The 56,745-nt window shown below is 51.4% G+C and overlaps 3 protein-coding genes across 3 annotated transcripts in view; 1 reads left to right on the top strand and 2 right to left on the bottom strand.

Annotated features, from left to right (window-relative positions):
* Positions 1 to 10,143: 10,143 nt before the first annotated feature.
* TMEM185A (transmembrane protein 185A) lies at positions 10,144 to 41,394 on the bottom strand. The gene is made up of 7 exons (XM_033850383.2): positions 41,216 to 41,394; positions 24,677 to 24,853; positions 22,306 to 22,513; positions 17,242 to 17,325; positions 13,917 to 14,093; positions 12,945 to 13,068; positions 10,144 to 11,771 (listed from the first exon to the last, which is right to left on the bottom strand). Exons 1-7 carry the CDS (start codon positions 41,251 to 41,253, stop codon positions 11,527 to 11,529), a joined length of 1,053 nt encoding a protein of 350 aa, XP_033706274.1. The 5' UTR covers positions 41,254 to 41,394; the 3' UTR covers positions 10,144 to 11,526.
* A 7,950-nt stretch (positions 41,395 to 49,344) lies between these two features.
* Positions 49,345 to 50,603, bottom strand: LOC109552754 (melanoma-associated antigen 8-like). Its single transcript, XM_019951264.3, has one exon. It carries the CDS (start codon positions 50,540 to 50,542, stop codon positions 49,769 to 49,771), a length of 774 nt encoding a protein of 257 aa, XP_019806823.2. The 5' UTR covers positions 50,543 to 50,603; the 3' UTR covers positions 49,345 to 49,768.
* Positions 50,604 to 53,137: 2,534 nt separating this feature from the next.
* Positions 53,138 to 56,745, top strand: part of LOC117310687 (paraneoplastic antigen Ma6E-like) — a 4,642-nt gene continuing 1,034 nt past the window's right edge. The window contains 3 exon segments of the mRNA XM_033850384.2: positions 53,138 to 53,288; positions 55,614 to 55,903; positions 55,905 to 56,745. The exon segment at positions 55,905 to 56,745 is cut by the window's right edge and continues 1,034 nt beyond it. Of these exon segments, the coding sequence (XP_033706275.1) occupies positions 55,685 to 55,903; positions 55,905 to 56,745 (1,060 nt within the window). The 5' untranslated portion in view covers positions 53,138 to 53,288; positions 55,614 to 55,684.

Below are 56,745 nucleotides of genomic sequence, written 5' to 3'. Positions count from 1 at the left end.
TAGAAAAATAAGAGTCATTGTTGTTCCAATTCTTGCTTCCCTGTCTTGTCTGTCATTCTGTAAATAAAACGAACTATCCCTGTTGAGTTGGATTTGCGCGGGTATTTTAAGAAAGTAGGAGAAGGTTCATCTGCGTCAATAAGCCCCCTGCCCACTGGCTTGTTTATTCCGCAGACCTCCACGGAGCCTCTGCTCTCCGGAAGGGCCTGTGTTAGTAGCGGGAACGCTAGGAAAAGCAGGACACACCCACACCTAGAGTGATGGTCTAGGAGCCACTGTCACATGAGGAAGGTGGTGAGACGTCCCCTAAGTCCCACAGAATAAGACAACATGGGACGAGGCGGTGGGGCTCCAGGAGCGAGCCCTGGAGTGTTAAGTGCCCCGAGCCAGGGCACTTCGGGCCTTTGGGAAGTGGGGGTTCCTTCTGTGGGAGGTGATGGTGATGAAGCTGGGTGGTGGCAGCAGCCAGACATGCAGAGGGTGTGTCTTGGGTTGCAGGGGAAAGTCTGAAATGGGACATTGCTGTGAGATGTCCTTCCGGGTCGTGGATAAAGCCGAGAGAAGTCTCGCCCTGGGGCAGGAAGGAAGGGGTGCTGGCTCTTGTTGCATTGCAGTGGGCCACAGTGAAGAGGTAGGTGTTTCATAGCCGCCATCTGCAAGGATTTCCAGAGAAATGAGGGTCTTGCTCTTTGAAGCCCTGCTCGGTATTCCCGGGGCTGGCCCTCCTCTCCCTGCCCTGGGAGAGCCAATTACCAACTGTATGGAAACGACCATTTTAGTCACCTGGAGTTTCCTTTGGCCACTTGTGAGCAAGGTCTAGATTTCAGTGGGATGAAATGAATGAAAATAGGGGGTTTGAAAGAAGAGAGGCTGCCGAAGTGGAAAGGAGTCGCCGTGTGACTGGAATCCTGGGAGCTTCGCGTGAGCTGCACCCAGCTGGGGAAATCACCACCCTTCCCTCCATGCCGACAGACACACACACACACACACACACACACACACACACACACACACACACATCCAAATTGAATAATAAATCCTCCAGGAGTAAAACACACAGAACAGCAATTTTGACTGGTTTTCTATTCCGTTTCCTATGGAGCTGCAAATTCTCTGAGATGTCATGAAAAGAAAGCAATTTCCAGAGGGGAGAAGGACAGAGTCTGGGATCAGAATAATACTAGAAATAAGTCCTAGCCACTAAGAAGCAACGTCCGCCAGTGTCCCCGCGTTCAGGCAGGTGCAGAAATATGTCGGCATCAGAGACCCACAGGTTTGGGCTGTGACCTGGCATCGAAAGGAAGGGGCAACTCCTGGGCCTAATGGGATTGGGAGGTCACTGCAGTGGGAGGTGCAGACGGCGCCGGGGGCTAAAGAGGCAGCCCTCCCTGCTGAGCGCCGTACGACAACGTGAACATTACGTGGGATCCTGGATTTGAAGCACCTGCCATATAGCAGGTGGGCACTTGGAAAAGGTGGAGAATTTCAGGGCCAATGGAACCTGCTCAGACACTCCTGCCGGAAAAGAAGGGGATTTTGTCATCACAAATGGTAAGCACTCCCGGGGGAAAGCAGGGATTCCTAGTGCCCGTTCGTGCAGTGAACTGACTGATGGGGGGCAGTGCTAGCCCAGGGACGGCCGTGGCAGGCGGCGCAGCAGCGGCCGGGACACGCCAAGAGCGCCCCAGGGACATTCAGGGAGACACTTTTCAGGGGGGCAGCAGCGCCCTCCCCAGTAGACTCTGGACGAGCACACATCACCCCGGCACACAGCCAGTCCTGACCAGGGCGGCGCAGGGCACACGGGAGCTGCTGCCCATCAGCGGGAAGCTCTGACGTTCTCTACGTGCGCTGAGCCTGCCCCCTGAGGGGCTGGTGTGAGTTGTCTCAGCCGTGGCCCTGTTTCCCGAGAAGCCCCCATTCCCCAGCCCCAGCTAACGTCTGCTCTGAGCTCCAGCCTCCTTGGCAAAGGGCTGACCTCCTGCCTGGCTCTCGCCTACCCTCCTCTGTGGCAAATATCGCCGGCTGCTGCTTTAGGGGCCTTTGTGAGCAAGTGCGGGGCCCGGGCCTGTGCCTGTCCGTGGTCCCTGAGCTGGGGCTGGGCACAGGGATAGGGCTGGGTTGGTGGCGGGATGCAGGGTGTGAAGCCAAGTGACATTCACAAGACAGCAGCAGGGTGTAAAGCCACGTGTGAGCAAGCATCCAGGAGGAGGGGCATCCGCAGGGCCCTGAAGGGCACAGACACTCACGCCCCGTGGGGATGCAGAGAGCCCTCCAGCCCGGCGGTCCCCGTGCTTTGAATGCAAGCTTGCCGCCTGCCTGACAGCCAGTGTGCCCGGGGAAGTGAGCCTGCAGGAGAACGTGGGGCCACCACGCCGCTGGGACAGAAGGGAGCAGAGTGGGCAGTGGAAGGAGAGAGCAGGGCCCAAGCCTGGGCATAGGAGCCGCCTTCAGAGGGCCGTGCCTCGGACCCCCACGTCCGGGACCCTTCTCCATCCTCACGCCCTCAGTCCTAGACCCTCACCCTCCTCCCTGGCCCTCGTGTCCATTTCACGAGAGATGGTGACCTGATGGGGCTGGGGAGGCCACGTGGGCAGAATCCAGTGTCAGGCTCTCATGGGCACTAATGCCCAGCTTCCCTGTGTTTTCTCCATTATGTGGCCTGAGGCGTCAGGTAGTAGGACCCCGTGGAGGACAGCTGAATCCCCCTTGACTGTTGGGGAGACAGGTCAGGCCAGTGCGGGGATGGGTCTTTGCACGCATATGATGCTTAGCTCGAATAAGAGTCCTTCTAGTGACAAGCTGATCAAATCATGGAGACTCCCTACGCCTCGATTTCTCCATCTGTAAAATGGGCCTCCTAACAGTACCAGGCAAAAGCATTGGTGTGGGTTTCCCCATGATGTGACCTGCTTGTAAAAAGCCTGGGCCAAATGAAGTGGTCGGTGGCTGTAGCTCTTGTTACTGAGTGTGTAAGAAGGATGCGCCCTCCCCCATGTTGTGAGGATTCCCGACCAGTGCACGTCTTGGGATCCCCGCGTACGTGGGTTAGCGCAGTTTTTCTTTCCTCGTGAACATTTGTTGTCAGAATGCTTGGGCTCGCCTTCCTCGTCTTCTCGCTTGTCCCCGTTCAAGATGAGGCGGTTGATCTGAGGTGTCGCCTCCATTGGAACACGGGTGTTTGCAGCTTTAGGTCCCAAGTGCCTCTTTGGCCGCGTGCCATAAGTCCTGGGGCCTTTGGTATGTGTTTTCTTCATTTCAAAGTATTTTCTAGTTTCCCTTGTGATGTCTTGTACGTTCCCTGGGCTATTGTTATGGACTGAACTGCGTCCCCCCAAAATTTGCATGTTGAAGCCCCAATCCCCTAGAACCTCAGAATGTCACTGTGGCTGGAGTTAGTGGTTCTTAGGTTGAAATGAGGCCATTAGGATGAGGTCTAATCCAAGATGGCTGGTGCCCTTGAGGGAAGAGCGGATCAGCACACGCAAGGAGAGAAGGCAGGGGCTGGGGGTGCGTGCACAGAGGGTGACCACGTGAGGGGCGGTAAGAGCACGGCCACCTGCAACCAAGGAGACCGGCCGCAGTACAAGCCACCCCTGCTGGACCCTCCCTCTCGGCCTCCTGGTCGGAACCACCGTGAGAATCTGTGTCTGCTGTTTCAGCCCCTCATCCTGTGCTGTGGGATTTGGCATCGTCCCAGACTAATGCGGTTATTTGGGGACGCACGGCTCAATTTCCCTCTCTTTGCAGATTTCCCACATTTCCTTCTGTTATTGAGGTCTAATTTCACTCTATTTTGGCCAGAGGACATACTTTGTATGATTTCAGCCCTTTTGTTTGTATCCCCTTAAGTTTACTGAGGGATGCTGTGTGGCCTGACGCGTGGAGTACCCTGGAGAACGTTCTAGGTACGCTTGACGAGCACGTGTCTATTCTCTTCTTGGGGCAAATAGTCTACACATGTCATGAGACCTAGTCTTTGTACAGTGCTGTTCAAATCTGTGATTCCCGTACTGCAGTGCTGTCTGGTCGCTGTACCCATAATGAAAGCAGGCTGTGTTAGTCTGCTTAGAGCTGCCATAGCCAAGTCCCACAGAGGAGGTGGCTAAAACTACAGAAATGTACTGGGTGCCAGTCCTGGTGGCTAGAAGTCCAACGTCAACTGGCTGGAAAGTGCAGTCTCAGGTGAGGGAAGGCGTCTCTTCCTGGCTCGCAGACAGCTGGTTTTCTCTTGGTCCCTCACTTGGCTGCTTCTCTGAACAGGTTGGGGGGGGGGGGAGGGAGGGAGGGAGGGAGAGCGAGAGAGAAAGAGGGAGGGAGGGAGGGAAAGGGGGAGAGACAAAGGGAGGGAAGGAGGGAGGGTAGGAGAGAGGTGGAGGGAGGGAGAGAGTGAAAGGGAGAGAGAGGGAGGGAGGGAGAGAGAGAAAGAGGGAGGGAGGGAGAGAGAGAGAGAGAGAGAGCAAGAGAGAAAGAGGGAGGGAGGGAGGGAAAGGGGGAGAGACAAAGGGAGGGAAGGAGGGAGGGAGGAGGGAGAGAGGTGGAGGGAGGGAGAGAGTGAAAGGGAGAGAGAGGGAGGGAGGGAGAGAAAGAGAAAGAGGGAGGGAGGGAGAGAAAGGGGCAGAGACAAAGGGAGGAAAGGAGGGAGGGAGGGAGAGAGAGGGATGGACAGGGCCATAGAAGGGGAGGAGGGAGAAAGAGAGAGAGAAAGAGGGAGGGAGGGAGAGAGGGGGAGGGAGGGAGAGAGTGAAAGGGAGAGACGGAGGGAGGGAGAGAGAGAAAGGGAGGGGGGCGAGGGAGGGAAAGAGAGAGGGGGAGAAAGGTAGGGGGAGAGAGAGAGAGGGAGGGAGGGTGGGAGGGTGGAAGAGAGGGCGAGGGAGGGAGAGAGGGAGGGAGATCTTCGGTGTCTCTTCCTCTTTGCCAAAGGACACCGCTCTTGTCGGACTGGGGCCCCACCCTTGTGACCTCATTTAACCTTACTGACTTCCCCAAGGGCGCTATCTCCAAATACACGCGCCTTGGGATTAGCACTGCAACAGGTGGACTTAATGGTTGGGGTGGGAGCTGGGGGATCCATTTGAATCCATCACGGGAGGACCGAAGTCTCCCACTTCTACTGTAGACCGGTTTCTTCCGTCCCCTCTGTCCATTTTTGCACCGTTCACTTGGGGCGCTGCTGTTGGGCTGCCCAAGAGACCCCCCTGACGTGCACTAGCTGTTGCATTGTGACAGACGGGAGCGGCAGATGGGACCACCCCTCACCCGGGCAGACCCGGGGCTCCTCTGGCTGCTGGTGCTTGGATCATTCCTGGTACCTTGGGTCTACTTCCCCTCCTCCCCCAACCCACCTGTTTTTTTTCTTTTCTGTGTTTCTGGCCACCCCACAAGGCTTGGGTGATCTTAGATCCCCGACCAGGGATTGAACCCGGGCCACCGCAGTGAAAGCATAGAGTCCTAACCCCTGGAACTCCAGGCAATTCCCGCTCCCCGCCCCCTCCTTAGCAGTGTTTGGGAGGGGATGTCGCCCTATCGCTGTGACAGCCACAGAGTCCTGGCCAGGTCCCCCGGCCCATCCCCCACACGTGGAGGCAGCAACTGTGAGCTGGGGGTGCGCCCTGGCCTTCAGTGCTCTCTACACACCACTGGGCGCTGACCACAAGGACTCGCGGTATAAGCGTGACACCCCAGCGCCCAGAGGGTGGTGGAGCATGGCGCCCTTGAAGTGTTTAGCTCGAAAGGCAAGGAAAAGAGAACCAGGAAAATGTCTCCAGACACAGGACCCACAGTGAAAAGCAAACCTCAATCCTGCTGTCCAGACACCAGAGAGCACCCCCAAACTGAACACCCGCAGGCCCCTGCCAGGGACCGTCACCTCCACACCTGTGCGTCTCAGGACAGTAAGGGCTCTTTTCAGGCCTCTGACCAGGAGAGGCCTGAGCTCTTCTCATCTGTCAAATCGAGACTCTGCTGGAAACGGTGTCCCCGCAACCATGAACCCGTGGATGCCAGGCCCTTCCTTGTGCTTGTCCAGCCCTTCAAGGGTCTTTCTAGTGAGTGGAGGCACATCGTCTGAGGGGCTTCACTGGCTACCTGCTAGGTGCCCGCACTGGGCCGGGGGTGGGCTGTCACCTGTCATCGTTTCCTGCTGAGGGGACTCAACTGCTCAGCCACGCCCAGGACGGAGGCGCCAAACACGTGTTGGGTGGAACATCGCTCTCATGTCCCCGTGCTCTTTACTGCCCTGCAAGGTTCTGGCCGCGTTACCACCTCCGTGTGTCTGCAGGGTCTGCCTGGTCAGGGTCCTCTGTGGGCCTGCCTGGAGGGGTCGGGTATTCCAGGAAACAGCGGGAGCCCATGCAGCGATGGCAGAAGTGGCTCAGCGGCCAACGGATCAAGGTCAGGGAGGCGGCAGGCCTGGCGGCCACCTCAGGCATCCAGGGTGCGCAAGAGGCAGCAGCGCGGCCCCCGGGAGCTGCGCGGGGGGGGAAGGCTGAGGACTTGGGGGGGTGCGGCGGCCAGGCCCGGCACGGGCCAGGGAGGACTCATCTGGGCGGGAGGCCAGGCGCAGCAGAGCCAGGGGACCTCGGCTGGCTGGGCCACCCCTGCCAGGACAGGGACTAGAGGGACCAGAACCTGCACGTTGGGATGCGGCGCGGGGGGCTCGGCTGCTGTCCGAGGAGGGGCCGGAGCGACAGAGTCAGTCCCGGCCAGGGCGGAGGCATGGTCGAGTTGCGGGTAGCTCGGGGTCCCCTGGATATGCTCAGGAGACGGTGGGAGGCCGTCCTGCGGCTCCGCGGCACTGAGCGCCGGGAGGTGCCCCGGGGCTGCCGGCTCGCCGTCCACCTGCCCGGATGCTGGTTTAGTGTGCACTGTCGGCTTCATCCTCACCAGGAGGTGCGGGCAGTCTCTCTGAAACAGGGGACTGTGGTAGAAGTGTAACTGAGGTCGCAGTTGAGAGAGAAAAGGAAACCCCGAGTCACAAAAGAGTTGCTCGCAAGCAGCAGCCGCCTGGCTGGGCCCCTGGGCGCCCTCCCCCAGCCGACCCAGGGCCTCTTTGGAGAAAGCGGGACCCGGTCCCAGCAGGACGCTGTGCCCCAGCTTTGACATCCCCGAGACGCGCTCACTCACCATCACCTTTCGCCCTTGGAAAATGACTGAAAATGGCCCCTTAGGACGAGTGCAAGGCCCACGAAAGGGGACTTGGCGTTTGCAGGTACGAGACTGCAACAAGGTTCGGTAGCTTTCTAAGGAAGTGTCCGAATCGCCCCCTGGCCAGCGCCTCCAGGGGCCAGACCGGGGACGCTGACTGCTTCCCAGGAAAGGACCTGCGCCCCCACTCAAGTGATGCTCTGGAGCTATGGGAGTCAAGGGGGCACACAGACCTCCCCCCTCCCCCCGGCGGGCCACTGTCCCCGAGCAGGAGGACGGGAAGGGCCAGCGTTGCAGCAGTGTCCTCTTGTCCCCCGCTGTGACTGCGGGTCAGGCACGAGCGGCACTGCCCACGTGTCAGGAGTACAGGATGACGCCTTGCCCGCGTGTGCTGTGAAATGATCACCACAGGGGGTCCAGTTCACACGCATCACCTCACACAGACACACCAAAGGGAAAAGGAGGAGGGAGAGAAGTGACGTCCTTGTGCTGAGAACGTTTCGGGTCCCCCCATAACAACGTCCCAACACAGCGCGCGGCACTGCCAGCTCCGGCCGTCACGCCGGTGCCCAAGTACCACCTTTAAAGGAAGCTCTCCCGACATGCCTGCCGCCGTCCCAGGCGGCCCTGGGGTTGGCACCCGCCCCCCACCCCCGGGCCCAGCGGCTCAGCCCCTGGAGAGGGCTCCTCCCCCGCCGTCCCCCGCCCTCCTTACCTCGCTCAGGACGTGGGCGGGCCGCTCCTTCGTGGACAGGTTGGTCACGCAGAGGGACGTGTGCATGTCCTGGTACACTTTGCTGAATCCATAGCGGTTAAGCTGGCGGATGAAGCTCTCCACACGTTCTGTCTTGAACACCTTGTCTAGGCCGCCCCTGTCCAAAACCTCCTTTTGAAACAGCGGCCTGTTGACGCCTATGCAAGTTCCGTCTTCATTCCACCCAATGGATGCAAAGCGACTGCTGTGGACGTTCGTCCACAGCTTCCTGGGAAAGGGGTGGAAGAGCAGGCTGCCTTCCCACACGGCCTCGCAGGCGGTGCGAGGCCTTTTCAACAAAGGCTCTTCCGTCAAATCCTGGAAAGCGGCTTCTCCAGGCAGCAGCCTGAGGTCGGGGTGCCCCGCGGGCACGGGCTGGTCCAGGGCGAGGGACTGGGGGGTGCAGCTCCCTGAGCCGAGGGCCGGAGCCGCTGTGTCGGGAGGAAGAGGCGCCTCGCCGAAGCCGGGCGCCCTGCCCGCGGTGGGGCCCTTCTCGTCCGCAGCCATGCGGAGCACGGCGTGTCCCTCCGCCACGTAAACGGGACAGTGCAGCGCGGCCGGCAGCACCCTGGGCTCACACTCCCGCTCAGCCCCTCACAGAAGTGCTCCGGTTGCTCGGGGGTGACAGCACAGCCCAGCCAGGAAGTGACATCCTAAAGGGCAGGCCCGTCAGCATGTCAGCCTCCTGCTTCACGCCCGTCATCGCAGGGGGCACGAAGACACTCGTGCACGGGTGCAGAGCCACAGGCCGAGCGCTCGTGCAAACCGGCCACGGCCTTCTGGTCCCGGAGCCCCCGGGCCAGGCACACGTGCACGGACCCACGTGTGACCCACGAGGTCAGAAGTCCTCCTGTGTGTCCCCTGGCCTTCCGGGCCGTGCACAGCACCCATGATTTCAAGCACGAGCCACGTCCGGGACAGGGCCCACGATCAAGGGTGCAGGCACCCTGCCGTTTCGGCACCGTCACAGGCCATGCAGCTGGTCCTCCACAGAGACCCTCTCCAGGCCCTGCCGTCGGTCCACAGGAGGTGCAGGGAGGGGCTGCAGCAGTGATGGGTGAGCTCCTGGGCACAGAGGAGGTCAGGCCGCTGTCCCCTGCGGCTCCTCAGCCTGCACGTGTCCACCCCAGGCTGGTCCCACTCTGCACACCTAGTTTCCCATCACCCGGGACGGAGCGGTCGCCCTGAGCCTTCACCCACGGTGCGGCTCACTTTCTGCCGACCGCTGTCCACGGGACCCCCGTCTGGGTTTGCCCAGGCCGTGAGTGCTGCCATCCTGCTCTGGGACCTGCTGCTCGGACATCAGACAGGCGGCCATGCACAACCGCCCATCTGGCACGTTCTCCCCACGTGCGCGGCCACCTCCACTGATGCCCCCCACCCTACTCTGGTCACGGGCTCGAGGATCTTCCTGAGATTTCCACGACCCAGAAACGCCTCCAAACCCAATACGTCACCTTCCCACGGCCCAGGCGCCCAGCCCAGTGGGTGAGAGCGAGGGCTCGGCCAGAAGATGCCAAGGCCGGCACCACAGGCCTGCTGATCCCCAGCTGCCTGGCTCACGCCCTCAGAGCCTCTGCTTCCCCACGAGGATACTCGTAGGAGCACGTGCTTCGTGGGGTCCTGAGGACTCAGGGGGACATACAGCAGGAGGCAAGGTACCTGCCACTTAACTCACAGCTACCGTGGTTATGGAGAAGCGTGCTGTCTCACAGCAAGTTTGAATCTAAGGAGCTTAAGCAATGGTCCATCAGTGGCCCTTGGCTACCTGCAGGAAGCCTTCCATCACCAGCAAAAGGTGGCCTTCCTTGTCGATTCTTGCAAACCGTGGGCTGAAACGCCACCTGAGTTAACTGTCTCTAGAGACAGCTACCCAGAAATCACAGTGCATTTTGCATAGATGTAAGTGGTACTCGGTGCCCACGTGACTGGGCAATGCCTCAGGACCACTGAAAAGCCGAGTTCCACTTTAGAATGTCTGGGAACTCGCCAACACTCTCGGGCCCCTCCTCAGCTGTCAGCATTGTGGCCGTGTGCTCCCCCGCCAACAGCCGAATCCCTGGGCCTCCCGCTTTCCTCTCTGTAGTGCATATTCCGGCTGTCCCTGGAGACTCCTGAGAGATGCTCACCCACCCCTGCTCCCCTCGGCTGCTGGTGGCAGCTCAAGGTTCCCTTTTGTGCTCGCTGACAGGACTTCCAGCATCCTGGACTATATCCAAATTAAGACCCGCACAGTGCACGTGGAAAATGATGAACCAGTTTATTGAACAGCTAAAGGGGAAAAACAGAGTGGATTGGGCTACATTTGCTATACACCAAGCAGGAAAGTTGGCACCATTCCAAGTGTCCCCTTCAGACAGCACAGGCTTCCTACAGGCTGGCACCAGGGTGGAGCAGTGGGCGCGGTAGATGTCAGCGGAGCCCGGTTTAGACAAGGTAGCAGCTGCCCCCTCTCCCCCTCTCCCCTGCTCCCAGGTGACAATGCCAGGGCTCCTTTTACCTTCTTTTACTCACGGCCTGCTTGTTCCCATCGCATCTGCTTTCTTCCCTCTGACTTGTGGCTGTACCCCCAGCTCCTGGAGTCGTGGTCCTCCTAGCTAAAAGCATGGGCCCAGCTTGGGGGCAGACACAAAGCCCCAGACCTCAACGCGCACACTCTGATGGCCACGTTTAGTCTCGGCACCCTTCTCCAGTGCTCCAGCTTCCAGTCGTGCTGTATGGCTTTCTGCAAGTCAGTGTTCCCAGCATGTTAGCAAAAAGCACAGTTTCTTGCTTATTGCGGCCGTTCCGGCAGTAGCAGCTGCTGTGTTTGTGGAGAAATTGAAGGGGAAATGGCAATGTCCCATGAAGGGGTGGCACCCCGATGGGCAGGACGGGGGTGCCACTGGCCTCTACTTCTGCAACAGAACACGTATGTCTTCAGTACAAGCTTGTAAAAAAATACTTTAACAGAATATACTGTACAGAACTAGGATTTAACACGGTATATTACAACGCTAAAATATTTGTATAAATACTATACAGGCACGGAGTCACTCCATTAGAAAGGGCTCACCAATGGGGCCAGTAAAAACCCAGAGAGAAACGACGTCCACGGCAGGAGCAAGGCCAGCTGAGGCAGCATGGGTGCACACGGGGCCCGAGGCCCATTCTCAGTCCCCTAACTACGCCACAACAGGGGCATCTGAGCTACGCGGCCAGGCCGGCCTGGTTCAAAAATACATTTTTCAATAACAATTTTGATGGGAATTTTCACACTTTGAAAACCAGCTGTGTAGCCATTCCTGCTCAGGCCTAATCAGCCACCCAGGATGGCTCCAAGCCAGCTCCACAGGCACCTTCCCGGGGGAAATCACTTCTTCCCTCTCCACAGGCTCCCTCCATCAGATCCACAGCCGCTGACACGCACCCCACACCATGCTGCGTGTTCCAGGCCCCTGTCACCTGCGTGTCCTGTCGCGGTGAGTCATTGGTAGGCATTGAGTGCAAACAAGGCATGAGATGAAGTCCCCGGAGACCCAGCTCCAGCTCCAGTTCTGGGGGTGGGGGAGGTGAACGGAGAGGCAGAGGAAGGCGGAAGAGAGTGCGGGCCAGGTCCTCTCACGATCTGCCCTGGAAGGGGCTGTCTAATCTGGCATTTCGATATTTAATTTGGGAGGTGGGAGGACATACTTCCCAGGGCTCTGGGTGATAACCACCCTGGTCTTCTTTCGAAACATAGGAGCGATCTTAGGAGGCTCTGGAACTGGCGTTTCTTCAGTTTCCTCATTACCTTCACGGTGGAGGTCGTAGGAAATGTTTCCGTATTCTCTCAAAAATGGGCAGATTTCAAGCAGAAACTGACAGAAATCCTTGCGAATCCCAAACCACCCTGAAAAGGAAGAAATGTACTTTCTCAAACACTAGTCTCCATTGAATTTCAGGTTACTTTTCTTTCATGAATGAGAACTTTTCCTTGTACGCTGTAGTGCTTTATCCTGATGTCTTGGGAATGAAGCCTGAGCAAGGCCTCAATACCGACTAAGGGTAAGAAGGAAGCCCTGCAGCTCTGCAGCTCTGCAGGTGGCATTCCTGGACTGGCAGCTACCAGATGTCTCCCTGGGGCCTGTTAGGGATGTGATCTTGGGCCCCAGCCCACACCTCCTGAACCAGAAACTGTGGCGGGGTGGCGGGGGGCAGTCCTGGGATTCTGATGGGTCCTCCAGTATGCGAACTATTGCTCTCACGAGCCTCAAATATCTGCGGTGTCTGGACTATGTCAACATCCTCCAGTCTTCCCGGCCCAGAAGAAACACATGTGTGACAAAGAATGTCACCCAAGAAAAGGATCTCCATCACCCTCTGGAGTCCGGGAAGATGGCAGGCATGTGTTGGTCCAGGCCTCAAAGCTCCTTCTCCAAGGCCCGTTCTTCTGGTCTGGGTACCACTAAACCGTCAGCTCAGTGCTGGCTCTCCTGGGGCAAAACCCCCGGTGGCATTAGTTTCCAGAAGGGCGTGCTCTGGGCCTACATGCAAAGGAGCTCAACGTCTAGTGAGGAGGGGGCCCTCATCAAAGAGCACTTCAGAAAGGGCTATCACAGCACACAGGTGGAGGGGGAGAGAGAGAAGCCGGGCACCACTGACAAGACTTGGAGACCTCAGGAATGATGCTGGCAAGAGCGAGGACAAAACAGACACTGGGAGGACGCTCAGGGTTTGGTCGATGATGTGGATTTTCATCTCATCCTCAGGAGCCCCTGGGAAAAAGGAATCTTGGTCCCGGTGTTGCAGCAGAGGGGATGGGCCCAGAGAGGCTGCCTGCCGCGCTCAGGCCCCGCTCCGGTCGTAGGGCCACGAAAGCAAGGCTGATGGCACGCCCTTCCCCTGGAAGATTCCAGGCCTTCTTCAGTCCTACCTTTCCCAGGGAAACTCCCTGATTGGGGTCCTTAGGTTCGTCTTTTCATAAAGCGGGGCCACATACACACACACACACAGCCACGCATCAGGCACACAGACACACACGCACACACACAGTTCAAGCGCTTCGGAAATGCTGCGTACATACAGTGGTTTCCGCCTTTCTGCCCGAATGTGGTTGCCATGAGAGTGATCAAGGAAAGCCAGAGCGGGACAAATATCGGGACACAAGAGAACGCGTTGTGGCCGTCTAGCTTGTGAACCAGCAGGATCTAAAGAAAGAGAAACAGTTGAGGTTCTGTCGATGGAGCATCTGAAAACAGACCCTCTCTGAAGCCAGACTGCACTGCCCCTCCCTCGTCAGGTCTCATAAGGGGGACGTTCGCTCCACAGGAGGCAACGGTAACCCTCCATTCTGGGGGAAAGGACAAGAAGAGCTTTCATATGGCTCTTCAGGACTAAGCAAAATCCATCCACCTACAACATTTCCAACATCAGGACTGTTCTGGGAAACTCTTGCAGCTGTTTGGTTGGAGGAGTCAACAGTGCCCACTCTATAATTCTCCACAGGGCTCAAATACAAAAATATCACATCCAACTTTCTCTTTCTAGAAGACGACAAATCGGGGCTTCCCTGGTGGCGCAGTGGTTGAGAGTCTGCCTGCTGACGCAGGGGACACGGGTTCGTGCCCTGGTCTGGGAGGATCCCACGTGCCGCGGAGCAACTAGGCCCGTGGGCCACAACTGCTGAGCCTGCGCGTCTGGAGCCTGTGCTCCGCAACAAGAGAGGCCGCGATAGTGAGAGGCCCGTGCACCGCAATGAAGAGTGGTCCCCGCTTGCCACAACTAGAGAAAGCCCTCGCACAGAAATGAAGACCCAACACAGCCCAAAATAAATAAATAAATAAATTAATTAATTCAAAAAAAAAAGAAGACGACAAATCAATACATTCAGATGCGTGGTGGCTAGAAAGGTACACTTCTCACTGCCAGCCCCCAGGTCCCCAAAGAAAGGCCGCTCTGACTGTCCTGTGGTCCTCTGTTGGCAGGCTCGCCCGGGGAGCTGCTGTGCTGGGGAAGCGCAGGCTGCTGGGCCTCAAGAGTTCTGCCGAAAGCTTACCTCAAAAGTAAGGAGTGGCACGACAATGGTCATCCAGCTCAGCGCCATGGTGATGTGTGTCCTCCGCTGCTCCGCGATCACATCCATGGAGCGTAGGAACAGCACGGACCACACGATGTAGTAGAGGACCACCAGGCACAGAAAAGACATGAGAATCCACAGGGGGACACACACGACCTGAAGGGAGGAGGAGAGAAGAAAGGTCTTTAGGGTAGGCAGAGCCAACTCCTTCCTGGATCTCTGCACTTAAGACGGTGCCAGGCCTGGATGGGGCCAGCGTGGGAAGAGGACCCGCTGCTCACTGTTGGGGTTGCTGCTGCCCCGGCAGCCCTCAGGGTGACGGGACTCACAGCCACTGCCCTGAGGCGTGAGCTCGCTCAGCGGGCCCCGGGCTCTGCCCGCCTCCCCTCCACCTGCGCCCTGGCTCACCCGGACATCCCCTCTTCCCAGTCACTTCCCATCCTGCCAGAGGCACTGTGGCCAAAGGCTCCTTGGCAACCTGGGCTGCGCAGGGGGCCCAGGCCCTCCATGAACTTGCAAGTCAAGGCTGGGAGGCTTCCGCCACTCGGTCTCCGCTGCCTCGCCCAGGTGTGTTCTGTGTCAGTTGCTGTCATACCAGAAAGAGCTTGTTTCACCCTCACACACAAGCCCACACGATGAGTCCTGGGGGCCTCAGCAGGCTCCTCCCGTGTGACCTTTTCTCCCTTCTGCATGGCCCCCTTGGGTACATCTGTTGTCCCTTTGTCTTCTCTTACAAAACAGTAAAATTGACTGTTATCCTTTGGTGTCCAGTTCTATGACTTCTCACGCACACACGTATAGATCTGTGGAGCCTCGGGCAGGACACAGGACAGCTCCTTCACCCTGCCAGACTCCCTCGTGCTCTCCCATCACTGTGTCACCCCCTCGCCCCACCCATAACCCCCGGCAGCTGCTGCTCTGTCCTCTATCACGACACTTTTGTCTCTTCAAGAACGTGATGGAGACGGACTCATACAGCATGTAACCTGAGGCTCCCTTCTCCCAATCAGCACATCTCTGAGATGCCTGCAGGTCGTTGCGTGTATCTACACGTCACTGCTTTTCACTGCTGAGCGCTGCTCCACTGGGTGGACGCACCCCAGCCTGCTCTCCAGTCACCCTGGGAACGAGATGCTGGTGCTTTCCCGCTTTGGGCACTTGCAAATAAGGCTGCTATAAACATGTGTGCCCAGGTTTCTGTGTGGCTGTACGTTTACATTTCTCCAGGGGAAACACCCAGGATTGGCACTCCTAGGTCACATGGTAACTCCATGTTTCATTTATAAGAAATTGCCGAGCCGTTTTCCAGAGCATCCACCCAGTTTGGCATTTTTACCAGCGACGGGCGAGGGTCCGGGTCCCTCGGGTCTGCCCCAGCACTTGGTATTGTGGTTCTTATCTTTGCCATTTTGATGAGTGTGCTGTGGTACCTCATCCTGGTTTTTATTTGCTTTTCCCGAATGGGTCGTGATGTCCTTTTCATGTGCTTATTCACCATATGTCTATCTTCGTTGTGAATAGTCGCTTCAAGTCTTTTGTCAATCTTAAAATTAGGTTGTTGAGCTTTTAGAGTTTTGAGAGTTCTTTAGATGCTTTGGATACATGTCCTTGGTTAGACATCTGCTTTGCAAATATTTTCTCCTGGTCTGTGACCTGTCTTTTCATTAATTTCATTTTAATTTTGAGCTTCTTTTATAGACCATGTTGTTGGTGCCATTTCCGGGAACTCTTCACCTAACTCCAGATCCCTAAGATTTTTCTCCTATGTTTTCTTCTAACACTTCTTTACTTTTACCTTTCATTTTTAGACCCAGGACTTGAGCTGGTATATGAGTTTTAATCCTTCTGAGGAGCTCAGAGCTCCTGACTGGATGTTTGCTGTGCACAGCTTCCCCTTATGTCCCTCCTCCTAAAGCACGTCTGGGAACAGACTCACTTAGAGGCCTGGTCCTCGTGGGTGGAATGTTAGCGACCAGCCTCACTTGGTTTCTCTTGAACACTGTGGGAAACCTGCAATCTGGCTGCTTCATCTGCTGGGGCTTGCACAGGATTGGGGCTGGAAAAATTCCTCTGTTCATCTTTAGAAAACATGCACAATTCCTAATCTTTTTTTTTTCTGATTTCACCTTACACTAAAATTTTGGTCTTACCCAGATTTGTTTCCTCCATGGCACAACAGAAAGCTCTGAACCAATTACTGTTCTCTAGACACAGCAGCCTGAAGATGGAAGATGGGCGCCTCAACAGTATGTTTTATTATGAATGTTTTATCAGAGATTTTAGGCAGAAGGGATGGATCTTGTCTTTATTCACTAGAGAGGTAACTTATGTTCCCATATTTTCTTCCTTGTCGCCAAATGAATATTTTCTTTTTCTTTAACTATATTTTTTACCTTTGTTCTTTCTTTTTTTAAAGGTAAACCATGTTAATCACAGACAATGTCTTATGTACAAAAGTACACATCAAGCAGGGTGGGGCCGGGGAGAAAACCCCAAACCCTGGCAAGACCTCGCCTCCCAGAGGCAAGATAATTCTTCTACCTTTTGTCTCATCTTCTTTCTATGCGTTACTAGTTGAAACCGTACTGTTTTCTCTAATTTGCAGCTTGCCATATATCTCTCTCTCTCCATCCATTCTTCTGTCTATCTATGCACAATCAGTTTTAACCGAACACCCATTAACGGAAGCAAGAGGTCACTCGCATGACTCAGACTTCACCCCTGGCAGGAGTGTAAACTGGCATAGCTTTTTGGAAAAGGGAGTTGGCAGTGCAGTTTGTATTTCAACATCTCAAAAAGTTCCCACCCTCTGGCCCAGTAATACTGTTTCTGTAGTCCTTCCTAGGAAAACAATGAAAAAAAAAACAGGCAAAGATTTTTATGCACAAAATTATATGCTGCAGCATGATTTATAATTGTAAAACACCGGTAACAACTTCAATATTCGGAAATGAGGGGACGGTCTCATAAATGTATTTGAAGAATATTTTGCATCAATTAAACTTGAAAAGTCATGCTTATAAGAACCTTTTATTGACATGTAAAAATGCTTATAATACAACATTAGAACAACAAAGCAGGATACCAAATTATACATGCAGTATGATCTCAATTATCTTTATGAAACAATAAACCCCCAAACAAGGAAACAAAAAACACTAACCATGTTATCTCCCAGTGGATTATGGGTGATTATTATCCTATTACCTTCGCTTGCCTGTCTTTTCCGACATTTCTACAATAAACACGAATGACTTTTATAATAAAAAGAAAAGTTTATTTAAGGATTTAAAAAGTTACATACAAGCCACGGCCAGTGGATGATCTTGTCCAGTCTTAAGGCAATGAATATGAACTGGAGAATGTTGACAGAACACAGGATTTCTAACTAAAAATGAAGAGAAGAATCAGTTAAACAAAATAACGGTTGCATTCAATACCACAATTGTTTGGTTAACACACTAAAAGGCAATGCAAATTATAATGCAGCAAAAGTTTTATTATGTCAAGTTGCAACCTCCTGATTCTCAGCACCGGAGGAGCAAAGCAGTGCTGTGTCAAGGAGGAACCTGGCCTGGCCTTGGGCCTCGTCCTCTGCTCAGTGGCTGCTCGGCCCTTTATGCTCATCCAGGCAATGGCCTGTCTCCAGGCTCGCGATCTGCAGAGACGCAATCTCTGGTGGTCTCCCCCAGCTTTCTTTCTGCGCCTACCCACAAACATCTCTGTTCTTAATCATCCCTGTACTGCTTTCTTCTTGTACCTGGAACTCAGCCTGCATCCCACCCCTTCCTTTCTGGCTCCTCGAGGACCCTGTCACATCAAGACATCAATTACGGATTCTTTATTGCATCTTTAACCCCGCCACTCCACGATCCTTCCCAGAAGCACAGAAACATGTTCAACTCATTCCCATTCAACACAAAATAACCCCAAACCATCAAGCTCTGTGAGACACCATAGACACTCGAGTCCCTACGGCCACCCCTGCCACTCCAAGCTCCACCCACTGTGGCCCGGCCTCCACCCTCAGGACCACCGGGAAACTGCTTTCATCAAGGTCACCTGATCAGCTCTGCAGCGTCGGACCACTTCAGCTGGCATCCTACTGGGCGTCTGCAGCGTGGGAGATTGCCCGCCACTCCTCCCTCCTCCGAGGATCCCAGCGTGCAGTCTCGCCATCCTCCTGGCCTCTGACACTTCCCTTTCATGTGCCTTTTCCTCTCCTTACATGGTGATGCCCCCCAAAGCCTTAAACTCAGCCTCTCTCCCCACTGTAGAGACTCAGACACAAACACACGTGCTTTCACTCCCTCACCCTGCCCTGGGGTGGGGAGCAGAGCCAGCCTCCACATCCCTGGCCTGCGCGACCTCCTACTGCTCGCTTCTCCAACCTGTCTCCACCTTGGCCTTCCTGCTGTGGCCCAGAGCCGACTCTCCCTGAGGCACTTCAGAGGAAGCCCTTCTCCCCCGAGTTCATTACCCCACCTCCCGCACCTTGCTGCCTTCACCCTGTCTCACCGGGAGCTACCGCTGCGGCCTGATTCCCCAAATCAGGACACAGGAGGGCAGCCCGCATTCTGTTTCCCACACCCTCAGGCTCAGGCACTTGGCCCTGTCCTCCACCGTGCAGACTTCTCTAGCATCCCTAGCCCGGCCCCCATCCCGACTACTCCTGCTTCCTCGGGCCCTCGTGCTCCCGAATGCCCCGCAGGCGGCCCTCCTTTCTGGCTGCAGTGCTCACTGCTCTTCAAGGGCTCATCACTGCCCACAGGATGAAAGTCACAGGACGCCACGTGACCTGGCCCAGAGCTGCCCCAAAGTTCCCAGTTCCCAGGGCATTTAGCGACTCAGCAATTCTTTCTGAGGCCTCTGGGCCAAAAGAAACACCTAACAGTTCCACTGATTTAAGTCATTAGATCTAAACTGAGTGCTTATCCTAAGTAGCCATCTAAAAAAAAATTACCTCACGTTAATTGAAAGAAAAATATTCTGTGTGTCCCATTCTTAACTAACTACAAGTAATTCCTGGTGGGACGTGTGTGCCTGCTGGCACTGCAGCATTCCTCATCACCCGCTCTCCGTATGCATGTTTGCACAGCACTGCCTTCTCATCCCAGCAACTGCCAACAACTTAGACTCCTCCATGACACTATCGAAATGAACGTAGTGTGGCCTCATAGTGAAGCCCTAAACTACACGGAGCTAGTAGTCCGTAGGGTGTCCCTACAGATGTCAGGGGTCACTGCTTTTCCCTCGGAAATGTCTGGTATCCCATGGTGCCCCTGGGAGCTCATTATGGTGCCCTGGGAAGCTCAGCAACGCCTTGAGGACTGAGGACTGGCCCTTACTCAGCCCAATCCCTCTATGCAGACCCCCTCCTCCCCGGCTCCCTCCTTTGTACTTCATGCTCCAGGCATTTTTTTTCTTTTTACTGTGGAAAAATACACGTAATGTAAAACTTACCCTCTTTGTCCTGACCGTCTTTCAGGGTACAGTTTAATGGTGTTAAGTACGTTCATTCATATCACCGCCGTATGACTGTGGCTGTGACACCATCACCATGTTCCACCTCTAGGACTCTCTGCACCTTACAAAACTGTGCTCCAGTCATATCTGAGTCACTGGTCCACTCAACATGACAGACTTTCTTCTGCATCTACGGCTTCTTATGTGTTATTTCCTCTGCCTGAAAAATACCATCCCCTTCCTACCTGCACAGGGCACCCTGGCTCACCCGGACTCCTCCTTCAGGGCTCTGGGGGAACCTAGCCCCAGTCACCCCCTAGCCAACGTAGGTACTCCTCCTGGGACACAAGAACCAGGAGGGAGCTCAACTCTTGGCATGTGCTTTCTTCTCATAGGTAGATTGCCAAGAGTGTGGCCACACTGCATTAGGAAAATACGGTTTCGTGCCCAGTATAGTCCTAGCCCTTGTACATGCTTTTACTTTCTAAGAAACAAAGTTCCAAATTTTCAGTTTTCTTAAACCTCCTCCTCAGCCCTCATCCAACAGTATTTATAGAACTTTCTGAGCGCTTTTCAACCTGGGTAATGCTGCTCACCTGCGGAAGAGCTAGGACATGTGCAGGGGCCCTAATGGCTGTCACAATGACTTGAGGGAGCACCTCCGCTAGTGTTTAGTGGGCAGAGGTCAGGGATAAGTGTCCTGAAATGCAGGGCACAGTCCTGTTCAACAAAACATTTCCTATCCAAAACGCCAAGAGCATACCCAGCCCCACTGAGAAACACGGCCCCAAACAGGTAAAATCGAGACGCTTTGATCTCAGTGATTTTGCTTAATGTAAGCTTTTATAAATGATTTTTAAAGCTTGGTTTTACTTCATTTTGCTCAGATAACAGAGAAAAATGCAAAGCAACAGAGGCACAAAGTAGACAGGTAAGTGTGACTGGGTGGAAATGGTGCCTCGAACTAATACAGGGAATAGAGATTCAGGGGAAGTTGGATGAGTCTGGAGCTCGTGTAGAAATCGGAGTTTACAAATGCGAATTTAGGAAGTGAGAGCACGTACGGCAGTGGAGGCAGGAAGTGTGAACAAGATCATTCAGAGGAAGTGCACGCAGTGAGGACAGAAAACGCCCAGGACTAGAATCCTATGCAACAGCAACGTGCAAGGAGCGGACGGAGGAAGAATACTTCAGAGAAGGAGCTGAACGCAGGCAGAGGTGGCCAGACTGGTCGAGGGACCAGGGGTGTCAGGAGCTACAGCGCGGCCAGCGGCCAGACAAGATGGGGGCTCAAGAGGCCCCCGGATGAGGCCACAGGCCACGGGGAGCACGTGCCGGAGCAGGGAATGCGGGGTCCCTGCCGCACTGCTTCCCAGAGCCTTTCTGTGAGGAAGGAAGACGCACGAGAGGCAAACGGAGGCCTGAGGGGGTATTGCTGCTGTTTTCTGTTTTCCCTTTCAGATGAGAGAGCGAGGTCGCTGGAGAGTGGACCAGTTCAAGAGCAAATTCTTGGAGGACCTGGCGGGGCAGAGGGTCTGAAGCGGGAGGGCAAGCGCAGGGAGGCTGAGAGCAGGCCCCCAGGGCTCCCCTCCCTCCATGGCCGCCCGGACCAGGGCTGAGGGGTCGCTCTCCCCGTGCCAGGCACAGCTGCTCCTGTCACTCGGGGCCCTGTTCCCAGTGGTGCCCCGGGGCCTGGCTCCATCACTCTCCCACTGTGGGTACCTCCCTCGCCAGGTTCAAGTACCCTGAGCTGCCACCCACCAGCTCCCACTCTCCCTTCTGACCAACTGCGGTCTTCTTTCTCTGCTCTCGACCCGCGCAGCTCAACACGGCATCCACAGTGTCCAGTTTCCCCCCTCGAGCCATTCTGGACCCGGCTGCGGGCCCTCAGCTTCTGGGCAGTTCGGCGCATGGGCTTTGGAGTCAGGCTGCCTGCAATGGAATCCTGGCCCTGCCCCTGGATAAGCGGCCAGGAACAAATTCCCTACCCTTTCTGGAAACCAGGGGTGGCAAGTGCAGCCACGTCACGGGGTTGCTGCAGATCTTCAACGAGATCCTACTGCATGGAAGCGTCCAGCCCCAGGCCTGGTACACAGCAAGTGGTCAATAAATATTACCTGCTATTATTTTCATTACTACTATTAGCATTGCTAGTATTGCTTTTTCATTCGTGTGTGTATCCCTTACATTTAGGCCAAGAGGGCTTGGCGTATAGTAAATACTCGATAAATGCTTACTAAATGAACATATAGGCCCATCAGGATAAGCTAGCCAGGGAGCAGACAAAGTGCTGGTCATGGGGTCTGAGGTGCTGTGCTGGTTAGTTTTACACGTCAGCTTGGCTGGGCTGTAGTACCCGGTCGTTTAACCAAACTATAATCTAGGTATTGCTGTAAGGGTACTGACTTTAAGAAAAGGAGATTTCCCTCCATGATGTGGGTAGGTCTCATCCAATCAGTTAAAAGGCCTGAAGAGCAAAAACTGAGGTTTCCTGGAGAGGGAGATATCCTGCTGAGTCTCCAGCCCGCCAGCCTGCGCCATCAATTTCAGACTTGCCAGCTCCTTCAAATAAACCTCCCCATGTGTATATCTAGCCGCACATCTACGTCTATATCTACATCTACATCTATCCTACTGGTTCTGTTTCTCTGGAGAAGCTGGCTGATCCAGGTGGGCAGGGAAAGACGTGAAGCTGGAAGAAGCCTGATGGCCTCAGTGAAAAACCAGCGTTCTAAGTCAAGAAAGAGAAACATGATTATTTCCATCATCTTTCGTTTCCTTACGTACCATGATCTAGCGTTAGTGATCAACCTCTTCCTAACCAAGGACAAGAGGTCTCCATTACAATAACTGACCAAACGATTTTGCATTTTAAAACCTGCTTAAATATACGAAGGCTCACCTCCAGTGACCTGTCATGTCGAAAGCCCCAAACACAGGCTGCCACAGACACTGGGGAAACGAAGAAGAGCGGCATGAAGACCAGGAGCCAGAAGTGGCTGCCTCGCTCGATCCTGTCGCAGACCAGCACTTCAAACATCAGCAGCAGCAAGTGGATGCCCACCGCGATCAGCATCGCCTTGAACTCCACACACGTTTCCCCTTCTGCTCTGGAAAGGGACAGAAGGCGAAGAAAAACACCCTCAGCTCGGAGTCTCCGTAACAAGCAGGCAGCTCAGGGCAAATGCCAGCTTACGTGGGTACTAAGGACCGTATTTGTAAATTTAACAAAAGGCTCAGGAAAATCAGGTAGAAAGCTAAATCAACATTCCTCCTTAACAGGCAATCTTTCAAACGTCAAAGAACTACTACAGGACGAGAAATGAACATTTACAGCCAAACCAGACTCAGACTTTGAACGGAATAAAGATATTCTCAGAAGCAAGAGCCACAGTTATTACTTCCTGACAGTGCACATAAACACTCTGGTTCATAACTTTAAGTTCAACTACTTCCAAGATTATTTAAGCTGATTGCTTCTACTGCTAAAATCTGAAATACCCCTTAAATCTCACGATCCCTGTCTCTCAATGAATTAAAAACCATGTAAATCACATTTCATGCAATACTATCAAAATAGCTCTAGTTTTATGAATAAGTGTGTGCTATTTCAAGAAAATACAGCAACTATTGTTAGGTGCTATTTTAAAATGCAAATAAAATTGTGAATGCCTTTTTATTTTCCTTTCTATTCCATTAGGATGAATTGACACCTGCAGATGATAAAGAAGAGCCATTAAAACTGTTCTTTAAATCAGTTAAAGCTGCTTAAGGATCATGCTTGGACTTAATAGGTTAACAATTAAAAAAATAATAAGGCCACTAATCAGGAAAATGCTTAACAATGCATTTGCAAGGCTGACTGTGCTTCATTCAAAATATAGATGAACATTTGTGATGTGTCATGTTGGTGATAAATGCTTGTAAATTTAGGACACAGAGAAAATGAGGTCAGTGGTTATTTCTATAGGACCCAACAATGTTCCATTGGACAGTACTGACACTAGAATGACCATGTCTGTACATTCAGGACATTCAACTACGCACATACAATTCCTTTTCTTAAGGGAATCTTGAAAGGAATCTTAAATGTAACCAACAGAGAAAAGTTCAGATAGCTTCTAAATAACTAGTGGAACTTAAAATGTTTAGCTATGTAACTTTTCATTCTTTGAGTAGCAAACATTAGATATCTGAAAATACCTCATAAAAAATAAAAGATTTATGGCCACACAGGTAATCTTAAAAAAGAAAAACCTAAGAACTTAAAAAATCTAAGCTACACATGAATGTCCCCCATCTGCCAGGGCTCTTTGTGTAGCTATTTTCAAGTTCTTAGATACGTATGTGGTAACATATTTTACTCGATCTAAATCTCATTTTTAAAGTTCATAACAAAGATTTAAACAAGTTGAGATGGTCCCCACTTCTACACTTTTCTCACATGAGCAGCTGCACTGTCCCCCTCTTCTCTCCCCACCTGCCTACCCGGCATTTCTTCACTCCTCATCTTCCTGGTGATGGTTTAGAACAGCCCCTCACTCTCAAGTCCCCCTTTTTCCTTTCCAAAGTTCCAAACTTTGTGAGGGAGAGCAGAGAGACTCTTGTGGGCCCCAGCAGCACCAGGCTGCACACTGGAGTGAGCTCACGACAGGAACTTGGACCAGAACACCGTCCAAGAAGAAAGGCGTGAGGGGAGGTGGGGGTGAAGGTAAAGGGTACGCCTCTGCCCGGCCCCCAAGGCTCTGCTCTCCTTCACGGCATCTGGGTCTCACCTTTTCCTGTCTCAGGACCTAACTGTTTCCTGGCCAAGCTGCCTCCTCCACACTAACAGTCCTAAAACCCCAGGACTAGGAGATTGGGACAAGGGGAGACCCAGTTCCAGGACTGAGTGGAGAAGGATATATCCCTGATGGCCAAAGCTAGACCTGTGGTTTGTAGAACTGCTCCTACAAACATGATGGTTTTATACGTCCTTGTCTAGCATGGTATAACAGTTCTATACTTTGGATGCATGTTAGATTACTTAAGCTTTTGTAGGCTGGCTAGGAACTTAAGCACCTAAAATAACAGTGCATTTGTTAAAAAGTGGATAGCAAACACTTAATTTTTAAAAACTTAAAACAGAACTCAGCTTGCCTATATTATAGTTCTTAGAAAACTTCAGAGAGGTAGAAAAGAAAATAGTCCTGACTTTTGATAAAGTGAAAAACAAGATACTGCCCCCCCTCGGCTCAGAGTAGAGACCAAAAGGTTTTATAAAGCAGTATTACCGATATTGGGGATTTCGTGCCCAGACTCCAGTTCCAACCGAGGCTCCAACAATGACCATTAACTTCCACAGCCATATTGGAGCAAAGACAGCCCAGTAACTCCACTGAATGATGCCATCCAGACGAAGGGCCAGCAACACAGAGAACAGCAGCAGACAGGCATAGATGAGGAATTTACTGGGAGAAAAGCAAAATGATTAAAGAGGATTCACGCTTACAAATATGTGATATTAAAATGAGGAGTAATAACAACATTGCCTTCTAGCACATGAAGAGAGTCACTAATTCAATAATCATACATCAAAAATTCTATGTAGAAGACATACTGTTGTTAGAGGACAAGACAAATATAAAGAAGACTAAAATAAGTTTCCTGCTTCCCAGGGCTTCCTGGTAGGAGGGAGTCCACACAGAAACATATACTTACAGCACAGCATGGCCTGTGCCATAATGGTTCTATGGGTGGAGTGTGACGGCAGTCCAGAAGAAGAAATACGGATTCTGTCTGGGGGGACTGGGAAGCAGAGAGGTGATGACCCTGGAGCTGGTTCTGGAGGATACATGGAAAGCTGCCAGGCAGGAAAGGATAGGAGCTGAGGAAGCACTCCAAGCAGAAGGAACTAGCCATCAAGACATGGAGACTGAAAACAGTGGACAGGTTCAGGATATGGTCAAGTTCTGTCACTGACTAATTATTTGATTCTATTTTTAAACAGGTAGCCATCTGCCATATTCATATACAGTAATATTTTAGTATATGTATTATCCTTTTTGTGACTGGATTATACATATAAACATACACTTATATTTCACATAAAAGGGACTTCATGAAGAGGATGTTTTTAAAATATTAATTAGAAATTACATAGTTGAGGACTTCTACTTCCAGCTTTGATACAGTAAGAGGGATGGAGTTTTCCTTCCCACCTTAAACAAGAAACTGGACAAAATATATGAAACAACAGTTTTCAGACAGTGAACAACAGGCAGTGAAGGACCATGATGGCAGAAAGAAAGAAAACAAAGGAGATAAACTCTATCAATGCCCCAGCTTACTGCCTGGAGGCAATTTCCAGACTGCAGTAAGAAGGCAGTTAAAACCCAACCCCATTGACAATTACATGAAATATAAATGGTCTAATTACCAATTAAAAGACAAAGATTGTCAGGCTGGATTTAAAACAGCAAGAGAACTATATGCTATCCATAAGAAACCTACTTTATCTATCTACAAAGTGACAGATAATAAGGACAGAAAAAGTTATACCAGGCAAACACTAACCAGAAGAAAGAGTGACTTTACTAATATCTGTTTTAGTCTTCTATTGCTGCTATAACAAATTACCACAAACTTAGCAGCTTAAAAGAACACAAATTTATTATCTCACAGCTGTGTGTGTCAGAAGTCCAGACAGGCTTAGTTGGTTTCTCTGCTCAGAGTCTCATAAATTAAATCAAGATGTCAGTTGACTGGGCTCTTCTCGGGTGACTCTGGGAAGAATCTGTTTCCAAGTTCATTCAGGTTGTTGGCAATCCTGTTTCTTGTGGTTGTAGGGCTAAGATCTTAGTTTCTTTGCTGGCTGTCAGCTGGAGGCTGCCCTTAGGTCCTAGGGTTCTCTCTCTGAGAAGAACATAGGCCTCTACATTCAAAGCCAGCAGCAGCATATCGAATCTTTCTCATGCTTCTGACTTCTTTTGCCATATGGCTCCTGCTTCCAGAGAAAGTGCTATGCTTTTAAGACCTTATGTGATTAGATTGGGTCCACCTGGATAATCCAGGATACTCTTCCTATCTTAAAGTCCACAACTGTGGTAGGCAGAATTCTAAATATGTTCCCCAAGATTCCTGTCCTCAGTTATTCAGTCAAGCACTAATCTACGTACTACCATGAAAGGACTCTGCAGATGGAATTAAGGGTACTAATCAGCCAACTTTAAAATATGGAGATTATCCCAGATTATCCAGTTGTGTCCAATGTAATCACATGAGCCCTTAAAAGCAGAAGAGGAAGGCATACAAGTAAGTCAGAGAGATGTGGCAGAAGAGGAGAGATAAGGCAGAAGGGGAAGTCAGTGAGATTCCAAAAGTGAGAAGGACTCCACCTGCCTTTGCTGGCTTTGAAGATGGAGGACGGGAGTCATGAGCCAAGGAATGCAAGCCGACTCTAGAAGGTGAGAATAACTCCTAGCTGACAGCCAGCAAGGAAATGGGGTCGTTAGCCCTACAACCACGAGGAACTAAATTCTGACAACAACCCAAATGAGTTTGGAAGCAGATTAATCTCCAGAGCCTCAAGAAAGGTACAGAGCCCTGCTGACACCTTGATTCCAGCCTTGTGAGACTCTAAGCAGAAGATCCAACTGAGCCATGCTGTACCTGTACTTCTGACCTACAGAACTATGAGATAATAAGTTTGTGTAGTTTTAAGACACTAAATCTGTGGTGATTTGTCACAGATGCAATAAAAACTAATACTGTAACCTTAAAGACATCTGCAAAATCCCCTTTACCGTGTAACATAACATATTCATAGGTTCCAGGGCTTAATGGCCTGGATGTCTCTGGGGGAATCATTCTGCCTACCACAATATAAGGTTTATATATATATATATATATATATACATACATATATTTTTTTTTTTTTGGTACGCGGGCCTCTCACTGTTGTGGCCTCTCCCGTTGCGGAGCACAGGCTCCGGACGCGCAGGATCAGCGGCCATGGCCCACGGGCCCAGCCGCTCCGCGACACACAGGATCCTCCCAGACCGGGGCACGAACCCGCGCCCCCTGCATCGGCAGGCGGACTCCCAACCACTGTGCCACCAGGGAAGCCCTAAGATATATTTTTGAACAAGGAATATTACCAGGGACAAACAGGAGCATACATAATGATAAAGAGGTGATTTGTGTTGGAGGAGGATCTAGCAACTGTAAATATTTATGTACCTAATAGCAAAGCTTCAAAATACACGTAGAAAACATTAATAATTAAAACATTAAGGAGAAACAGAAAAATCCACAACTATTACTGGAAATTAACACTTCTCTCTCAGTAACTGATAGAACACATAGAGAATTACTAAGGATATACAAGTTTGTAATAACACTATCAACCAACATGACCTAATTGATATTGATAAAGCATTCCTCCCAACAACAGCCGAATACAAATTCAAGTGCAAATTTGGGTGCACATGGAACATTCACAAAGACAGACTGAATTCTGGGCCATAAAACAATCCTCAACAAATGTAAAAGGACTGAAATCATACAAAGTAAATCTCTAAGCACAATGAGATTAAACTAAAAGTCAATAACTTAAAGATATTTGAAAAATTCTCAAAATACTTACAAATTAAACAATACTCTTCTAAATAATCCATAGGTAAAAGAAAAAAAAAAACACAAGGAAAATTTTTAAAATTCTGGACTAAATGAAAGTGAAAACACAACATACCAAAATATGTGAGATACAGCTAAAGCAATACTTAAGGGGAATTTACAGCATCAAACGCTAAGTAGAAAAGTTCTCAAGTCAACGATCTATGATTCACCTTAAAAAACTAGGAAGAGAAGGAAATTTTAAAAAAATGAATGGAAGTAAATAATAAATATACACACAAATATCAATGAACTAAGTAAGAAACATGTTAGAGAAAAATCAATGAAACTAGGGACTTCCCTGGCAGTCCAGTGATTAAAACGTCACCTTCCATTGCAGGGGGTGCAGGTTCAATCCCTGGTCGGGGAGCTAAGATCCCATATGCCTTGCAGCCAAAAAGCCAAAACATAAAACAGAAACAATATTGTAACAAATTCAATAAAGACTGTAAAAATGGTCCACATAAGAAAAAAGAAATCAATGAAACTAAAAGCTGGTTCTCTGAAAAGATCAAGAAAATTGGTAAACCTATACCTAGAGTTATCAGAAAAGAAACAGTAGACACAAATTACCAATACAAAGAATGAAAGCGGGGACATCACTACAAATCCTACAAACATTACAGGGATTAGAAGTGGATATTATGAACAATTTTATGCACATACATTTCTTGAAATAAAGATATTATTAAAGTTCACACAAGAAGAAATATTTATATTCCTATATCTATTTAAAAAACTGAAATTGCAGTTGGACTCCTTCTCACAAAGAAAATGTCAGGGCCAGACAAAATCTACCAAACACATAAGGAAGAAATAGTACCAATTTTTCACAAACTCTTGCAGAAAAAGATGAGAGGGGAACATTTCCCAGTATTTTATGAAGCCAGCATTACCCTGATACCCAAACCTGACCAAGAAAGAAAACTACATACCAGTATCCTTCATGAAGACAGATGCAAAACCCCTAAAAAACAGGATATTGAATCCAGCAATATATAAAAAGGATATTACATTATGATTAAGTGTGCTTTAGCCAGGACTGCAAGTTTCACTTAACATTGGAAATCAGTTAATGTAACTCACTGTATTAATAGAATGAAAAAGAGAAGCCATATGATTATTCAATAGTTCCAGAAAAAACATTTGACATAATTCACTACTCACTCAAGATAAAAGCTCTAAACTAATTAGGGCTAGAAGGGTATCTAGAAAAAAACCTAGTTAAAAATGCTTAATGGTTAAAGACTAAATACCTTCCCCCTACGACTGGAAACCAGGCAAGTATGTCCACTTCAATACATCTATTCAACACTGTACTGGAGGTTCTAGCCACAAATATAATACAAGAAAAAGAAATAAAGGGGATAAAGATTCAAAAGGAAGGAGTAAATCTGATATTTGCAGACAACATGATGTCTATGTAGAAAATCTTAAGTACTCTACCAAAGAAGCTACTAAATCTAATAAGTGAATTTAGCAAAAGTTGCAGGATACAAGGTAAATATACAAAAAAATGTACTGCATTTCTATATGCTAGCAATGAGAAAATGGACACTTTTTTAAAAAAAAAACTATCATTTACTGCAACTTTCCTATAAACCTAATAATATTTAAAATTAAAAGTTTATGAAAAACTACCATTGACAACAGTATCAAAATATGAAATACTTAGAGATAAATTTAACAAAATATGTGCAAGACATACTCTGAAACCTAACACTACCAAAAAATTAAAGATCTAAATAAATGGAGAGATACACCATTTTTATAGATTAAAAAAATCAATATTGTTAAAATTTACATCCTCTATTAGTTTCCTATGGTTGCTATAACAAATTACTATGAACTTGATGGTTTAAAACAATACACATTTATTCTGTTATAGTTCTGGAGGCTAAAGGTCCACAATGGGGTTCACTACATTAAAACTAAGGTGTCAGCAGAGCCATGTCTCCAGAGACTAGGAGAGAATCCATTCCTTGCCTTTTCAAGTTTCTAGAGCTGCATTCCTTGCACTACCTTGGGCCCCTTCCTCCATCATCAAAATCAGAAGGGCAGCATCTTCAAATCTCTTTCTCTGCCTCAATCGCATTGCCTTCTCCTCCTAATAGTATCTCCTTCTGCCTCCCTCTTATATGGAAACCCATGAATGCATTTAGGGCCTGCCTGGATAATCCAGAATACTCTCCCCATCTCAAGATCTTTAACTTAATTACATCTTTTGCCATATAAGATAATATTCACCTTTTTGCCACAGAAGCTAATATACACAGGTTCCATGGATTAGGAAGTAGGTATCTTTGAGGGACATTATTTAGCCTACCATACTCATCAGATTATTCAAAAGATTCAATGCATGTAGTCCCATTTTTGCTTTTGTTTCTCCTGCCTGAGGAGACATATCCAAAAAAATATTGCTAAGACTGATGTCAAAGAGCATACTGCCTATGTCTTCTTCTAGGATTTTTATGGTTTCAGGTCTTACATTTAAGTCTTTAATCCATTTAAGTCTTTAATCATTTCTGTATATGGTATGAGAAAGTAGTCTAGTTTGATAACATCTTACACTGTCAGAATGGCTATTATTAAAAAAAAGACAACAGATAACAAGTGTTGGTGAGGATGTGAAGAAAAGGGAACCCCTGTGCACTGTTGGCAGGAACATAAATTGGTGCAACCACTATGGAAAATGGTATAGAGGTTTCTCAAAAAATGAAAAATAGAACTACCATGTGATCCAGCAATTCCACTCCTGGAGATTTATCTGAAGAAAACAAAAACACCAATTCAAAAAGATATATGTACCCCTATGTTCACTGCAGCCTTATTTACAGTAGCTAAGATATAGAGGCACCCTAAGTGCCCACTGATAGATGAATGTTTAAAAAAGATGTGGAGTGTGTGTGTGTGTGTGTGTGTGTGTGTGTGTGTGTAATGAAATATTACTCAGCCACAAAAAAGAATGAAATCTTGTCATTTGTGACAACATGGATGAACCTACATGGTATTATGCTAAGTGAAATGAGTCAGACAGAGAAGGACAAATACTGTATAAGTGCATTTATATGTGGACTCTAAAAAAGCAAATTAACAAACATAACAAAACAGAGTCATAGATACAGAAAATAAACAGGTGGTTGCCAGAGGGGAGGAGAGGAAAGGAGGAGAGAAATAAGTGAGGGAGATTAAGAAGTACAACTTCCAGCTACAAAATAAATGAGTCATGGGTATGAAATGTACAGTGTGGGGAATATAGTCAAAAATAATATAATATCTTTGAATAGTGACAGATGGTAACTAGACTTATTGTGGTGATCATTTAAGAATGTATAGAAATATAGAATCACTATGTTGTACACCAGGAACTAACATAATCTTGTAGGTCAATTATACCTCAAAAACAAACAAACCGATAGAAAAAGAGATTAGATTTGTGGTTACCAGAGGTCGGGGTTAGGGGAGGGGGAATTGGATGAAGTCAGTCAAAAGGTAGAAACTTCCTGTTATAAGATAAATAAGTATTAGACAGGTATTTTACAACATGATAAATGTAATTAACACTGCCATATGTTACACATGAAAGTTGTTAAGAGAGTACATCCTAAGAGTCCTCACCGCAATGAAAAATATATTTTTTCTTTTTCTTTTCTTTTGTATCTATATGAGATGATTAATGGTCACTAAACTTACTGTGGTAATAATTTCATGATGTATGTAAGTCAAATCGATATGCTGTACCTAAGCTTACACAGTGCTGTATGTCACCTATATTCCAATGAAACTGGAAGAAAAAAAACACAATAAAGCAAGGCGCAATAAAGTAAAGCGCAATAAAACGAGGTGTGCCTGTATGCATTTAAGCTTCCACCATGTCTTTTTATGGCTTGATAGCTCATTTCCTTTTAGTGTTAAACAAGATTCCACTGGAATAAATAATAAACCACAGTTTATTTATCCATTCACCCTTTGAGGGACATCTTGGTTGCTTCCAAGTTTTGGCAACTATGAATAAAGCTGCTATAAATATATATAAAAAAAAGATTCAGTGCAATGCCAATGAAAATCCAAGCAGCCTCTTCTGCAGAAACTGACATACTCGCTCTAAAAATTATATGAAAATGCAAAAGACCTCAAATGGGCAGAACAATTGTGAGAAAGAACAAAGTTGGAGAAACTATACTTATACTGCATGTTTTCATGGCTCACTATAGAGCTACAGTAATCAAGACAATGTAGGATTAGCATCAGGAGAGACACAGAGAACAGAATAGAGTCCAAAAACATGCCTGTACATACATGGGAAAAGGTGCCAAGGCAATTCAATAGAGAAACAATTGGGCTTCTATAAATGGTGCTGAAACAACTGGACAGATGGGAAAAATGAACCTAGACTCTTACCCTCACAGCATATGACAATCGTTGCTAAGGAGGTAGAGCAAATGGAACCCTCATATATTGCTGGTAGGAATGCAGTGTAGCCACTTTAGAAAGCACTTTGGTAGTTTCTCATAAAGTTAAGTATACCCTTACTCTACAGCCCAGCAATCCCATACCTAGGTATTTACTTAAGAAAAAGGAAAACATATGTCCACACAAAGACTTGTGTTCAAATGTTCAAAGCAGCTTTATTTATAATAGCCACTGGAAACAACCCAAGTGTCCAAAAACTGCTGAATGGTTAAACCAACTGAGGTATGTCTATTCAAATGGAATACTAATCAGCAGGAAAAAGGAACAAACTAGGGATGCATGCAACAACATGGATAACCTCAAATGCACTATACTAAGTAAAATAACTCAGACTGAAAACACAACACACTGTGTGACTCCACTTATGTGACATTGTGGAAAAGGCAAAAGTATAGATACAGAAAACAGATCACCCGTGATTACCCGTGGCTGTGTTGGGGGAAAGGATGACTACAAAAGCACACGAGGGAAGATTTTGCAGTGACAGAACTTTTCTATATCTCTGTCTTTGGGTGGTGCTTACACAAGTGAATGGGTTTATCAAAACTCATAGGACTGTGCACTAAAAAACGGTAAAATTTACTGCATGTTAAACATACTTCAATAAACCTGGCCTATCTATTAATCTATCTAATGTAAATTGACAGAGCCACTTTGTGGAACAGTATGGAAGCTCTTTAAAAAACTAGAAATAGGGCTTCCCTGGTGGCGCAGTGGTTGAGAGGCCACCTGCTGATGCTGGGGACACGGGTTCTTGCCCCGGTCCGGGAAGATCCCACATGCTGCGGAGCGGCTGGGCCCGTGAGCCCTGGCCGCTGAGCCTGTGCGTCCGGAGCCTGTGCTCCGCAACGGGAGAGGCCACAACAGTGAGAGGCCCGCGTACCGCAAAAAAAAAAAAAAGTCAAACCAATTAGAAGAAAGGAGATGACACAGGTTTATTGTGACTGAGTAAGGACAAGAGAAGCAGTTTACTAGGACAGTAATTTGATCAATTAGACTTCAAAACAAAAAGCATTAAAATGACTAATAAAGAAAATCTAAATAATGAAAATCTAACAACATGACCATAGAATATGGAAATAATCTGACAATATTTCTTGTACAAATATACCAATATACATTGTGGGCTTCTACATGCTACTGTTAAATCATGACAGATAAAGCAGACAAAGTTCCTAAGGAAATTATGGAAATGAACGCTAGAGTAGATAAAAATAGCATGGTTCTGTCAAAGCAAACAAAAGATACTTTCTTTACATGTGTACAGAATTTTTCCAGAGGGAAAAAAAGGATCATGGGGCATCAATACAAAATACACACAAATCTAACTTAAAACTTTAAAAACTGTTTGAGCGTGTGGGAAAGAAACAGTCTCTGCCCCGAAGATGCTCAAAGACTAAGAGGAGGAGAGGGGGATCAAGCAACTATATATCATGGCAAACTGGGACATGGAAGGTTCATTTCCCTGGGAGAGCTGGGAAAGGAGGTGGGGTCTGGGGATAGGGAATTCCAGAAAAAGGGAAGACGATTCTTTAAAGCATGAGACAGTATTTTGTACCCCAGGAGACTAGAACACGTGGAGTACGTTCTGTAAATCTTGGGGTGGGGAGTGCTGGGGAGACAGGAGAAAAGGCACCAGAGGAAACAAGGGAAAGGTAGAATGGGGGATTTGAATATCAAGGTAAAGTCCTTAGAATTTATTACTAGGCAATAGGGGGCCACTGAAGATTTTCTGAGCAAAAGAGTGACAGAAGGTAGAGAAGAGTGTGTAAGGTAGATTGTAGTTGGTAGAGACTGGAGGCAGAAATTCTACACAAGTCATAATAAACTGACAAAATAGACTGAAAATTGCCTAACCTGGGACTTCCCAGTGGTGCAGTGGTTAAGAACCCACCTGCCAATGCAGGGGACACGGGTTCGAGCCCTGGTCCGGGAAGATCCCACGTGCCACGGAGCAAATAAGCCTGTGCGCCGCAACTACTGAGCCTGCACTCTAGAGCCCGCGAGCCACAACTACTGAAGCCTGCGAGCCACAACTACTGAAGCCCGCGTGCTGCAACTAGTGAAGCCCACACACCTAGAGCCCATGCTCCGCAACGAGAAGCCACCACAATGAGAAGCCCTCGCACCGCAAAGGAGAGTAGCCCCCGCTCGCCACAACTAGAGAAAGCCCGCACACAGCAATGAAGACCCAGTGCAACCCAAAAAAATAAAGAAAATAAAATAAACCATGATAACTGTAGAGAAAAAAAAGTGATAAAAAGCTCCAAATATAAAAAAAAAATTTAAATAAAAATAAAAAAAGCCTAAACTACTATGAGTTACTTTTCAAGAAACATTCAGACCAGAATCCAAGTATAGAAACAGACTGCTGAATTCTCCACAAATCAGCAAATGGAGGTTCCAATGGATATTCTGGCATCAAACCACTGCTTCCTTAATTTCACTTTTCCAATTACACCTTAAAAGGGAATTTACCCCACTTTCATCTGAGTCTGTAATGCCAGTACAAGATCACTGAGTGGTGTCACGTGGGTCAAACTACAAAGCTAGTATCCTCTCTGAAATGTACACAGAGCTTTCTGCTGGAACCTCAAATTCCCTCTCTCCACCTTGGGGGGAAGGGAAAAAGGATTTAGGGAGGGAGGGAATATACCTAGTAAAGAGATGACACTGTGCGTATAAACGTTCTATTATCTTGTTTTCCGCAAGTCAAAAGAATGCAGCTGGACTCTTTTTAGACCCATCAGTTTTCTCCAGTGGAAGCCGCTGGCTTTAACTGGAGCAGGCACACATGCACGCACACATGGTCTGGGTGACCATCCCTGTGAGCGCCTCTCTGTCTACAACTTTAGAGAATAGCTCCAACTGACAAACTGCTAATTGCCACTCTCCCAACGTTTCAAAGGAACTGCACCTCTTACACTGAGCAGAACCTTATGAACAAAATTTAAAGTCATTGACTGACAAGAAAGTACAAAAGCCAAATAAAAACAAATCACTCTTGAGGAGGACTAGACAGAGCCCAGGCCTGTGGGAACTGTTTCCCAGCTGTGTGGTTGTGCGTGGGTCACTCTCTCCTCATCGGGTTGCTCCTATATCCACTCATGGAGATAAGGGGATATGAGAGCCCTGTGTAAATGATGGATTTTACCCATTTTAGCTGCTACTAGTATTACAAAAGAGAAAAGTTATGACAATCTCATTTAGCCATCATTTTTCTCACTATTAGGTCATAGGTGACAAACTACGAATTGTCAGTTATAAAGAGCCTGTCTCCAGAGTTGAAGGCTTTCATCTTGAATTCTAGTCTCCTCGCACAGGCATGGCCTATGATCAGGCAACGCAATTAGAAACCCCAAGCTCAATACTGGGAAGCTTCACTCCCGAAGTCCTAGGAAACTACCTAAAATCCCTCAGTCCACTGTCTCTCCCCTACAACAGAGTTCCCCCATGGCTCACGTCTATCTGTACTCAACATCCACTCACTCAGCACATTTCTCGAACACCTCACCATCCTGGCCTCCAAAGAACTCACAGCCAAGAAAAACATGCGTGTAATTAGCCAGTAATGGGAATGACATTTTTGAAACCAGAAACTCTGCATTCAAATGAGACGTGTAAGTAAGTAATGGGAATGATAGTTTCGAAACCAGAAATTCTGCATTCAAATGAGACATGTCTCCTTTAAACAGTCCCCCTGGGAGACAATGCACTAATTCCACTTCCTTGCTCAAACCATCTTTGGAGCTTTCCTCCTGGAATCGCCTTGAGAGCCTGCGGTCCGTTCATTTGAATACCCCCAGTGGTGCCAAATCTTCACTGAGAGTGGATTTTTGGAAACGGCCAAAAGTCAGTCAGAGCCAAGTTTAGTGGATAGGATGTGTGATCAAACTAGGCAGCACTATTTTGGTTAAAAAATGATATATGATTATAAAGCAATGAGACGGATTTTCTTACAGGATTTGCTTCCAAGGAAATTTCAAATGAGTAACAAGGGGTATGAGCAATGGAGTAGGTATATATTTACCTTTTCCCTAAGTAACTTCTTTGAAAGATAATACTCATTTAGATGCGTAAGCTCGAATACAAGGTTTGCTTTGCTTAATCACAACTCATAAACAGAAGGCTCCTTAGTATGTCGGACCTCCTATGCCATGGCTGGGGTGGGCAGATGCTACTAAATCAGAAGGGGGGCATATGAATACCGGAAAGAGCACAGGTTTCAGAAGGAAACCAACTTGTTCGACTCCTGACTTGGCCCCTCACCGCCTGTGTGACTTCAGGGAATTCACAAGCTAAGACTCTGCAAAACAAGGCTGATATCGAACTCAGAGGGCTGTTGTGAAGGTTCAAGATAATGGGTGCAGAGCAGTGATACTGTGCCTGGCACGTGGTAGGTGTCCCAGAAGTCATAGCTATTATTAATAACCTCAGTATAATCAACAAGCTTTTCTTACTATAGGTAGTTTGAGGTGACAGAATGACAGATAAACAGACAGTTGGTGGTGAAGAGTTCATTAACAGTACCAACATACACTCACTATTGATGGGTCTGGAGCCTGCTTTAAAAAAAAAACAGTAATGTGTCAAAAACATTTACAGTAATTGTTAACACTACGCGTAGTATTTCTAAGTCACGTGACAAGCGTTGCCCGCAATGCCCCTACCACACTGACCTTGCAGCACTGTCTTAACACACCAGGCCCTCCCATGACCCCGCGCCTCTGCATACTTTGTCCCTTCTAAGATGCCTTTCCTGCCCTCTTGTCTGACAAAAGCCTATAACTATATGCTTCAGAATCGAGCTGTGGAACCTTCCCTGTCCACGCTAGACAGAATTAGTGGCTCTGCCCCTTGTGTTCCCGCAGCATTTGGTTCTTTGGTTCTTGTGCCTGGAACGCCTTGTCCCGTGTTGAATTTTAATGTTTCCATTTCTGCTTCGTCCGCCGGGCTCGAGCGGGCAGGGACCACGTCCCATTCACTCCTGCACTTCGGGCACCCGGCACATCTCTGGCACACAGTAGGTACCAGGGAGATGTGTGATGAAGTAATGCTTTACATATACTTTACAAACGCCTCTTAAAGGTCAGGTAGCTGCCTGTTGTTAATTACCCGCAATCACATTCATGTTTCCAGACTTCAAATAAGAGACAAGATCACTCACACAGACTCCAGAATGGCTTTAGATGTTGCAGCATATGGAAGCTTCTAAATGCTACTGACCTCAGGACCCCATCCCCACACGACGGAATGCTCAGAGCAGCGCTCCTCAGCCTTTGTCCCCGTCCAGGACACCTGCGGGATGCACCACACTCCATCTGGAGCTCACTGCGGCTGACTCAGAAGTTCTAGCAGAGTTCTCACAGCCTTCGAGCACTGCCTGGCTACCAGGGCTGAAGGGCCTTCTCTGAGCCAGCAACTGCACAAGGCAGCAGAGACTCCCAAGGCTCCGTGGTGCGGACAGGGTGCCGGCTTAATGCCACCTACTCCCAGATCTCTAGCTCCCAGGAACACCTCACGATCCAAGTTTGTCAATTCCGTATACTTCTAGGAGTTTGCCTATTCAATAGGTAGGGCTCGCTAGCTGTTAGGAAGCCTTGGGCATTCAGGGAAGGACTTGGTGGGTCCGGGGTGTCTGTTTCAGCAAGCCTTAACCTATGTAACTAAAAAGAAGCTCATGATCAACCAGTTCTGAGCCAGATGGAAATAGGCATCTGAGTGTTGACAGCTGTGAATCATTCTCTGTCAGTGTAGTTTTCCAGAGCCTTGGCAATACAGCAGCGGATTCAGACTCCCAAGATCAAAAGGTTGGAAAGGAGATCTGGAGCCATGGCCCATGCCTTGGGGCCCACCAAACCGTGACAGTGACTATTCCTGAGACATACACAAGCCACAGAGTCAAGGCAGCCGTGGTCTGCTTAGTGTCGTGGTGTTCCCAGCTCGCCAATGGAATGGCTGCATCCTGAAGGAGGGAAGAAGGTGAGAGGAAAGAGAACCAGGCCGCAGACCACGAGGAAGGCAGTGACTCTGGAGAGTGAGTCGTTCGTTCATTCATTCATTCATCCATCCATCCCACAAATACTTTTTGAGCCAGGTACTACTCCAGATATGCAGGGTACCATAACACGCAGAGTCATGGCCCTGCCCCCATGGAGCTTAGAGTTTCATAGGGGAGACACGCATTAGTCAAACAAGGGTACAGATGAGTGTAAGATGGAGGAACACAGCACACTACGCAGACTGTACAAACAGGGCGCAGTGCGCTGGGCGGGGAAGTCAGAAAAGCTGCCCTCGGCAAGCAACAAGTGAGCTGAGATCTCAAGGAGAAACAGAAGCTAACAAGGTAAGGAGGAGAGGAGAGAGAGGGAAACACTCCCGGCAAAGAGAACAGTATGTGCTAAGGTGCTGGGCTAGGAGGGAGGTGTTGAACTGGCTCTGAATTCCAGGCGGGGAGCGAGGAAGCAGCATCAGGGTTTGAGGCCCTGGCACAAGGTTTCCTCCTGTCTCCAGCCCTCGGTTTGCTCTTCGAGCTGTCTGGAAGGTCCTCCTCAGCATGGAGCAAAAACTAAAGAACAATGTCGAAAACGAGGTGTGCCCACAAGACATGACACACCACCAGCTGAGAACTGGCACCTGCCGACATCAGCTGGCCACCGTCTCAGGAGTCCCCACTGTGAGGAAACACGGCTCTCTCCCACTGACTCAACACGGCATCAGGAAAATGAAAACGAAAATGGCATCCTATAAAAGATCTTCAAACTTTTCAGGGAGATGTGCATCTCAATCCCAATAGAATTAAAGGGTTGATAAGTACGTTGATGTTGACTATAAACCTGTTTAGATACCTGGTATTTAATTGTCATTTTCCTGTGCCAATTTCCGGGGGCGGGGCGGCGGGGGGGCAGAAAGAAGCTACTACAGGAAAAAACGGTTAAGGATGCTATCCGGGCAGCACTATTTTGTTTCAGCAAGTGCTCTTTGTGGCTTCCGAATGATCTGTCACCTTGCAAAGTTGTCCTGGAACTTTCTACTTGTAAAGCGCTTTGCAATCAATCATTAATTTGGCCTCTCTATCCTGCTGAGAGATTATACTCATTCTGCCTATAAAACAGACAGATAAGTGAGTGGCCCAAGGACACAAAACAATTCAGCTTTTACTTATCTTTCTTATCACCATCGTCAAACAATGTAGATACACAAGGCCTATCCAACTCCGGCACCAGCCCTGCTACCCTGGAGACCAATCCTAACCCCTAGGAACAGCAGAGGAAGGCGCTGCAGTCAGTTCTCAGTTACCTGCTCTCAACAAGCTCCTCTATGCAGAGCGCCTTCAAGGCCAACAGTGATAATGACTGCACTGTGATGGGGACACTGGCCCTCCAGACTAAACAGAACATGAACTCGGTAGTGCTCAAAGAGCAATAAGAGCACCCAGTAAGTCACAATGGCTCGAACCTTAAAATGTCAGCGTCCCTAAGGAGGCTGCACTCCCAACACACACACACACACACACACACACACACACACACACTCATCCTCTCTCTCTCTCCCAAGACATGCCCCACAAGCAGCCTGGAAGGTGGTCTCCACTGGGCTCCCATAGCACAACACTGCACTGTGCTGTCAATCATCTGTTGGCCTGCCCTTCTCCACCCTCACGCTGGGCCCTCTCAGCAGCTGAAGCAGACGGCATGGGACCTGGCATAGGAAAGGTTTATTGAGTGCGTGCCTTCCACCACCAAATAAGGGAGCTAGGCACTCCCTTCACAGAGCAGTGGACTTCGGAGATCAGCTAGGCCAACTCCTTATTTTTCAGATGAGCAGAGGATCCCCCAGTTACATACGGCCTGCTCTCCAATCCAGGTCTTTAGGTTCAGTTTAGTTCCACAAACATTTGATAAGTGCCTACTATGTGTCAGACACAGTGGGAGCTGCGGGGAATAGAGATTTGAGCAGGAGACGGTCTCTGCTTTAGGGAGTTCACAGCCTGGGGAGGTAAGAGAGTTACAGAACACTTGGTCAAGTCCAAGGACAGACGCTCGATTCCTTAGCCAGTGTTCCTTCCCTCCAGTCCACTGGCTAGTCCCCATCTGGGAAACAGGACAGCAATATCTGCTTCCTGCAAATAAACTTACAGTCAAGACCGATGAGAAAACGTGTACGGAAAATTGTCAGGTTTACCCCCCAAAAGCGTTATGTAAGGTCCTGCCATACCCTGACACGGACTCCAAGGATTCAACAGTGTTTCAGACATCAGTTCCACAAAGAAGCAAACAAGCGAGGGATGGGCATACGTCCAAGGGAAACCTCAAGGGCTTGGAGGAACTGTAGGAAACAGCTGGGGTGGTGGGTAGGGGTGTCGAGTCAAGTGAACCGGCCCTGGCGCGGGGAACGCATGGCAGGCAGCGGGTGCCAGAAGATGGAGCTGAGAGAGGGAAGTTGGGACAGCGACGAGGGAGGGAGGGCAAGCGGAGAGGCGCGGGGTTCCCGCGGGGCGGGGACCGCGGCCGGGAGGTTCTAGATGGGGCGGCGGGCCGGGGGCTGAAGGCAGCGGGCGCGGGAGGAGGCAGCGGGCCGGCGCCGAGGCCGATCGGTTTTCCGGGGAGGCTCGGGCAGGCCCCGCCGCCCGCCACAGCATCCCGGACGCCGTGCCTCCCCGAGCCGTGCGGGCGACGCCTCACCTCGGGTTGAAGTCCTGGAAGAGGCCCCTCAGGTTCATGGCGGAGAACTTCACCGCGCCGTCCTCCTCCTCCTCCCCCCGCCCCCCGCGCCGCGCAGCCTGCACGTTACAGCGGGTTCATGGTGCCAGCGCGAGCCGCGTCCCAGTTGCCGACGCCGCCGCCGCCGCCGCCGCCCTGAGAAACCTGAGCCGCACTTCCCACCCCTCCTTCCGGGCTTCCGTAGGCCGCCGCGCATGCGCCCCGAGCCCCGCCCGGCAGGCCCGAGCAGTGCAGCGAGCGGCGCGCGATGCCGCTTTCCCGGCTCACAGTGCGCGGAGGCCCCGGCCCTCGGCTCCGCGCCCGGAGGAGGAGACGGCGGGGGCGACGGAGGCTGGAGGGACCGGGAAGCCGGGGTAGGGCGCGGAGAGCCGAGCGGGATCGCTGACTCGGCGCAGGCCTGCGGGGAGCGAGCGCGTCGCCGGCGAGTCCCGCGAGGAGGGCTTCACGGACACCTGTCACCTTGGCCCGCGCTGCCTTCTGGAGGTTCTCCAGCGAGAACTGAGCCTTGGGGCTAGTGGCCCCGGGTGACACGTTGCATTTTGGCCATCTCCTCCCAGGCCTTCACCTGTCAAATCTGTCAGTGACTGCGTCCCAACTTCCCTCCCAAGGCCCAGGCCAGCGCGTGGAGATATGCTGGCAGTCCCAAGCTCAGGCTACCCTGCACCAGTCATCTGCCCTCCCTACCGCCTTCCCCTCCTCGGTTGCCTCTCTCCGTTGGCAGCGGACCTGTTCACTGGGTTGGCGGGGGTGAGGGTAGGGGTGCCCAAACTGGAAATGTGGAAGCCATCCTCGCTTTGCTAACCTAGTTCAGAGACTCTTTGCCTCCTGCCCAGACTCTCTGGTCACCTCCCACCCGGCCCAGCTCTTTCTCCACTCTAAGCCATGCTATTTATAACTGCCAGGTTCGTTTTCTGTGGGCAAGTCAACATCTTTGAGCCTCATTTTTTCTCCTCTGCAAAATGGAGATGATAAAGTCTACTTCCTAAACTTGTTGGGAAGATTCAATGAGCTAGCGTGCATAACACACTGCCTGGTGCACGCTAGGTGCTCAGAGAATGCTGTTGCTATCTGGTGCTTCTTCAGGGGCCTACCTCCTCAAGGATTCTGTTTACTTTTGGAATTAGAGAGCAGGACAAGCTCACGGCAGGTGGCCTGGTCTACCTTCTTCACTTCGCCTGATTTAAGAGTTTTCCATGAGCACAGCAATACCTTAGACATTACTCTGTATCATTATGGATAATAGCTGCACTTTGTAACAATAGCAGAATTTCACAAACGGCAATTTTATAGGACTTAGCCCTCGGGGCAGCTTGAGAAGATCACGATTATGGTAGTCATACTTTGCCATGATGGTATCACCTTTCTTCTGTGAACCTGCAAACATTTCACAAGTAGTAATTAGGTTTCCCAAACCCACCGGGGAGTGGGTATTATTATATGAGCTGTTTCTAAGGATGAATAACCTGAATCAAGTTTGTTAGCTGCTGAAGCACCAGAACCCTGTCCCAGAGTTTTGGTCTAGCTCCCCTGCCCATCCTCCAAGTGGAGTCTGGTGTGTACCCCTGAGGAGGTTCCCAATGAACATACAAATACAGAAGAGAAAGCTGAGGCATAGAGAAGCTTGTATAATGTGCCCTGAGCTGCCCAGCTACTAAGGATGTAGGACTTGGCGTCCTGCCGAACCTGCAGCCCATACTCTGCAAAAAAGAGGTACTTGCCAGTGACCAGATTGGCCAGCACCACCTTAATTACTGGTGGCCTCACCCCAAATAGGCATTAAGAGTGAGATTGTTTGTCAGTTCAGACACTTGAATAACAGACACTGTTGCCCTTTCAAGAGCTTCACAGACAGAGACCAGGCGGGCTGCTCAGGGTCCGGAGCCTCAAGGGCAGGCACTACTTTGGTGAGGTCCCAGGGGGTCCCAGAGCTGACCCACTGCTCTGCAAGCCCGCAGTACCCCCTCAACCTGAGATGACCAGGCCAACTGTCAATGTATTGTTTTGCTCTGACAAGCCAAATTGCCAAGGGAGCATAGAGGCCTGTCCACGAGGACATATGGGAAGAATTGGACGACCCAAGGCTTCCCATCCTCAACCTTCGAGAAGTGGATGAACCTAGACTGCCTCAGCTTTACTGGTGGCCCAGCCATGTCCTCTCCTGGTGCTCCCATGGAAATAAGAATCAGAACATCCAGGCTTCCCTCTTGTCCTCTCTCCAACAAGTACAAAAGACCCCACTGCCCATCTGCTGCCCACCTCAGACCACTTGCTCAATGTACCACCCTGGGCAGTGGCCCAAAGCTTCCCTGGCCTGTGTGGACAGACCCATGAGGGACCTGAACATTGAGGAAAGACCCTGAGCCATGCATAGGATGACACCCTCATCATCTCTAGCTAACCCGGACTGGCCACCAAATTTCAGGGCCACCTTACTTAGAGATTCCCAACAATCTTCATACAAAGGCATGAAATGGCTCTGGATTGAAAAGGCATGAGCCCCAGATAAGCCAGAAAGCAGTTGGTGGCTCGTCCAATTCAACATTCATATTGACTCCAATGTGATGGGGTGGAGGGTGGGCTTCTGAAGAGCAGGGCCCTGAAAGGAGAGAATTCTGCTGCCTTCAGACAGTCTGGTCATGGAGGAACTGGGTCAGGGGAGGAAGTGGCTGGGGCCCAGGGCTCCGCGCTGCCAGGGCTCCGCCCCCAGGCCACTGCAGCAGCAGAGTGGAGGGGGCATGGAATTAGAGGACTTAGACCAGCTTCACCGCCGCTCCACTGGAGGGAGGGACAGCTGGGAGCCAATCCCTGGCCATGCCGGGGGGCCTACCCCAGGGTTCCTGGGGGACCAGCTTGACAGCTTCTTCAGCCGGGAGCCTGTGGCTACAGGCTGACCCTCTCTGGACCTGAAAGTCTCCACTCTGAGCTCCTGAAAGGCTACACCCTTAATGCCACCAATGAGAAAATCCCTGGAGTCCCTGGAGTTCCCAAGACTCCACTTACAAGGTGCCTCCCCCCAGAGCTTCCGTAGAGGGGCCTTGTTTCTGGCTACTTTAGCTTCACTTGCTAAGTGTGCCGTCTTTCTGGTACTGAAAGCTCCCTGGCAGGTGGTTGGAGCCTGGCAGGGGGTGTGGCAGAACACAGGGGCTGTGTCTGGGGGCCCGAGGAGCTGGGGGAGGGGCTGGGGTGCAGTGGAAGGGACTGAGGCAGTAGGATCTTTGGTTCTGCTTGGATTGCAGCTGCCCCCATCTTCCTCCAGAGCCCAGAAGGGGCCACCCCTCACTGGGGAGGCTTCCCTCGGGACTTGCAAACTGCAGCTGCCGAGACAAGAGGGAGACAGGGGCGTCTCAAGGCCCCACTGGCCGTCTTGTCACTGGGGCCTGGGAGCGGGTGGATGAGCGCCTCTCCTGGAGCAAGCTTCCCAGGAGGAAGGGAACACGGGCCACTTCCTGTTGGCAGGCCGATGGGCAGGCGGTGTCTGTCTGGGAGTCTAGAGCCACCAGGATGTCCCTGTGCTTCCACCCTGGACCTCTCTTGCCGCCATGGGCTCCAGGAAGGCTTCCCAGGTGGAGAGGGAGGCTCTGGGCCTCTGCGAAGCGACATCTCAGTGAGACAGCTACATTGCTTTGTCACAGTCTCCGGTCTACACTGGGATCCTGCCACCTCCTAAAATGTTTGCTCCAGCCCCATGGACTGCACCCCATCCTGCCCCGGCCTCCCTGCAGTCAGCAGGAGGGGGCTTTCCCGGGCCTCTGTGTCCTGCGGGCTCAGCTCAGGAGGCCCTTGGGCTTCCTGCTACTGCCTGCACCCCTGCAGCGCGGTATGCCATAGGTGCTCAGCAAGTGTCCAGGAAATGAATTCGGGAGCCCGACACACCCAAGAGCCCCGCTACCAAGCAGTTGCCCCTCCTCCCAGGCCTCACTCTGGGTCCACCACCTCTGCCGGAATCATGATCTCCGCTTCCTAAGATTCCAGAAGCTGCAGGCAAGATCTGTGGGCAGCCGCACCATATTCTCGCAGGGCATGGACACGCTGAGGTTTCTTGAACAAGTTATACCATGTTTGCACAGATGTGAGATAGAGCATACATTTCATAACATATTTTAAACGGAAAAAGAAAAAATCCGTCAAGCAATGTACAAGTAGATAATAAGACATACACAGATTCCGGAATATTAAAATGTGGGGGAAGGTAGATCTTGGATACACAGTAATAATAACCCCTTGGCATTGAGCACCTACACTAGTTCAGGCATTTCATATGCAGGTGACACCTCGTGTCATATTTCCTAGGGGCTAAATTATGCCCCCCAAAAGATATGCTGAAACCCTCATCCCCAGTACCTGCGAGGGGAACTTATTGGGAAATAGGGCCTTTGCAGATGTAGTCGAGTTAAGATGAGGTCATTACAACAATCCCACTACTGGGCATATACCCTGAGAAAACCATAATTCAGAAAGAGTCATGTACCGCAATGTTCATTGCAGCTCTATTTACAATAGCCAGGACATGGAAGCAACCTAAGTGTCCATCAACAGATGAATGGATAAAGAAGACGTGGCACATATATACAATGGAATATTACTCAGCCATAAAAGGAAACGAAACTGTGTCATTTGTTGAGACGTGGATGGATCTAGAGACTGTCAAACAGAGTGAAGTAAGTCAGAAAGAGAAAAACAAATACCGTACGCTAACACATATATCTAGAATAAAAAAAAAATGGTTCTGAAGAACCTAGAGGGCAGGACAGGAATAAAGATGCAGACGTAGAGAATGGACGTGAGGACACAGGGAGAGGGAAGCATAAGCTGGAATGAAGTGAGAGAGTGGCATGGACATATATACACTACCAAATGTAAAACAGATAGCTAGTGGGAAGCAGCTGCATAGCACAGGGAGATCAGCTCGGTGCTTTGTGAGAACCTAGAGGGGTGGCTCGGGAGGGTGGGAGGGAGAAGCAAGAGGGCGGGGATATGGGGATATATGTATATGTATAGCTGATTCACTTTGTCATACAGCAGAAACTAACACACCACTGTAAAGCAATTATACTCCAATAAAGATGTTAAAAACAAAACAAAACAAAAAATGAGGTCATTAGACTGGGCCTAATCCCATATGACAGGTATCCTTAAAAGAAGAGGGCAAATTGGCCGTAGGCATGACCAGAGGGGAGACAGCCATGTGAAAATGAAGACAGAGACTGGAGTAATCCAGCCACAAACCACGGAACACTTGGGAACATCACAAGATGGAAGAAAGAAGAAAAACCCTCCTCCAGAGCCATCAGAGGAAGCATGGCCCTGCCAGCACCGTGATGTTTTTCACTTGAGCCTTCAGAAAAGGGAGAGAAGTTGCAACCCCACTGGTGACTTCAATTTGTGGTACCTTGTTGGGCGGCCCCCGGAACCGAACACAATCACATATCAAGGCTCAGAAGTTGAACTGTTACACTCTCCATCCTACAGATGAGGACACCGAGAGCCTGACGCCGGACCCTGCCCAAGGGGACTCTCCTAAACCCTGTCAAGAACCCACCTCCCCTGAAATGAAGAGGAGACCCTGCAGGAGAGGTGGGGTCTAGCACAGAGGGCGTGAGGATGGAGAAGGGTCCCGGACGTGGGGGTCCGAGGCACGGCCCTCTGAAGGCGGCTCCTATGCTCAGGCTTGGGCCCTGCCCTCTCCTTCCACTGCCCACTCTGCTCCCTTCTGTCCCAGCGGCGTGGTGGCCCCACGTTCTCCTGCAGGCTCACTTCCCCGGGCACACTGGCTGTCAGGCAGGCGGCAAGCCTGCATTCAAAACACGGGGACCGCTGGGCTGGAGGGCTCTCCGCATCCCCACGGGGCGTGAGTGTCTGTGCCCTTCAGGGCCCTGCGGATGCCCCTCCTCCTGGATGCTTGCTCACACGTGGCTTTACACCCTGCTGCTGTCTTGTGAATGTCACTTGGCTTCACACCCTGCATCCCGCCACCAACCCAGCCCTATCCCTGTGCCCAGCCCCAGCTCAGGGACCACGGACAGGCACAGGCCCGGGCCCCGCACTTGCTCACAAAGGCCCCTAAAGCAGCAGCCGGCGATATTTGCCACAGAGGAGGGTAGGCGAGAGCCAGGCAGGAGGTCAGCCCTTTGCCAAGGAGGCTGGAGCTCAGAGCAGACGTTAGCTGGGGCTGGGGAATGGGGGCTTCTCGGGAAACAGGGCCACGGCTGAGACAACTCACACCAGCCCCTCAGGGGGCAGGCTCAGCGCACGTAGAGAACGTCAGAGCTTCCCGCTGATGGGCAGCAGCTCCCGTGTGCCCTGCGCCGCCCTGGTCAGGACTGGCTGTGTGCCGGGGTGATGTGTGCTCGTCCAGAGTCTACTGGGGAGGGCGCTGCTGCCCCCCTGAAAAGTGTCTCCCTGAATGTCCCTGGGGCGCTCTTGGCGTGTCCCGGCCGCTGCTGCGCCGCCTGCCACGGCCGTCCCTGGGCTAGCACTGCCCCCCATCAGTCAGTTCACTGCACGAACGGGCACTAGGAATCCCTGCTTTCCCCCGGGAGTGCTTACCATTTGTGATGACAAAATCCCCTTCTTTTCCGGCAGGAGTGTCTGAGCAGGTTCCATTGGCCCTGAAATTCTCCACCTTTTCCAAGTGCCCACCTGCTATATGGCAGGTGCTTCAAATCCAGGATCCCACGTAATGTTCACGTTGTCGTACGGCGCTCAGCAGGGAGGGCTGCCTCTTTAGCCCCCGGCGCCGTCTGCACCTCCCACTGCAGTGACCTCCCAATCCCATTAGGCCCAGGAGTTGCCCCTTCCTTTCGATGCCAGGTCACAGCCCAAACCTGTGGGTCTCTGATGCCGACATATTTCTGCACCTGCCTGAACGCGGGGACACTGGCGGACGTTGCTTCTTAGTGGCTAGGACTTATTTCTAGTATTATTCTGATCCCAGACTCTGTCCTTCTCCCCTCTGGAAATTGCTTTCTTTTCATGACATCTCAGAGAATTTGCAGCTCCATAGGAAACGGAATAGAAAACCAGTCAAAATTGCTGTTCTGTGTGTTTTACTCCTGGAGGATTTATTATTCAATTTGGATGTGTGTGTGTGTGTCTGTCGGCATGGAGGGAAGGGTGGTGATTTCCCCAGCTGGGTGCAGCTCACGCAAAGCTCCCAGGATTCCAGTCACACGGCGACTCCTTTCCACTTCGGCAGCCTCTCTTCTTTCAAACCCCCTATTTTCATTCATTTCATCCCACTGAAATCTAGACCTTGCTCACAAGTGGCCAAAGGAAACTCCAGGTGACTAAAATGGTCGTTTCCATACAGTTGGTAATTGGCTCTCCCAGGGCAGGGAGAGGAGGGCCAGCCCCGGGAATACCGAGCAGGGCTTCAAAGAGCAAGACCCTCATTTCTCTGGAAATCCTTGCAGATGGCGGCTATGAAACACCTACCTCTTCACTGTGGCCCACTGCAATGCAACAAGAGCCAGCACCCCTTCCTTCCTGCCCCAGGGCGAGATTTCTCTCGGCTTTATCCACGACCCAGAAGGACATCTCACAGCAATGTCCCATTTCAGACTTTCCCCTGCAACCCAAGACACACCCTCTGCATGTCTGGCTGCTGCCACCACCCAGCTTCATCACCATCACCTCCCACAGAAGGAACCCCCACTTCCCAAAGGCCCGAAGTGCCCTGGCTCGGGGCACTTAACACTCCAGGGCTCGCTCCTGGAGCCCCACCGCCTCGTCCCATGTTGTCTTATTCTGTGGGACTTAGGGGACGTCTCACCACCTTCCTCATGTGACAGTGGCTCCTAGACCATCACTCTAGGTGTGGGTGTGTCCTGCTTTTCCTAGCGTTCCCGCTACTAACACAGGCCCTTCCGGAGAGCAGAGGCTCCGTGGAGGTCTGCGGAATAAACAAGCCAGTGGGCAGGGGGCTTATTGACGCAGATGAACCTTCTCCTACTTTCTTAAAATACCCGTGCAAATCCAACTCAACAGAGATAGTTCGTTTTATTTACAGAATGACAGACAAGACAGGGAAGCAAGAATTGGAACAACAATGACTCTTATTTTTCTATTTCTTCTCCCATCTATAGCACTGCTAAGTACTTCCACATTTCCAGAGCAGTTCTGATTCCAATTCCCTGTTATCTTGTACACGGTCACAAAACGAACTGGGAGATTTCCCAACCTCTCTTACAAAACAGCAAAACTCTTGTTCTTGAACTGAATTAGTGCAAATACCTGTGGGATTAACGTCATACACAAAGTTAGACACTGAAGCTTGTTTAGTCTTCTATTCAAAGAACCAACATTTGAAAAATTCCTAAAGAAAACAGACATGGAAGTCCATGTCAACATACACAACAGGAACCCAAAATGCTGCACACCGGCTTCCCCCAACTCGCCCGGCTCTCACTGCTTAGAAGGCTGACCGCTCCCTCTTCAAACTCAGAGTGAAGGAGCAGCCCCCCTTCCTGCCCCACGGGAGAAGCTGCTGGACGTGGGACTGGCTGCTGCACTGGCTCAGGCTCCCTCTTCCTCATCGCTCACACTCCCTGCAGACACGGATGGGAAGAACCTGGGAGCCATGCTATTGATCCTGAGCAGATGCTGCAGGACCTGACACTCGCTGGCCTCCGCGTAGGCCCGGGGACCCCACAGGAACTCGTAGCGGGCAGGGTCGCTGTGGGGCACCTGCCGGTACTTCAGGTAGCCCGTCTGCACCCACACTTCGGTGAGCAGCTCCCTCCCGCCACAAAACCCCAGGGTGCCTAGCTTTCCCCACACCTCCTCCTCAGGGACGCGGTCACCAAACAGGGTGACCATGGTCAGGACCAGCAGAGGGAGGCTGGCCTCGGGCGTGCGCTGCCAGTCGCTCAGCACTGCATCCCAGGTGAGGCCCAGGGTGGGGACCAGGACGTAGGTGCGCTGGCGGGGGTCCACCTCCTCCACGTCCACGCCAAACAGCAGCTGCAGGCACTCGCAAACGAGGCAGAAGACCACGGGGAAGTGGTCCCGATGCTCCCGGACGACCGTACTCAGCATCTCCGCCTCGGAGGTCGGCTCCCCGGTACGAAACTTGACGAGCAGGAACCCCACCAGGTCAGCCATCAGCGCAACAAGTGCCTCGCGGGACAAGGGATCGGCATAGGCGGAGAAGGAGGGGGCGCCAGGGGAGGCGGAGGACGAGGGGGATGCGGCCTCCTCCCCCGCAGCCCCCAGCAGCGGCGCCTCCACAGGACCCTGGGCCGGGACTGGGGCCTCAAGGTCGGCCTCAGGCTGGCGGAGCTCACTCATCTCGACCGGAGGCCTGATCACTGGGGTCGGGCCGCCCACGGGAGTGTGGGCAGGGGACCTCGTACCTTGGGAAGAGAGGGGGTGTGAGCGGCCTCGGCGGAGAAAGGCACCCTGGGCAGCCCTGACAAAGGCCACTTACAGGTCTCGTCTCAAGGGCTGCCCTCGGGCCTCACAGGGGCGCTCCTCCCGGGTGGCCTGTCCCCTGCCAACCTGAAGAAGGAAGTGAGGGGGGCTCCTCAGGGTGCAGCCAGCACGGCCCCAGGTTCTGGGGCTGACAGGGCGGTGGGGTGACTTGGGTGTTGTGGGGTCCCCTCTGTTCTGGGAGGGGGAGCCCCTGGGTACACACTCAGGGCACGCACCTCCCCTTGGCTCCTGGCGCTGCCTGGGCCTCCTCTGCTCTGTGCCCTGAGGACACGGTCCTCAGACCTGGGCCTTCGCCTCCCGGTTCCTGGAGCCCCTGTAAGAGGAATGGAGGGCGCACCTCTTGTGTACACTGTGGCACAGCTCTGGGCCTCGGTGCTGGTAGGAGGATTGGGCCAGACTCTGTGAGGTCCCCCCAGTGCTGAGTTCTGGGGTGGGTGGTCCCCTCGGGGTCGCTCGTCGTGCTCACTGTTTCCCCTTAAGGGCCTGGACCCTCCCCTTTGCAGGCCGGAGGGGAAACTCAGAACAGGACCCCGAATCTGAACAGAAAGCAGTGAGGGGGCCCCACAGGTGGCCGCACCTGCCCAGGGCCTCCCGAGGGTCCTAGGATGGGGAGATGCTGGGTCCTCACCTCCTCCTCACATCCTGCCTGGCCTCCCAGCGCTGACCACAGGGGCAGGTTTCTGTTGAGGCCCCTGTTCCAGGGCTGGGGGTCTGCTCAGTCCTCCCTCGGGGTCCTGGGAGTCCACCTTCTGTGGACCTGAAGGCTCACCCCTCACACCAAACACCTGACCTCCTGAGGACCCCGACCCAGAGGTCAGGAAACATCTCATCTGCTGACCGCGCTCTGGCGCCTCCAAGGCCCCCGTGGAAGGGCAAAGGATCCCTCCCTGTGTCGGGGTCTAACGTCCTCAGTCCTTCCTTCCTCGCGTGCAGGCTGGACTCTGGGCAGGACCTGGGATTGTCCCGTCTGCCAGTGTGAGTCCCTGCTCCTTATACCAGGTCTCCAGTCTCTCCGAGACCCTGACGTCAGGACGTCAGGACAGGCCTACCGTGCGCATCCCGCCCCGGGGCCTCCCACGGCCACCTGCAAGGGCGGTGATCTGGTGGGTCCCTTTTGTCCTCCCTCAGGGTCTCCTCAGTCCTGCCTAAGGGCCCTAACCTTAGTCCACCAGGGACCTGACGTTTTACCCTCTGCCCTCATGAGACCCCGCCCCTTATCCCAGGTCCCCAGCTTCTCTGACGCCCGGATGTCAGGAAGTGCTGAACGTGACGGCCTCCCAGGGCCAACTGAGTTCTGGGCTGCAGGCTGCCCTCAGTGCTCCCTCAGGGCCCTCACCTTGACTCCACACAGAACCTGGGATTCTCCGCAGTGCCCACCAGACACCCCGCCCCTTATACCCCCTCCCTAGCCTCTCTGAGACCCCGCCCCGTACTCCCCTCCCCAGCGTCTCTGAGACCCGGATGTCAGGAAGTGCTGCACGTGCTCATCCCGCCGTTTGGCCTCCCAGGTCCCACTCTGTCCTGGGGTCCAGGCTCCCCTCAGTCCTCCCTCAGGCCCTGGGAAGTGATTAGCCCGTGAGGGGGGAGCCCTCATGAATGAGATTACCTCCCTTATAAAAGAGGCCCCAGACGGCTGCCTCATCCTCTTGTGGCATGTGAGAAGATGGCTAGTTGATACAGCTAGACAAGAAACCAGTCCATATAAAGAAGAGCTTTATTACTATTATTTATTACTCAGCCGTACAAAGGAACGAAATTGGGTCATTTGTAGAGATGTGGATGGATCTAGAGACTGTCATACAGAGTGAAGGAAGTCAGAAAGAGAGAAACAAATATCGTGTATTAATGCACATATGTGGAACCTAGATAAATGGTACAGATGAACCGGTTTGCAGGGCAGAAATAGAGACACAGACGTAGAGCACAAACATATGGGCACCAAGGTGAGAAAATGGTGGGGGCGGGCGGGGGGGGTGATGAATTGGGAGATTGGGATTGACATATGTACGCTAATAGGTATAAAATGGGTAACTCATAAGAACCTGCTGTATAAAAAAATACATAAAATAAAATTCAAAAGTTAAAACAAACCAAAGAAATAAGAATAGGTTTATGACATTATCAATCACAGTAGAAAACCACCTGTAAAGACAAATGGACGTACTTGCCACAACGGGCTCCGCATCGCCAAGTTCGCTCCCCCAACTCCGCAGCCTCGCAGGAGGCCTTCCTATTGGTGGAAGGCCAATGGGCGTGTCTTTCGCTTCCGGAGGCGCCAAGCCTTGGGACCTCAGGCCCTCAGTGCGCATGGCTACTGCTGCTTCCTTAGCAGAGCGCCTCCTCACGTGCTCTTCTGATCCAACCAGTTTCTCGGTAAAGAGACGTCTAGAACTTTCTCCCTCATCCTCCTGGGGCTTCCGGGAGCACCCGGAAGCCCACGTGGCGTTCGCACAGAGTGCCTGGGACAGTCGGCGGCACAGTTCCTGGCTGCTCTGCTGAGACGAGCTCTTCAGCCCCTCGTGAGCGGGACTCCGGAGCCATCCACAGAGTCAGAGCGAGTCAGGAGACAGGCGGGGGCTCTGCCGGGGGCTGGACTCCGCAGGTACCGGGGGCCCCGGGAAGGAGTGGAGGTCGGGGGAGGGCTACGGGCTGCTCGGTTGGGAGTGGGGGAGCGGCGGCGGAGGGTAGCGGGCTGAAGGGGGGCTGAGGGAAGGGTCCCCCAGTGAGCGGGTCAGAGGGGAGGACCGCTGGCTTCCGGGGTGGCTGGTGGGGGGCGTTCTGGAGTCGGGGTGCAGAGGGTGGGGCTAATGGCTAAGCGTGGGGGGGGGGCCTGAGCAGAGGGCTTCCTGCTGGTCGGGTGGGGCTGGCCTTGGGGGCCAGAGGAGAGGACGACTGGCTGCGGGGGTGGGGAGGACGGGACGGGACGGGACGGGCGGGCCCCACCCCCGGGGCCGAGACGGGAGGGGAGGGCTAGCGGCTGCTGCGTGTGGCGGGAGGAAGGGGGAGCTACTCCTGGCTGAGGCGGGGGTCGATGGGGAGGACTCCCGGGCGCGGGTGCGGTAGGCGTTAGGGGAGCTCCCGGCGGGGCGGGGCGTGGGGTGGGGGGGAGGACGCTCGTGGCAGTTAGGGGGCTCCGGCTCCCGGGTGGGCGGGGGCAAGACGGGTGGGCTCTGCGTCTGGGGTACGAGAAGCGAGAGCCCCTGGCGCTGAGTGTGCTCCGGGGAGGACTCCCCGGTGTGGGGAGGTGAGAGAGGCAGTCTGACCTCTACGCATGGCGGGGCGCCCGGCTTCCAGGGCCCAGAGCGGAGCGCCACCAGCTGGTGGGTGGGGGAGGGTGTATGGAGGGGATGCAGTGCGAGGGGTCGGGGAGGAGCCGCCTGGCCACGGGGGCGGGGGGGGGCGTAAGTGAAGCTGAGAGGGGGAGGCGCTGGGGCTGCTGTGATCTGGTGGAGGCTGTTGGCCATGGCAGATGGATTTGTGGGGGTCCAGGGAGGGGCTCTGGCCCACTGCATTAGGCATCGAGAGCTTCAGGTCGCCTCTGTCCGGGTGGCACAGGAATTGCAGAGGTCGGTGGGCAGGGCAAGACCCTGGCCTCCACACAGAGTACACAGATTCTTTACGAGGGTGCTTTGCACATTCACCCGGACACGCCATACCAGAGTTGTAAAACAGTCTCCATAAATTTAGCAGTATTGCAAGTTTCCATGATAAGTTTTCTCATCACGGGGGAATTTTATTTGATGGTACTAATGATAATATATCTTCAAATATTGGGAAACCCATGGATCAAAGAGAAAAATCACAGAGGGACTTAGAAAATGTTTCCAAGTGAATACTAAAAAAGCACAACTTACCAAAATTAGTGGGAGGCAGCAAAAAGCGACAGGAGGAAACTGTATTCCTCTAAATGCTTCTGTTAGAAAAGAGTCAGGACATAAAATCAGTGAGCTAACAGTCCATTGAGAGATGCTAGAAGAAGAAGAGCAAAGGAAACATAAAATGAAGTAATAAGAGAGCTAAGAGAGGAAATCAGTGATAGAAAGCAAATTATGGACACGGTGAACGAAGCCATGCGCTTCTTTCAAAAGAGCAAGGAAACCGAGCAAGTCCTAGAACGATGAATCACGGAAACATAGAAAGAACGCTGATCCCCAATATGAGGAATGAAAGAGGGCCAACGTTACGGATCAGATGTACATTAACAAAGAGGATATAGGGGAATATTATGGGACATTATGGAAATGTTTATGCTAACAAATTGGAAGACTTGAAAAATTCCTTGGGAAAAAGGCAGCTTCCTAAAACTGAGGGCAGAAATGTAGAAAAGGTGACGAGCCTTCTATCTGTCTTTTTTAAAAAAATTATTTTATTTTACTTTATTATTGTTTCTTGAGTCGTACGCAACAAGTGCTCTTTTGTTATTATTTTTAAATTTTATTTTTACTTTTGGCTGCGTTGGGTCTTTGTTGCTGCGCGCGGGCTTTCTCTAGGTGCAGCGAGCGGGGCTACTCTTCGTTGCGGTGCGCAGGCCTCTCATTACGGTGGCTTCTCTTGTTGCAGAGCACGGGCTCCAGGCATGTGGGCTTCAGAGGTTGTGTCACGTGGACTCAGTAGTTGTGGCTCGTGGGCTCTAGAGCGCTGGGGTCAGTGGTTGTGGCGCGTGGGGTTAGTTGCTCCGCGGCTTGTGGGATCTTCCCGGACCGGGGATCGAACCTGTGTCCCCTGCACTGGCAGGTGGATTCTTAACCACTGCGCCACCAGGGAAGTCCCTAGCCTTCTATCTTGTAAATAAATGTAATTTATAAAAAAAGTTTCCTAAAGTCAAACAAACCAAACAGGGCAGGGAGGTGCTCCAGGCTGCTGCTGTGAGGGGCACTAGGGTGGGCTGTGTGGCACAAACATGATTCTCTCCTCTTTGCACCCACAGGCCGATTCCCACACTTCAACAGCCTGTGCACACCTGTTTGATCGCTTCCCCCCACCCTCAGGTCCTCGAAGATGGCGATGGCTCTGGCGGTATTGCGGGACTGGTGCAGGTCGATGGGCGTGAACGCTCAGCGATCTCTGCTCATCCTGGGAATCCCAGATGACTGCAAAGACCAGGAATTCCAGGAGGCTGTGCAGGCTGCCCTGCGTTCCCTGGGCAGGTACCGAGTGCTGGGCAAGGTCTACAGAAAGGAGCTGGGGTCGAGTGTTGCCCTGGTCGAGTTTGCTGAGTGTTTTAAATCGAAGCTTGCTCCCCCGCCAAATACCAGGCAAGGGAGGGCCCTGGACTGTGGTCTGCCTGCCCCAGGCCCCTGATGCTGATTCACAGGATAGACCCAGTTGCCCTGCGCAGCCCCAGGGACAAGCAGTGGTTGGCAGGGCGGGTGAGGCAGGAACTGCAGGTCACTCAGGAACTGCAGGGGAGGAGGAAGCTGCAGGGGAGGCGGGAGTCGCAGGTATGGAGGGAGACACAGGTGAGGAGGAAGCCTTAGGTGAGGAGGGAGCTGAAGGTGAGGAGGGAGCTTCAGGTGAGGAGGGAGCTTCAGGTGAGGAGGGAGGTGCAGGTGAGAAGGGAGCTGCAGGTGAGGAGGGAGCTGAAGGTGAGGAGGGAGCTGAAGGTGAGGAGGGAGGTGCAGGTGAGAAGGGAGCTGCAGGTGAGGAGGGAGATGAAGGTGAGGAGGGAGGTGCAGGTGAGAAGGGAGCTGCAGGCGAGGAGGGAGCTGAAGGTGAGGAGGGAGCTGCAGGTGAGGAGGGAGCCTCAGGTGAGGCAGGAGCCGCAGGTGAGGAGGGAGCCTCAGATGAGGCGGGAGCTGCAGGCAAGGAAGGAGCTGCAGGTGAGGCAGGAGTTGCAGGTGAGGCAGGAGCTGAGTCAGATGAGGAAGGAGCTGCAGGTGAAGCAGGAGGTGAAGGTGAAGCAGGAGCTGAGTCAGATGAGGAAGGAGCTGCAGGTGAGGAGGGAGATGAAGGTGAGGAGGGAGCTGAAGGTGAGGAGGGAGCTGCAGGTGAGGAGGGAGCTGCAGGTGAGGAAGGAGCTGCAGGTGCGGAAGGAGCTGAGGGTCAAGCAGGAGCTGAGG

The sequence above is a fragment of the Tursiops truncatus genome, unplaced genomic scaffold (assembly GCF_011762595.2).
Source record: "Tursiops truncatus isolate mTurTru1 unplaced genomic scaffold, mTurTru1.mat.Y mat_scaffold_129_arrow_ctg1, whole genome shotgun sequence".
NCBI classification, from domain to species: domain Eukaryota; kingdom Metazoa; phylum Chordata; class Mammalia; order Artiodactyla; family Delphinidae; genus Tursiops; species Tursiops truncatus.
This window is presented reverse-complemented; position numbering and strand designations above follow the sequence as displayed.

What these genes read in the sequence shown, in the direction of transcription:
- TMEM185A (XM_033850383.2), bottom strand. Translation starts at nt 41,253, where the DNA reads ATGAACCTGAGGGGCCTCTTCCAGGACTTCAACCCGAG. An exon ending in TTCCAGGACTTCAACCCGAG is followed by an intron (nt 24,854 to 41,215) that starts GTGAGGCGTCGC and finishes CTTTTCTCCCAG; the next exon opens with TAAATTCCTCATCTATGCCT. An exon ending in GACATGACAGGTCACTGGAG is followed by an intron (nt 17,326 to 22,305) that starts GTGAGCCTTCGT and finishes CTTCATTTTTAG; the next exon opens with TTAGAAATCCTGTGTTCTGT.
- LOC109552754 (XM_019951264.3), bottom strand. Translation starts at nt 50,542, where the DNA reads ATGAGTGAGCTCCGCCAGCCTGAGGCCGACCTTGAGGCCCCAGTCCCG.